Raw genomic sequence first — 58,535 nt, 5'->3', positions numbered from 1 at the left:
CCTAATCTGTACTGGTGTCCAGGGTTATTCCTCCCAATATTTAGTATACATATATTTAGTATACATATATTGTGGAAAAAAAAATATTTAGGGATCCTGTAAATAAAAAATAATAAAAAACCCCACAGTGCTTTCTTTTGTAATCAACAGTGCTTTCTTTTGTAATGCTTGTAGAGTTTCTTAGTTAACCTGTGTCTGGATAATCCACTTAGAGACAAGAGAGGCTGTCAGATGCAGTACTGACTACACCTGAGTAAAAATTAGATTCTCACAACTAGACTTAAAGGACAAGTAAATCAAAATTCTGAAATGGAACTTGTGAGATATTTCCTAAGGGGAAAAGATCATATAGTAAGCATATATAATACAATACAGGGATATACTGCTAGTTGTATTCAACTTTTCATGTATTCTCTGAAAGTCATTTTCAGATGATAAGTTTGTGGATGCACAAGCACTTTAGTGATTTTTTCCCTTCAAAAAATTATTCTTTCTAGATTGAAAGATGGTGTTGAACTGTTCCTAAATGGATGTAAAGATCTATAACTGTTCCTGTGGAAAATATGATTGCATTTTGGATGCATTTGTTGGGAAAAAGTATGAAAAACCTATAATGTTGTAGGAAACAACTCATTACTTAATGAGTGGATTCAAGATAACAAATAATTAAAGTTGTGGATTTCAAAAAAAAATTGCAAATAATCTTTCATAAATAATGATGTCCAACTTATTTACTACCTGTTCACCTAAACTTTCACAGCAAATAGCTAAGGTATTCTTTCCTGTACCTATTAGCTAGTTATTTAAATGTCAATAATAACAAAATGAAACCTAAATTTGCATTTTGGTGTCTCTGTTTCAGTGATTTGAAAGAGATAAAGAAAGAGATAAATTTCTGCACAACATTTAGTTGTCCAGGCAGAGTAAACTTGATATTGGTCTTAATGAAAATGAGTTTTCTGCTTACAGTGTAGATGGAGGCTGGGATAGCTTAGGAAAGAGAGAGCACAAGAGGAGCAGCATGGTACAGGCAATATTGTACAAAGCCATTGGGTATTCTGCTTGAAATATATAAATTAAAGAGGATATTTTTAATGTTAGGAATGAAAGAATTTAAACTATATACATTGTCTTAATTATTATTCTTCAGAGATGCTGATCTTTTCCATCTGTATTTTTGTCAGTAGTATATCTTTATATTATTTCAATATAAGCTACTTAAAATGAAAGCTGTTCAAAATGGCACTATTGTATTAGTTTGCATTCTTTTCCACTATCAGAATGGCACAGGTGGTGTTCTGTGAAAAAAAAAGAAAAAATCTATGAGACAGGAATATTGGATATTTTAAAAATGATTTTTAAACATTGTGGGATAAGCCAGTTGTAAAGCCATTATAGAGAAAACTGTAATGGAACAAAACTAGAATGAAGAACTGTTCTCACTGAATCTTTCCTACATATTTAATTTCTTTTACTGGGAGACACCTCAAGGCTGAAACACCAGGATAAACAGAGGTACTGAGGTAAAATGTTAGAGGAATCTGTATGTCTAGACAAGGGCCAGAGAAGAGAGAAAAGAGTTATAGGAAACTATTACTGTGTTAGAGGAAACTGCTTTAACTAATACTTAAGAGGGAGAAACATTTTCAAAAAGCTTTTCAGAAATACATTACCAACACACCATGTTTCAACAGCCAGCCATGCGAGTTGTTTATTCCCTCACCCCTGTTTTTTTTTAAATTGATACTCATATTGCTTTCTTTCCTTTCAGATATAAAGCCTTAAATTGCTCATTGGAAAGAAAATAAGCATGGCTTCTAACCCAGCCAACCCCGCTAATCACCTGCCATACTTCTTTGGCAATATTACACGTGAGGAAGCTGAAGAGTATCTGATGCAAGGAGGAGTGAGCGATGGCCTGTTCCTGCTCCGCCAAAGTCGAAATTACCTCGGTGGCTTTGCCTTATCTTTGGCCCATGGAAGGAAAGTTCATCACTATACAATTGAGAGAGAGCTGAGTGGCTCATACGCTATCACAGGGGGAAAATCTCATGCAAGTCCTGCTGAACTTATTAACTATCACTCGGAAGAAGCCGATGGCCTTGTCTGCCTGCTGAGGAAACCTTTCAACCGACCACCAGGAGTGGAGCCCAAAACAGGACCTTTTGAAGATTTGAAAGAGAACCTCATCAGAGAGTATGTCAAACAAACCTGGAACCTGCAGGTAAATTCRGATTAGTTTTGCATTAAACTAGTCTTTGAATTGGGAGGAAAAGGAGAGGTAGTAGTGTTTTTTTCCAATTGCCGCTGCTGTTTTGCAGTAGTTCAGGTTTGTTGTAATAGGTGATAATTGCTCATGTTTTGAGCCATTGTTTCTTTTCTTTCTTTCGTGCTTTCTTTTTTTTATTCCCTCTCCAGTATATTGCAGTAACTTGCCTGTAGATGTATACTTTCCTGAAATTTGGCACGGCTTATCATTTTTAAAAATGTGTGAGGCCAGTCTAGCCTTCCTGCCACTGCAACAACATGTGCCACTGGTATTTCCACATAGGCCAAAAATAAAAGTTAATGAATGCAAAAGTGTTTGCATTGAGAAACTATTTGCTTTTGATTCTGAGAATACTTGGCTTGTGTGTAGCTGCAGACAAGCACAGCCACACATAGACTTGTGTTACATCCTCCCCTCTCAACCTTCATTGTTTCTCTGATGCTTGTTTAGATTGTGAGCAAGATACCACCTTGTTTCTTAACTGCAAAGCACTGCTTGCGCTTCTGTGTTGGTATCACATGTGTCAAGCAGGAGCGTTCAATGCCAGAAGATTGCCTTTTTCCTGGAGAAGTCATTTTTAACTTAGAAACACAGAACTGGAAGCTGCAATAGGAATATTATTTTAGAGAGCTTTGCGGTGCTCCAAGTTGCTGTTATGGTCTCTCAGAGTTAGGCTCACTTTTTCATCTCTTCCGGCATTAGCAAACACCCTTTTGATCCCAGCAATGCAAAAATTTTTGTGACTCTCAAACTAGAAACCTGGCATTCCAACTACATTTACTGCAACTACAGCTGAGTTATAAAGATTTTTCTGTTGAATTTGAGCCCGCTCTAGATAGAAGTTGATGAATTCAAGATGAAACTTGACGAAACTGGGGGGTATACCCTGAAATGTTGGGACAAATTTAGAAATGATGGATTATAGGTGAGTATAGAGATGTTTAGATTATACCTAAAACATTAATTTAATTAACTTTAAAATTGGAAATGTCCTGCCTGCTTTTGGGAAATTGGTGTTGCCATCTTTAATATTGCTATGTTGCAGCAATATGAAGCATCTTGTGCTTGTTCAATTTATATTTGAATTCTGCCTCAGGAGAAGTAATATGGGGGGGGTTTACATTTTCAGAGTGACACTGAAAATATATTTAGTTATATCTCATTAACATAAAAGCACAACATAATTTTCAATTGATGCTGATTAAGGGCTTGATTTACTGATTATTTTTCCTTCTGTTTCATATTAGAGACAAAGGAAGAATATCAGCTTTACCATGTTTAGATTATACAATGTTAGTTGCTGTTTCAATATTTCTATAGCAACTAGAAACAAATAATTATTTGCTGTTTTTGGATGCCTCCCAAAGCAATCCAACATTGTGAGTTTRCCTGTAGTGTTTTTATTGTAAAAACAGTTTCACTGTCCTTTTGTTGATTTTTTCCCTCCCTCCAGGGTGATGCTCTTGAACAAGCTATCATTAGTCAAAAACCTCAGCTGGAGAAACTGATTGCCACTACAGCCCATGAGAAGATGCCTTGGTTCCATGGAAAGATCTCTCGGGAAGAATCAGAACATCGTATCCTTATAGGGTTAAAAAGCAATGGAAAATTTCTGTGAGTACTTTCCTTTTGCTGCTACTGCTATTTACCAGCAGTATTTGTATACAGTTTCCATGAAGTAATCTCAAGCAAGAGTCTGTCAAAAGAACAGCCTACTCACACTCAGTGAACCTCAATATAGCAAGACATGAAGCTTATCATTTCTATATTAAGCAAATGTCTCCAAGATTAGTTTTCACTTAACTTAAGGCTGGAAACCATGCTAAAAGCAGGAGTCACCTTTTCTTCAGGAAGTGTTAGGTTTAATTCTAAATGCAGCATCAGAAAGCCCAGAGTCAAGAAAAAAAACAGTACTTAGTGTCCTTTCAAAGCAGTTAAAATAGTAAGTATCTAGGGTAGCAACTTTTGGTATCCCTAACTGTCATTTTTCCTGGGACAATGCTTTTTGCAAAATTATTGCTTAGTTTTGCAATTAAACAGTAGAAGAMATCTCATTTACCTTAATGATTCAATTTTGTGACCATTGTATGTATACACAACCTCTTTCCTAGAATTTGTGAGCAAAAATATGTCATTTAAGCTGGTGCCTAGCAGCCATCAAAGAGTCATCTCTATCATCTTGTGAGCATTGGAGCTAATCAAAATTTTATAACAAAACGTCTTTCTTTAGGAAAATCATGATTGAAAAAAATCAAAATTTTACGTTTTTTGGGCAGAGAAAGCAAATGTTTCCTTAAAATGAGAGTGGTGTTTGAGTGAATGGTGGTAGTTTTTTTTTTTATAGCAGACTTAATACTTAAAGTCTCCTTTCTAGACCCTGGTCTTTTCTTAACATTTTCTGAGCATCCGTACAGTTCTGAATAGATTAATAGAGTTTTAAGTGGAAAAAAAAAACCAGCATTTTTCTGTGTCCCTGAGAGATAACCCAGACAGATCATTGCCAACAGCTCCAAAACTGCCATTTGGTGACCTATGGAGGAAGCAGTCAGACATTCCTCTGTGAGACTGTCCATGCCCATGGATGTACATTGTAGGTGGTTCTGTTGAACTTCAAAAGGTTTATTTCAGGTCAGGTAGATTACCCAGAGGGCAAATGCTAGCATTAAGACTGTTTAAACCATTGCAAGCACTGTTGAAACTTGGGTAGTATCAAACTGTAGCTGTTGGTATGTTCAGCTTGGGCCCATATTTTAAGGATGGCACTGTTTACTTTTGCGTTGATAGGTGCTTTCAAGCATTGTAACTGTCTTTTTATAGGTTGCCTATCGGCAGTTTTTAGAACTTAAGTGTTCGGCTGCTGTTCACTCTCAAGCACTCTCACTGCTTATTGACAATAAACAGGGGTAGCACTTTCATCCAACCCATAACATAGCAGCAGGATCAACAAGAAAAGTAATCGGTTGTTCCTCTGTTATTTTCTGTACACGATTTAGCTCCCAGTTGGGTCGACCTAGCAGCTCTTAGCAAATAAGAAAGCATTTTCTAATTCAGAACCATTTTCTGCTTCCTGTAATGGTTTGCCTAATCTGGTAGAGACAGAGAAACAGCCATACATTTGTTAGCTAGCTGAAGAAGTAGCAGCACAATTGTCATGAGTGCTAGAAAGATGMATTGTCTTAGATTGCAGGCAGGTACTTTTTCCTTATCGAATAGGAGCATGTGTACAATCTTCTGTACATCTGYGGACTGAATGCTGTGAATGCATCAGTTCACAGATTGTGTTTTTTTATTTTCTTGTTTTTTTCATGCTGTTTGAGACTTTCAAGCCTGGCAGCTAATGGTAGAGTAGACTTCTATTACATATCTAAAAGAAGTTCACTTGGCACAARTAGAAGTCAGAGAGCAGACTGGAAACTGAAAGATAAAGGGAATCTAGATTCTCCAAAAGTGTTCAGCACGTCTTTGAGCAGGTCTGATTTAAGTGCTGTGACCAACATCATCTTGTTTATTATGGGAGGAAAATTAATTTTGGAAGGCTAGAATAAAGCTTATTCAMCCAGAAATCTGCTAGCTGTATGATCTGTCTTGACATAAAAGCCAGTATGGGAATCTCTAACACATCTAACAATTAGATTTTTTTTTGGTAGCATCTTGCAACATTACAGGATTATTAAATCTAGATTTATTTTTGTGCATAATCAATATAAAAATAGTTGGAAAGATTTCTGATGACAGTTCAGAATGTCAGGAACAGAATCAGAAATCTAACACTTTACCCTGTTCTCCAAGCAACTGGAAGAGCAGTGAGTTAACTGGGGTGTTTTGTCCAGGAGTTTTCAAGACTCTAAGACTTTTATCACAACTGAAATATCAGTGCAAGAACATGTACAGGGGCTACAGCATTTGTTTCCAAAGCTAAGTAGAAGAAACAATGGCAAATGTGAAATTGCAAGGATTATCCACCATTTCCAGGAAAAAAAATCATGGAAACTGTAACTGTAACTTTGGAGCAAAAACTAGGAGCAGCAGAATAGAACCAAAATAAGCTACCTCTAAAATGAGAGGAGGAGTGACTGGAAGTAGAGAACTTGGCTGAGGTCCTAAGCCTCTCTCAGCTTCATTAACTGTTAACATTACTTTTTGTGCTCTTTAGGGCTCCTTGTTCTTATTTGGATAGACTCTATTTGTTTCATGCAGCTTTGTCTAGGATGGGACGTAATTTTGATCACTGTATTCTGTAATTATTTAAACTGTCATAGGTCATATTGCTGATGTCATCCATGTAAGTGTGAGTGTGCAGGAATTAAGTAATTTTATTTAGGAAAGAACTGTGATGAGTGCAGTTCTTGGAATATCTTGGTTTATCATCAATACTAAATAGCTAAACTATTTTAGCTATATGAACATGTGAACTTTCATGTGTGTTAAAAACCACATGAAGAAATTGTGAAGCCTGAAGAAAGACAATATTCATAAAAGTCATTAAGTATAAAAATTCAACTTTTAGGAAACTATAGGTGAATGTATCACATAATCAGCAGCTTGGTTTCATGCAACTTCTATGTGTTCATAGTCACATGTAATTCACATAAAACATCAACAGGGGAGCAAGAAAAGAAGAAGTTTTAGTACCATAGGAATATTTTCAGTGTATGACTAAACATGCCAAAATGACAAGACTAGTTCAGACCATGAGTATGTGTTACGGCACAACTCATCACGGTACCTCATGTCCTCTAAGAGACCGAGCTATCTTTTATACGTCACCATAGTTAGCAGTAGTAAAATCATTTCAAAGGAAYAAGGTGTAAAGCACAGTTGTCCCTAGGAGACACTGATATACAGGGYTTTCTATGTTTGCATTACTCTTATTATCTCTTTCCAGTCATTACCACCTGCCAGAGAACTTACTGAGCTAGGAGGACCATTTATCTTACAGAACCCTTTTTTATYTACATCTTTCTTTATTATGTGTATATGTATGAATCGGACTGGGCATTGTTCACATCAGACGTGAGAAGAATTATCCTACTAAATGCAGCCTTGATTCAGAAACCGTATTTACTGATGAAGCTTATCATCAAAATGCAAAGAAGCAGTTAGGTTTAGAAGATGACTGTAAGCATTTTCCAAGGTAAAAAGTGAAATGGCCTGTGCACCATGTTCCTGGAGATGCTGAGTCCCCATGATGGCCACAGTTGTGAGAGCTGCCCCTTGATCTGCAGCTGTGTGTGTGTGGCTTGCAGAGGGCTGCAGCAGGGCCAAGGCTTCTCAGGACTATCTCAGCCTGTGTGCTTTGGCCTGGAGCTCGGTCAGAGGTGTGAGAAAAGACCATGATCTCTAACTGAGATAGCTACCAAGAAAAGACCATGTTGCAGAAGCAACCCTACAAAAAAAAAATACTGTATGTTTTGGTTTGGAGGAAGCTTAGCATATTGTGCTGGCAGGGGGACACCACCAAAATAGGCTCTYGTGATGCAGGCCTGCTTGCTAAGGTGTTTCATCATTGTAGTGCATTGACTGTGTAGTTTGGCATGGTAATCTTACCAAGATTACCAGATTACCATTACCAAGTATCAGACTGCAATTTAGATCGTGGCAGCATGCAGCTGAGCTGTGTCTTCAGTTCTGTGATCTGCTGATGTTTCTGAAACAATTCTGAGTGCAAACCCAAGCAGGAGAGAAATAATAGCATGCATGAAGACTGCAGTCAACCCATTTTCTTCTTGTATATTCCTATTAGAGATTTCGCTGAATTGATTCCTTATCTCCCTCAGACTTCCCATGTTCAGTGTGCTGCTGATCCTCAAAGAGATAATAAATAACTGTGTTGCAAGTAACATTACAAGGAAGATGCAACTAAGGGGAGACAATGAGGTGAAGGCTGGAGTTTGAGGAGGATTTGGCAATGTCAGGATTTTAGCCTGAAGAAACATGTTACTAAGTGAGGAAAGAAGGGCCAAGACTAAACTTTCTCACACCATTGTATTCAGGAAACAATGTTGTTTTGAAATGTATATGTTAAAAAACTAACATACATCAGTGCTTGACTTTAGTATGTCTATAAACCCACAAAAGCGTTCCCACTGAAATTGTTCATTATTTTAGTGAATGAAGGACATTCTAAGTGTCTGTTATCTTGTTTTTTTTTTTCTCTTATACTCTGTAGCTCTGTGCAATGGCGTAAGATGGAAGAGTGGATGATTATTTCACCAATGGCTTCATCTGTCCTATTTTTTTTTCATAAGTCTGTAGCTTTTGCTTAATTAAGAATTTTAGTTACTGCTTTGTATATGCTGTACTTTGTTGCAGAGCATTTTAAAAGCACCTAGTGCAGTTGGATATTTTTTTCTCTCACTGTTCCGCAAATGATGACTTTTTATAGGATGAAATAAGCATTTAGTGAGAAAGCCCCCAAACCTAACAATGACCCTGAGTAACACTGCCAGCACTATCAGGAGATGTCAAGATCACGCTGTTTTCAATTCAAGCATGTTTCAGTTCGTTACCTTTCTGTTTGAGCAATCTTTTTCTTCAGTTTGTTTTTTGCATCAGTAATTGAGTACTTAATACTACATCCTTAGCTGGAGTTCTTGAGGATTAACATAACCTGGAAAGCCGTTATCACAGGTTACAAAGCCAAAATGAAATTGTGAACCCTGGCACATGACAGTCTGTGTAAGCAGAGACAGTTAAAATTTTGATTTGGATTGTGACACTAAGTTCTGTGGCGAGGCTTTTAGGATAAGTGAGGTCTCTGATTGCCAAAAATAGGGCCTAGCTGGTTACTTGGAGCTTCTGCTTGTTGTGAGTGATAACAGGGACTCCTGCTGTAGCTGGTAGGGATCCAAGTTGTGCTGGTGCTGATGGGGCATAACTAGAGAAGACACGTCCTGGATCATAACCGCAAGAGAACAAAGCTTCTTTGAGCACTGGTCAAGCATGGATGTAGAATGGAAAATGTTTTGTTCATACACTCAAATCAGGCAGAAGTTGCCGTGACTGTGAATTCCAGATGTCATCACTAGATAGCTGGTTCAAGGAGGAGTGCAGATATRTAATTATGACCTTACAAACTTGCATTCTGCTCAGATCCTGCTGTGGATACTCACAAGTTTGCCTGGATTTGTACCATACTCCTAAAAAAAGTCAGGACTGTGTTCTCCCACTGAGATCTGTACTGTTAAAAATGTTCAGGGTACCTACCTTGATAGTAACAACTGCTGCAAATGGAAAGCAATTTTGTCAGCTAATCATGTCTGATTCATCCTGTGATTCAAGAAGGAAACTTCTGGGAAAGTGCTGGGAAGCTGTATATTGCATTTTTATAATCTTACACCTATTTTATTTTGGGCAGAGGTCTGAATTCAATGAAGTGGCATTTTATTTGTGTTTCAGAGACAATGTTGCCTATTCGGAAAATATTTTTTGAAATCTTTTTCACTATAAATCTAGGACAAAGGCAGACAAAGTAAAAGTTATTCTTCATTTCAACAGAATCTGCTGCTCTCCACTGGTCAGTCAGTACAGGAAATAAGCGTGCTCAGAAAATACCTGCTTGCCTTGAAAAACCACAGGGTGTGTCAAGTTGCTTTAGGGGCAGTAGGCAAGATACTTTGGTTTCAGAAAAAAAAMCCCTCTACTTTCCTCTTCCTTTGGCCAATGTCCTGTTCACACCTTCATCAACAAGAATCACCTTACTTGAAAATTAGTTGTGTGAGGAGTTCAGATGAARCAAACCCTGTTTAGTTTAGGCTTGAGTGAGTCATCTAAGGAGCATTGCTTGCTTTGGCAATCTCTGCAGATGTGATGTCAAGCACTAATATTGCACCAGCAAAGCGTCCAGWCACCTTAGTGAGTCTGCTATATTTCTTTTCAGAGCTTTCAAAAACTTATTCAGTATGTTTTAGCCTCATCATAGTAATTAACCGTGTATACTTGGTGTGATGTAGCTCAGTTTTCTGTAGGTACTAACTGGTAATGCACATAATGACAGCTAATCTGAATTTCCATGTGCAATCTGAAAAAAATGCCTGACAGATGAAGTTGGCCTCAAAGGTCTTCATTCTTGTCAAAATCCTTGGATTTTGAAAGCATTTTTCTCAAATCTTGCTGAGAGATGTCCTCGGAGTGTTTCCTTGGGGGAGATTAAAATTCGGGTTCAGCTGTTTTAGCGACTTCAAACATTTACTGAGTTTGAATCTGAGCTGCCATTTTCCCCAGAGAGATCCTGGAGGTCACTGATTGAATCAGTTACCAACTGGCTTGTCTGGGACTCTGAAGGCCCTGCCTCATCTGTCACATACCAGTAGTAAAATGGAAGCATGAAGAGAAGGGGAGGCAAAGTCAATGGAAAAGTGAGTGGCTTTCTATCAGTGCTGCAATAAGAAATGTTTTGTTGTGGTTAAGTCTTGTTTTTTTCCAGAAGAAAAACTAATTCCAGAAAACTCCATTTAGCTTTCACTTTCACTCAGCGAGCAGCAACTGAACACAGGCAACACAAATTAAAAACAAAAGACTATTTTTTAAATGTAGACATGTCAGGCTGCGTGTGATGGAGCTAGTAGCAAATCTTTCCTCTGGTTCTAGTCACCGGAAGATGTTGACCTCAATGTGAGCTAGCCCTGAGTACATTTTAAACAAATATGCAAGCTGCAGATATTGATTCCAGATCTCCCATTTTCCATCCATCCTGGTGCAAATTTTAGACAAGGTTTTATAATACAGTCCATGATCTCTTCCTAGTCAAATTTGGACTAGTTGCATAAGCCAGTGCCATACGAACTGTGAATGTGAATTTCATGTGAAATTTATGTCAATATATTAGTGTTGTTAAAGAAATTACAAAATAGGTGGCTATAGAAATGTGTGGTTTATTTTCAGTTCCCAGCCATGTCACTTTAACTGCAGACTTCTAATGATGTAAACCACAAGCTGTTACCATGCWCAAAGAAAGATTTTCCTTGTGTTCAACATTGTATTCTTTTAACATTTTATCTTCTGCCCTCACTCTCATTTCCATGTTTCAAACTAAAATATAAGGGAGAGAAGTCCAGCCTTAATATATACACTTATCTGTTGTTTTTAAATGAAGACCAACTGTAGAAGAAATGAAGTAGGACTTAATGTGCTGGATCCGGGTCTCTGACTTCCGTGGGCTGTAGAGACCTGTAGTGCGCAAGCTTTGATGTGCTTCCTTGCTGAGTGAGCACTTTGTTCTTTGCTGTTGGAACTGCCTAGCAAAGAGCTCCACATGGTGGATTTTCTGTTCCATCCATTTGCCATTTGGGAGGAAAAAGTAGGACCTTTCAGGAATTCTATCTGAAAGCAAACAGCGCTAACAAAATTAAATGAAAAGTTTTGCCAAAAGTTCTCAATTGGCTGCAGTGTATGTTGCTCTTTTTCTTACTTGGGAAATTTATAGCAGAGTGATGTAAAAAAAAAAAAATCTTTATTCCCTGAGTTCATTGGTAGTAAAGCATAACCGTGACAATCTCTCCTCTTCCTCTTACAGAATCAGAGAAAGGGACAACAATGGTTCTTATGCCCTGTGTCTGCTCAATGATGGAAAAGTACTGCATTACCGTATTGACAGAGATAAGACAGGAAAGCTCTCCATACCAGAAGGGAAAAGATTTGACACCCTTTGGCAGGTCTGTTACATTTAAATCACTTGGGTATATGTCATCATGTTTCCATATATCCTCACCTGGGTGGTTTGTTTTACTTTACTGTGCATCAACAGTTGTTAGCTAAATACCAACATGTTTTGATGGTAACTTGCCATATATTTCCAATGTTTTGTGGGTTTTGTATATGAGAGGAATCTGTGTTAATATAGAAAGTTATGCAAATATACAGATTTTAATCATTTTTAAGTTGCTACAGCTTGGCTAAGTTTAAAATTGCTGTAATTATTATTGAGTGAACTGCTGTTTCCTCAGAATGGATGACTGCTTGCATTTGTAAGTAACCATAATTAATAATAGCTATTAAAGGTACAGTCTTTCACTAATGTCCTTTATGATAGTAAGAAATAGGATGCTCTACACACACTAAACTCCTTACCTCTGAAGTTCCCTAGATAAAGCTAGATATAACCTAGATATAGCTGTTACCTAGCTATGATATATGCTAGCTAATGCTAGGTATAGCATTGTTTACTAAGGGTTACCACCAAAACATGGCTGAATATTGGGCAAAATTGAGCAGTCAAGGAATGGATAGCTGACTGTGTCATAGTAATAAAACTGAGTCCTACGGAAATGAGGAGGTAATCTGAAAATGCTGAAGAAAATGCACAAACTTGCTGTGTGCTCTTGCTTAATATTCTATTTAAACAAATAAAGTGTGTCATAAAATGAAACCTCTGTATAACAGCTCTTGGCCTTTTCTATAAATATCCATGTCATTCCTGCAGTTCCTGTGAGTTTGAGAGCAGCCATGATAATTTAGTATATTTTTTGAATGTTTCACTTGTGGACTGCCAAATCCACAGGAGCAGAACAGCATTAATTTCCTCTGATAAAATAGCAAAATACATGGTGAGGAGGACAATACAGAAAAACATGTGGCAATAACCGYTAGTGCTAGAAACTTCATATTAACTATTTACATCATAGCGTGATTTTGAGGTGCCAAAATACTTTTTATATTTGCATAATCCCTGCACACTGCAATGTGGCCTAYCTTTATTAACGAAAAAAAAAAATCTGGGGAAAAAAACAAGGAAGAGTGAAATAGAGAAATTAGAGATATAAAATGAAGTAATTTACTCACAGTTACAAAATAGTTTAGCCAAGCAACGACCTGAGCACAGAGTACTGGGTTGCATAAATCCTGTTCCTTAGATAAATCCTTAGATTTCCTAAGATTCCTTAGGATTCCTTAGATTCAGCCACAAAACTACCTCAAAAGCTATGTAAGAAAGAACTGAATACGACATGAATATGTGCGCTAAAGATCTGCTGTACATCCAGTTGACTTGCTGCAATATATACCAATTACTGCACATATGTCCACAATTTTAAAGAAGCAAATTACTTATACTGATGTTACTTTTTCATCTCTCTATTTCTCTTTCTCTCTCTCTCCCTCTTCTTTCTCTTCTTTTGGTAGTTAGTGGAACATTATTCGTACAAACCGGATGGATTATTAAGGGTTCTTACCATTCCTTGTTCACGACTTGGTTCAGAAAATGGTGAGTTATTATTTGTACTTTATATTCCTATTATGACCACTTTTTTTCCACTTTCCATGTAGTTGGGTGCATATTACTGTAGATTTAAATTAAATTTTATATAAGAATATAAAAGTTTCCTCTCTCTTTTTTTTGTCTATATGCCAGTGCCATGCTGATAGAGGATAGGATTTCTCTATTCCTCTAAATCATTACTAAGACATTATACATATTTTGCTGCTGTGGCATTAAATCTCAGACATGGGATGCAAAAGTAAAGAAGATGAATCAGGAGAAGCATTGCAATATGATTTAAAAACAAAGAAGTTAATTTCCCAATGTAAAATTATTTCTTCTTACAGTAAACTTCCCATCCTGCTCAATATCTTTCTGTATTTGGCTCCTTTGCAGATAATATTGTTTTTGACACTCGTCCTCCACATCATGGAGCCCCTCTCAGGGTAAGACTAGGTCTTGGTATAGCAATAATGTTAATTTCAGAGGACTTAATTTTGCACATTAGGAATTCTAATGCATGGGTATTACTGCAGGAGTGAATCTTTTTTTCTAGGTACTGTTAAATAAGCAATAGATAGGAAAGAATAAGTTTAACCTATTCCATTAACATTTCTTTCATTAGTTTTGCCCTGAGCGATTCATCATTTAATTCTGTGAATTCTGTGAATGTGTTTTATRCTATGTTTGAATGTTTCGTATGCAAAATGATTCCTTCACTAAGATTTGATATAAAAATTTTAGTTAGAGAGTTTTGTTTAAAACTATGGAAAAGTATTACAATGTTTTCACTATTTGAACTTTAATTGTATGTATTGCAAAAAAAAAAAAACCAAACCTTTCTTTCATTAAATTGATATAATTATATAAATTGTTATCTCCAGAGGCATAGAATGAGTCTTCAAAAGATGTGAGGAAAGACCAACAGTAGTATATTAAAGCTTTTGGAAACCTCAGTAGTCCTATTCATGAAGAGCCACCTGAGGCATGATACAAAACATCTCATTCAGTTTTAACTGGTCTAAACTGAAGTAGGGAGTTTAACATAATTGTTTCACATCTTCCAGAAAACCTGTCTGTCATCTAGGTAGCTAAATTGTCTAGGTGCTTCTCTGTTATTGATTCTATCTCACATTACAGAAACAAATGAGATGTGAAGGTGGGGGGGAGCCTTGGCTGCAGTGAYCAYGAGCTGGTGGAGTTCAGGCTCCAACGAGGAGGAGGCAGGGCAGTTAGTAGCCTTGCCACCCTGGACTTCAGGAGGGCCAACTTTAGCCTCTTCAGAGACCTGCTGGGAAAGATCCCATGGACTAGGGCTCTGGAAGGAAGAGGGGCCCAGGAGAGCTGGTTAGTTTTCAAGCGGCATTTCCTCCATGCCCAGCAGCAGTGCATCCCTGTGTGTAAGAAGTCAGGCAGAGGGGGCAGGAGACCTGCGTGGATGAGCAGGGAGCTCCTGGCAAAACTCCAGCAGAAGAAGGCAGTATACAGAATGTGGAAGAAAGGACAGGCCCCTTGGGAGAAATACAGGAGAGTTGTCAGGGAATACAGGGATGCTACAAGGAAAGCCAAGGCACGCTTGGAACTAAATCTGGCACGGGATGTTAAGAGTAACAAGAAAAACTTTTTCAAATATATTAACAACAAGAGGAAGGTCAGAGAGAACGTGGGTCCACTAATGAATGGGGTGGGTACCCTGGTTACGGAAAACACGGACAAAGCAGAGCTGCTGAATGCTGCCTTTGCTTCGGTGTTTGTCAGGGGCAGCCCTCTAGAATCCYAGGCCCTAGGGACACAYGAAGWGAGCCAGAGRGAGGAAGGCTTGCCCTGGGTAGAGGAAGAGTGGGTCAGAGAGCATCTAGGGAGMCTCGACACCCACAAATCCATGGGCCCTGATGGGATGCACCCCAGAGTGTTGCGGGAACTGGCGGATGTCACAGCCAAGCCGCTCGCCATCATCTTTGGAAGGTCCTGGAGAACGGGGGAGGTGCCRGAGGACTGGAAGAAAGCCAACGTCACTCCAGTCTTCAAAAAAGGCAAGAAGGAGGACCCGGGCCAATAGGCCGGTGAGCCTCACCTCCATCCCAGGAAAGTGATGGAACAGCTCATCCTGGCTGCTGTCTCTAGACACGTGGAGGAGAAGAAGGTGCTCAGGAGTAGCCAGCATGGATTCACCAAGGGGAAATCCTGCTTCACTAACCTGATCGCCTTCTATGAAGGAGTGACTAGCTGAGGGCAGAGTGGTGGATGTCATCTATCTGGACTTGAGCAAGGCTTTTGACACCGTCCCTCACAGCATCCTCCTGGGCAAGCTCGAAAGGTGTGGGATAGATGAGTGGACAGGGAGGTGGATTAGGAATTGGCTCAGTGACAGGGTGCAGAGAGTGGTAGTCAGTGGCACGGAGTCCAGCTGGAGGCCTGTACTTAGTGGTGTCCCCCAGGGATCAGTTCTCGGTCCGGTCCTGTTCAATTTATTCATTAACGACCTGGATGAAGGGCTGGAGTGCTCCCTCAGCAAGTTTGCCAACGATACCAAACTGGGAGGAGTAGCTGATAGCCCTGAGGGCTGTGCTGCCATCCAGAGGGACCTGGACAGACTGGACGACTGGGCAGTGAGAAACCTCATGAGGTTCAACAAGGGCAAGTGCAGGGTGCTGCACTTGGGGAGGAATAACCCCGGACACCAGGACAGATTAGGGATGGACCTGCTGGAGAGCAGTCCCGCAGAGAGGGACCTGGGCGTCATGGTGGACGACAAGATGACCATGAGGCAGCAGTGTGCCCTGGTGGCCAAGAAGGCCACCGGGATYCTGGGGTGCATTAAGAAGAGCGTCTCCAGCAGGTCGAGGGAGGTGATCATCCCCCTCTACTCAGCCCTGGTGAGGCCACATCTGGAGTGCTGTGTCCAGTTCTGGGCTCCCCAGTACAAGAGGGATGTGGAGCTGCTGGAGAGAATCCAGCGCAGGGCTACCAGGATGATCAGGGGCCTGGAACATCTGCCCTRTGAGCAAAGGCTGAGGGAGCTGGGCCTGTTCAGCCTGGAGAAGAGGAGGCTGAGGGGGAACCTGATCAGCGTGTCTAAATACCTCAAGGGAGGCAGTGAGGAGGAGGGAGCGGCCTCTTTTCAGTGTTGGCCAGTGATAGGACTAGAGGAAACGGCCACAAGCTGAGGCACCAAAAGTTCCACAGGAACCTAAGGAAACATTTCTTGACAGTGAGGGTGACAGAGCCCTGGCACAGGCTGCCCAGAGAGGTTGTGGAGTCTCCTTCTYTGGAGATCTTTAAAACCCGCTTGGATGCAGCTCTGTGCCMCGTGCTCTGGGTGACCCTGCGTGTGCAGGGGAGTTGGACTCCATGACCTCTGAGGTCCCTTCCAACCTTAAGCATTCTGTCATTCTATGATTCTAAATAATTTAGGTCATATAAATCCTATGAGTCTTCATAGGTCCCTTAAGCATGCATTCTTATACCCTCTCTTTCTGAACATCAGATGCCTTTGAAAATCAGTGGAAATTACAGACCAAAATGTATTCCACTCCCCAAATTATCAATATTTTTTGAAATGTTATCTCAAAGTTACCTTAAATGACTCTCTGAGTCATTTACAAAGACAAAGTTGAAGCACGTCAGACTGCATGCACACCATCTACACATACAAGGTTGTAGTGGCAAGCACATTCAGTGAAGGAGCATTACATATGTCAGGTGGTCAACAGAACATTCAGCAGTTTCAACACACACGAAAAGTAAATGTATGAAACCCTTAAAACWCCTACTTCAGGTAGTTAAATTTCCCAAAGAAATAACAAGAAACCATGCATCTGACCAAATTGACTGACATTTAGGACTGTTCAATAAAAGAAAATGGGCCAAATTCTTCTCTTTTTCATCAATGCCTTTGCAGTGATACAATCCCAGTTCTTCTCAATGCTTTACAGATATAAAACACCCAGTGTTTTGCAAACAATGGGTGATTCATTCTGATCAATACTAATAATCTCAAATGAGACAGCTGGCCTTAACAAATCGGCTAGCCTCACTATAGTCACATTTTGGAGGAAGAGAGATACATACTCATCCACATGTCACTTTATACCAAAAGTGTCTCAGAGTGGTGCTATGGCTTTCCATCGGTAAGTAGCTGGTTTTTGTTGTTTTTTTTTCCTGTTGAGAAGTGGTCGTAGTGATTACCCAAGACTAAATGCCTGCTTTTCGATAGCTGATGTAAATGAGATTAATTCCACCCTTAAATGTGTACTTTTCTCAGAGATAGTTGACTTAAATACACTTTCTCCTGTGAGCAGTTCAATACACAGCCATTAATATTTTAGGGACTGATAATCTATTCAGTAGATTTAAGACTTGTCATGATGGATAAAAGGAAAAGCACTTACTTAAAACTGAAATCTGAATTCTGTTGTCTCTTTAGGAGTTCTTGAAAACAAATCTGCTTTCGAAGGTACTTTCATATAATATAAAGATAAAAATGTTAAGTGGAAATTTTTACGTTAATATTGCTGTTTATGGAGTTCAAAGACTTCAGGTAGCATTGCCAGGTTCTCACATATCAACACCTTTGCATAAAAACAGCAACTGCCTAAATAAGACCTGCTAAATTCCAGAGCCTTAGTAGAGAACTTCCCCAATCTCCAGTTGCTTTGAAGGTAGAAGGTGGATGGCCAGTGTAGAAATACCATTTGCTAGATAGTAGAATGCAGACTAGACTGCCTATTCAGCTAATATATCTCCAAGCTGTTAGCTCATGAGGGCTTGAACTGTGATTTACAACCTCAGGAAAGTGTTTTTTGTAGAATTTGCCAATGAGCCGGTAAGAAGCAAAGAAATAATGTTACTTTTTCCCAGAATGCACCCAGAGGCTTCCAGGCAAGATACCAGAATTGTAGGTCTTGTTGCCTTCCCTGTCATATGGACATCCCCACTGCAGTGATTTTGATATGCCGCATCAGCAAACGAACAACCTTGTGTTTGAAATCTGTATTAGGGGGTATTGTCTACATGCAGAATATGGAGAATAAATCCTTAGTATTCCTGTTAGCAGTGCCATATGCAGACTAAAGCTCTTCTTGTCTTTCACCCAGAGACTCCATAATGTGATTTAAGGTGTCTTTGGTTTTGATTCCCTCTGACTTTTGAGGTTTTTTTTTTTTTATTTTTCTCCTTGGACATTATCCCAAAAGTATTTAAAATTGGAGAAGAGCTTTTAATATGAGCGTAAAATTCGCTGTTGATATTGCAGTGAAGCTGTGAACCAGGACATTCTCCTGGTTTTTCTCTTCACTATTCCAGTATTTTATTTGTTTACCAGAGAATATTAACAAATGCAAGCACAATGAGTGCAGTCTAAGTTTTGATTGCTACTATTTACTGTCCTTTTTTAGCTTTTAAAATATTCCTTCCTCTAAGAAGTCATTTGCAGTCCAAATATAATTATTTAAATTAAGCATTATTACTATCAAGAGGGTACAGCTAGCTGCCAGGTCAGGCAKTAGGAGTTCCTGTTGCTGTAAAAATATAATGAACTGAATTTACCATGTGCAAAAGATCACTTAACTCCTTAGAGAAATTATTTCTTGCAAAATAGTAGTAAGTAAATGCTTTGAAAATTTTTTATTCCCATACAGAAATAGAATTTCAAGAGGTAAAAGAAAAAGAAAACACATTCAATAAGCTATTTCATGCACTATCAGAATTTTAATATCACAATTGTAAAGCTAATAAACATCAAAAGAACTTCCATTCTTCCAGTGAGAATACAAACTGTTGGGCTATGCTGTATATTTTAAAACAAAAAATGCTTTTTGTATGTGCAATCAATTTTTTAAAAGAAAGCTGAGAAAAACACTTGGTTTATTCAATCATCAGTCTTTTTTTTTATCTTTATCTTTAAGAAAGTCCAAATAGCATTATTATAAAAATTTCTAATATATATAAGTCAGTTCAAAGACTGTTTAATGTGATTGAGAGGAGAGGTCAGATTATTATTCTAGCATGAGTAGCAGGCTAAATGCTTGGTCATTATAGTCACTACAGTACTGTGTCAAAGTCTTAATTAGCAAGGTATGACCTATCAGTGACCTTTAGAAATGGCAATTGATTATGCTAATTAGTGTATTTCTATAGAATACTCTTGCATTTCATTTAAAAGTATCCAAAGCCTGTTCATATTTGTTTGGAATGACTGTTTGTTTATGTGCTTTTGCTTCAGTAACCACATTATGTTTGTTGTGAAATCAAGGTATGCTTCAAATCCTGCTTGGGATATTGGTCTTTCTCAACAGACTAAGATTATTATGTGATTTCCATTGCTAAATGTGTTTCACTGGGACTAAAATTGGAGACAAAAGAAACTCACTGTACGAGACAGCCAGGGAGAGGGCAGCATGTTTGAATTTAAAAACTGCCTCAAGGTATTTCTACAGATTCAAAAAGTTTTGAGAGAAATGTAACTTAAAGAATATTTAGTATTAAGATTTCTCATAGTACTTTGCATCTTGAATGTGCTTGCAGGAACAAAGAGAAAGACTGTGATTGTTTTGTACTTGTATGCTATGTCTATTTTCTAAAGTACCTCTAGAAATTTTCCTGACACTTTTACTGTTCCTCTTTGACATTGTGGTTTCTAGAGTTGGGCAAGAGGTGGAATTATCTCAAGACTCAAATCGTACACCTTTCCAAAGGCTGGCAGCAAAAAGGTGCATCATACAGTCTTTTTAGGTTTTTGATTGAGTTAAAAAGACTTACACTTGGCTAATTTCCCTTCTTTTCTCCTTTGGCTTGCTGGTATTAAATGTCTGTCTTGACTACTAATGATCAAACTGTGAAGATTTTATAACCTTTCTGCTTCATTCCTAATCCTTTGCATAATCGTGGTCTTGATTTTATATAAATAAAGCAGTAGCTTTAAAAAAGTTTAGGTTTTTTTTTTTTTTTTTAAGTAATTTCTCACATTCCAAAATATAAACACTGTTTCCCACATGTCTGCAAATAAYATGCAAATGATAAAATATGCTTTTAAAAATAGTCCCTTATATGAGAAAAAAATGATACTTCTAGTGAGAAATATCACTCCTAATCAGAAAATTGGCTTGCTTGCCCAGCTATTAATAAGCACATTTAGGGAACAATTTATTCATAATTATTTTTGCAGAAATTGTGTGCACAAATCTTGTTATGCATTGAAGTTAATTGCACCTGGGCAATTGTAGATTGTTGCAGCCCTCAGCAAAAAAGAATAGGTGACAAGAAGCGAGAGAGTCCAAGGGAACCCAGTCCTGTAGTAACGAGTGCTACATGCCCAGTAAATGCTGCTATCCATTAATCTATATAGTTGTGAATATGGTTTTAAGGACTTTGTCTGCATGCTGAGAATTATGTGCTTGTCCATGTGACTCTTGCAGTTTATTTATTTATTACCATTTGCTCTTGAACAAAAACAAGCAGGTAGAAGAAGCCATAGAGCAGAGCTGCCATTCAGAGTTGAAACCTATGTTTGGTATTTACTGTATTTAATCATATTAATATATAACAATTGCATTTGTTTTTCATAAATAATTCAGTTCACTTGTATACTGAAGTACAGATGATTGTTGATGTCTGCATTTTTTCCAAGGTCTTGCAGAACCTATACTTCATTTTTAGTGTGCTGTCCTTATGTACCAATACACATAGAGTGTCTGGGATCTTTCTAAAGTCACTCAGAAATTTTGCCGTGATGCTGCTTATCGGACAAAAGAGTATTTTGGTTTTGTTCAGAAAAGTGAACACTGTGGGATCTGAATTCACCAGGTGTAAATGGAAGAGGTTTGTTTGCTGCTGTTTGTTCACCTAGTAAAGCCTGAGCTGCTCTCTGGTTGCCCTCTACAATCACATGCCCACTTGCTGCACAGAGCAGACTTAAGTAGACTGACACAGAAGGATCGATCTTTTTAGAAAAGCAATTTGAGGAGTTCAATTTGGCCGTTGTTTGTGTGTGCTTATTCTGAATACTCAACCTCACAAGCTTCATATTGCCAAATATAGCCCCTAAGCTAAAAGTAAAGTTCAGCTACTACCATTCCCAACGTTTACTATCCCTGAAGCCCAGGATGCATTTTCCCTAAAAACCTGCTTAATTAGGAAGCAGGTTCTCAATATGTCAAAAATTTTCAGACAATAAAAATGAACACCTTTGGGCTGTTGAATTTATTCAGACTAGGAAATCAGAACATTAAAAAAAAAAAAAAAAAAGACTTCACAGCCTCGTTTGGTAGGTACAGGTTTATCTCCAAAATCAAAATATTTCTTGCTATTTTATTCATTCATACAGAGTGATATTTTAAATGAACTGGTGCCACCTCATGGCAATAGGAAGTCTTAGTCAAAGCTCAGTGAGTAGTTAGCTAATAAAATCTTTGTCATGCTGCATTTGGATAGACAGTTTGGTTTAGTCACAAAAGAAGATGTTATAGGCCTAAGTATATATTTATATTAATAAAAATCAGAGTTAATTGACATGACAAGCAACCATACTTGCTGTACTGATTGCTTTCATAATAATGATCTTTACTATAAAAATTAGATTTAAATAGAAGCTAGGATAAAAAATTTATCCTTTAAAGTGGATGATTTTTCTATATTCCTCTTTTACTGGGAGAGCAAATCCATAGGCATTGTATTCATTCACTGTTTTTTGTAAGACTAATGTGACTAATCCTCTAGCCTATTTACTGGTCATGTAAAGATGAAGATCTCTTGCACCGAAAAAGACCTGCAGAATTAAAGTTGTTTTTCTTTTTTAAAGTATGGGGCAAAAATTACTCTGGATTTAAATACTAGTTAAATAAATAAATTAATTAAATAAACTTGTGTTTCGATATTTTCATGGATTGAATTTATATTCGGTAACAGTAGCTGACCAAACTCTGGAGTTCACTGGGCAGCTTGTGGAAAGAAATAAAGTAGGGCTACCATGCATCTCTGGTTAGCTTGGAGCTACAGCTCTGCCAGTATCACTTTGCTTAGTAAGGGCTACAGGAAAGATTTCACTGCTTCAGTAAGGGGTAAGCTGCAGGACACCCCACAAGGCTTGGGTTCAGAGATTCTCCTCATGTTTTGTGGTGCACAGTTGAGACCGTCACAGAGCAATGCTCTATCTTGTAGGTGCTGCTTTTTGAATACTTGGTATTTCTACTCAGGAGAGTATCTGGGGGATAAAACTGACGGAAAGGACTTGTGCCTCCTTTAAAATTACCCCCTGAAGATACACTGTCCCAGATACACCCTTTCCCAGGGGTTCAGTATATTTTTTCTCTGCCTTTCACTCTTTTTTGGAACACTTGGCCAAGAATTGCTAAAATCACTCTGCCCTCTGTACTGTATACTCTGTATACTGTAAGTATAATTCCATCTGATTCTTTTTTGAAACTGCAGCTTTGTGAATGTTTTGCAGGTACAGCAAATTCTCCTTTTTTTTTTGGAGCTTACCAACCTCTTTGGATGTCTTAATTTCTATTTTTGGGTGTCATTCTGCTAGAAAGATGAGAAACAAAAGAAAAAAGCTGATAGTCTATCAATTACTCTAATTTTTGTTTCATTTTGTTACATAAAGAAAAGGGACTAAACTGCAGAAAAAGGTTTCCCTGTTCTTGAAAGGATCACACAGGATTTATCTTGAAAAGATCTGTCACAGGTCACAGATGGGAGAGAGCAGGTTATAACTTGTACCATACTGGGGTGCACAACCCTGCAAGAGCCAGCCTTTAGCCAAGGAGCTCTGCAGTAGGCTGGGTTAGTGCTAGGTAGGTTTTATGAGGTCCATTTCCCCAAAAGGAGTATCAAACAGAAGGGTGTTTTTTGAACTATACCTGAAATGTAGTAGGGAAATAGGTCATTTTTTCTGCCCCGGATCATCACAGAGCAGACAGACTGGCCCAAAGCATCTGGTCCATAATAACTCATTTTTCAAGCTTATTAAAATAATTTCTGTTTACCCTTGTTTCATCAAAGTAATAAAAGTGAGGTCATTCTGTAACACCCGCAAGAAAAACAGTGGGCTGTTTTTAAAAATTATTTTAATTTCTCTTTGACCTAGATATAGAGAGAGATTATGTCAGGCATGAGGGACAGAATAGATAAAAAAGAAATCCTTAGGACTTCTAGTGTTACATGGAAGCAAGTAAATTTAACATCTGCAGAATAAGATTTGTGCAACCCTTTTCAGTTAATTCTCTCAGATTAAAAGTGCTAAAATATTTTCCATAACTTTTTATGCTTTAGCTCTGTGTGTTTTATTTGGCCTGCCTATTTGCTCAAGAAATAATCTCCATAATGAGATGAGCTTTATTTGATCTTTTTCCTACTCTCTAATTCTTACCTACATTTCTCTTGTAATCATTATGCCGTAGTCATCTGGAAAAAAAAATGCATTTAACTTATCTCTTTGTTGCTAAACAGAAAAATTCTATTTGTGTGCTACAGCAACAGTCACCTATTGCTTCCTCTGCTGATGAAGCAGCATCTTTTAATCCTTATGTGCTCCAAAGAACAAGAACACTCATGGGAGTTGATAGAGGTAGGCACAGTATTTGCATCATAGATTTAAAAAAAAAAGAAAATCTGTTAGAGGTCTATATTCCACCCATATTTCTTTATTTTCTTGCATATATTCTATGCTATTTCATGTATTGGGATAGCAAGTATCATAGTTAAAACCTGGTAACACTTTGCCAGATGTCAGCATCTGTACAGCATCTGTAATGGAACTGATTTAAGAGAAATCCCTTTTCCCTTTTGAGGTAGAAGACTTTTATCTTATTGGCTGTAAAACCTGCATCCTCCCAGTCGGTAAAAATAAAAGAAGTGTGTGCCCCATTGAAAAGCCCTAAGCATGTGCCCCAAGAAATGTACCAAGCTGGTCCCTAGGCTCTCTGTAAAATGTAATTAAGAGTGCCTAAAAAGAATAAAGAATTGCCTGACATAACAAATAGAAGATATTAAAGTAACGGGCACCTCCTAAAGCTCCTTCTGCCAAGAACCATAGGACTTACACAGCTGTTCTGTATAACATAGGAAGAAGTGTCTTTTGGTTTCCCATTTATCCAGTTGCTCTGTAGTTACAGCACTCCCTCAAATGGAGGTCGCTCTTTTGGAGGATATTTTAAACTACTTGTAGCTGGGCTACATGTAGGGTCTTGGTAATGCTCTTAGTAAAGCAAACTCAAAGATGAGATTGTGGGACTGATGATCCTGAGCATGGAAAGAATGAATGTAGTACCTGTAGCAGGAGAATGTTTTTAAAATCTGTAATTTGTTCACTGCTTGAACTGCAGCTGATCAAAGAGAGGCCTTACCCATGGACACTGAGGTCTACGAAAGTCCATATGCTGATCCAGATGAAATGAGACCAAAAAATGTCACTCTTGATAGGAATTTGTTAAGCCTGGAGGATGGTGAGCTTGGCTCTGGCAACTTTGGAACAGTAAAGAAAGGCTTCTATAGGATGAAAAAGTAAGTGGTCCCTTCTGTTTTTATGGAGCCAAATGTACAGTGTTTTTATGGAGTCAAATACAAGCTTTAGCTTGTTTTTTTTTTTTTTTGGAGCAAAAATAATGCTTGCATGTTATTTGATGTGACAGACTGTACCTACAGGAATTTGAGCTAAAATTCACCAGCTTCTCTTCTCTTACACCCTCTTTTTTCCTTTGAAATGAGGAAGCTCTTTGCCTATAACAGAGTGACCTTCCAGCCATTATTTTTGTCTATAAATTGGGGAAATGCCCCTTAAGACTATTTTCTGTCCTAGCAGAGATAGTATAACGGGGAGCTTTCTGCCATATTCCATAGTTTGGATTGGTAGCTATGCCTCTTGGCATTTCTACTCTACATGGCCTCTCTATGAGAAAGAGGGAGCTATGGACAGTTTTATCCTGCCATAAAATTGCTGTTAGAACAGATCCTATTTGTACTGTCAGGAATAGGAGCACCTGACCATTTATGTATCTGCATAAATTAATGCTACCAGGATGCTGTTTAAGTACCTGGATTGATTGTGTATAGGCTTTCAATGGAATTCTTTCAATAATCACATACTTTAGGTAGCCTTTTCATTATTCCTGGTCTTTTCATGAGTTGAGAATAACTAGAAAGGGCAAAAATATTTTGTCCAATACCTTTGGGTTTGGGCTGGTTAAGACCTTAGTGACTGCTTATAGTTCCTTGAGATTCCTCCCATTCTCTCTCTTTTACTTAGCTCTTTTCAGTCTTCTAAGAACTTGGTAGAGAGGGATTCCTGTTACGGTTGTTTTTCTTTTTCCCCCCTCTGCACATTCAATTCTTTCTTTTCTCACAGTTTGTACTATGTGCACAGAAACACTGGTTGCAGATTGCGTGCATTTTTATGCAGATTTTTCTTCAATTAACCCCAGAACTGGATTTTCTTTTTTAGGGGGTCCAAGCCAGTGGCTGTAAAAATTCTTAAGAATGAGAGTAATGATCCAGCTGTAAAAGATGAATTACTGCGAGAAGCAAATGTAATGCAGCAACTGGATAATCCATATATTGTCCGAATGATAGGCATATGTGAAGCTGAAGCCTGGATGTTGGTAATGGAAATGGCTGAACTTGGGCCCTTGAACAAATTTTTGCAAAAAAATAGGTATGTAAGTTTTGATATCATTTTCTAGGATTTATCTAAGAGGAAAAAATAAATATATCTTTTTTTTTTTTTTTTTGGTCTTTAATGCAATTTTAAATTGTAGCACTATTATTTTAATAATTAATTACAATATTTACTCTTACTTGAGGCATGATTGTGTTGCATGTGTCTGCCCGCTTTCAAATATTGCTGGTAAAACAGAGCATTCTAAATAGGTGAAAATTTCCAGATGTCTTTTAATTACTCGTTTGCTGATATGATCACACTTTTTCTTTCCCTGGACATCCTTCCACTGCCAATTCTAATTAAAACTTAGCAAAGCCTAAGTGAAAAAGGTTGCTGTTATGATATGGGAAGGTCATAGTGCAAACTTGTATTGTAGCTCCATGAAAAATCATGAAAATGAACTACTGACCTCTTAAAAGATTCAATTATGATTTTCAGACATGTCACAGAAAAGAATATAACAGAGCTGGTGCATCAGGTTTCCATGGGGATGAAATACCTGGAGGAGAGTAACTTTGTGCACAGGGATCTGGCTGCAAGAAATGTATTATTAGTCACCCAACATTATGCCAAAATCAGTGACTTTGGACTTTCTAAAGCTCTCAGTGCTGATGAAAGTTATTACAAGGTAAGGTTTGCACAGGATATAAAATCTGAATAGCAGTATAAAGTAACAAGATTATTTTCAGTTGAAGTGCTGCTGTTTTCTAATCCTGAAAATCAAAACAGTGTAATAGATAAAACATCTATTATTTTTTAGTTTGTAGTAACTCACTGAAATAGATTTTCTATTCATCATCATGATGAAAGACATCTATATGTCATCATCAACATGATGACATATATATGATGAGATGGGTAGGAGGAAAAAGCCAATTCCTTGTGGCTTTACTTATTTTTTAATAAACTTGTAAATGCAAGGTTGAAATTTACTGTGGAAATTGCATACTTCTATATTTTAAAGGAGGAAAATGCCTTTGTTGCAATTCAGCACACATTTTTTTTTCACCATCTCCGAGTGAAATTTAGGCCAGCACACTCCGCTGTTGACTGACAGAACTGTACTGTAGGAGTGTGCTGAAAGAAGATAGCTGGTAAATAATCACTTGAGCTATGTAGAGTTTGTTTAGCTTGGCTTTAAATTAATTGGACTTCTCTACAGCTAAAGGGATGGAAATAACTGCCACATTTAATAAAGTAAAACCATCCTTGTGGGAGACAGGTTCTCTACATTTCTGCATCTTCTATTCTGATGTAGCGTTCCTGCAGTTCAAGTTATTTCTTCCTTCTGCCTTTTGCCCTTCACCATCCCTTTAAAGCCAATAAACCAAACCATGCAATGGAGCAGAGGAGGAACAAGCAAATGCTACCTTCTGATGGCCTTCCTGTGGGAACAGTAACTATTGCCAGCTAGTTATTGGCAAAAGAAAAAGATAAAACACCACAAAACAGTAACATCTTAAACCAGTACATCCAGCCTAGCCAGAGCTGCTTGCCAGAGGGCTGAGACTTGGCATTAGCAGCTGTTGCCCGTACAGTGCCACAAAATGTGTTGGGAGGCCATGGAATCACAGAATGCTTAAGGTTGGAAGGGACCTCTGGAGGTAACCTGGGCCAACCCCTTGCACAGGCAGGTCACCTAGAGCACATGGCACAGGGTCGAGCACTGCACTGGGGTACCTCGCATCACGATGAGGGTCCCTTGGCAGAATCTGATCAAATTGTCCTTCGCCAGAAGGCAGCCACTTGGAAATGTAGCATCATCTTCAAGTTGGATGGGCCTCAGCGTGGCTGGGTGTCTGTCTCTTGCCCTCTTGAAGAAAGTCTAGATTTTTAAGGAGCAGCTTAAAGTTTAAAGTCACTGCAAGCATACCTCCCAGTCATTTAGTTAAGCTTTACTTTGCCATAACATTTATTTCTCTGCTTTATTTAGATAGTGGAAGATTATGAACAGTTTAGTAATAGCTTTGAATATGCTCCTACATGTTTTTCCTTAACACCAACTATATCAAAAATGTTACAGTACTTAGTGCAAATATCGGCACATAGTTTGACTCCTTTCCGGTTACATTTTCTAAGTTAACTTGGGCTATATAAATTCTGATATTGTTTACTGCTTACTACTATGTCTTCTTTTTTCTATTATTATTTTAGGCACAAAGTCATGGAAAATGGCCAGTTAAATGGTATGCTCCAGAGTGTATGAATTTTTACAAGTTTTCTAGCAAAAGTGATGTCTGGAGCTTTGGGGTTTTAATGTGGGAAGCTTTTTCTTATGGACAAAAGCCATACAAGGTGAGTAATTATAGCTGTCAATTTTTCTTTCTTGTTAAATTCAGAATATATTTGGACTTTCCTACCTTGAAGGGTTGTTACAGGTCAAAATAGGCCTTAGAAGCCCATCTGCAGCAACAATTTAATCAAACGATGGCCCCAAAATTGGCTCTGGGCCTCTCTCTGCCTAATGCTACCATGTATGCTGTAATGACTTGTAACTCACACAACTGTTTTGATCATCCTGTTCCAGGGGATGAAAGGTGGCGAAGTCGCACAGATGATTGAAAGAGGAGAACGAATGGAACGTCCCGAAGTCTGTCCAACTGAAGTCTATGATTTAATGAAACTGTGTTGGACGTACAAGTGAGTGTGATGTGATGTTCTCTCTCCTAAAGGCAGTTTATTTTAGTCTACTTAATAGCCAGAAAGGAAAGAAAAAAGGCATTTCATACTTCAAATGAAAATGATTTGAGGTAATTATGGTGTATGCACAAAGCTGAGTTTGCACATCCGGTACATTTTTTTTTTTGCCTTAAATGTTGCGCTCAAATACGAAAAATAGAGTATTGTCAAAACCAGTAAGTCCTCAGAAATATCAGTCTAAAGTATTTGGAAAAGAATGTTTGAAATGGAGCAGATTTTTTTTTTCTATTTAGGGTTGTATTTTGTTTCATTTTCCTTCCCAAAGCCTTTACTGAAACTATAAAGTTACATTATTCCAAAATACTCCTTTCATTTCTCAGTCCTAACTATTTTGGCCTTCTTTTTTGCCTCTCTTGTTTCAACATGTCCTTAACTTGGATTCCATCATTTCAATTCTTATTTAGCACTTAAGAAACTTTGCATATTGGAGGAAAAAAATATAATTTAAGACCTGTAGAAGTCACTTTTTACCTGTAGGAAAATTTCCACATAGCACCCAGATCCCACTGTGACATGACTTACTCTTCCAGTTTAGAGGATGTTTCTGTCAAACAAATGTCTTTGAATTCCATTTCAGGAGCCGTAGTGCTTCACTTTTAGATAAGTTGCTTCTTTATTAGCTTATTGTACCTAGTACTCAAGAATAAGTATGGAGCCATAAAATAATTTCTGCCTTTCTGCTTGATTCAAAGAATCACTAACAGTTGTCTTTGAGTAATCCAGGATCATTTGTACTCAAATTATAAAACCGTAAATAATAGTATTTAATAACTGTATCAAAAAAGAATATTGCTGTCTGTATAGCTATATTAAAATATCCCTGATAAAGGGAAGGGAAAGAAAGGGAAGGGAAGGGAAAATGCAGTAAGGCTGCTCAGTTAGGCTGACTGCTGAAGTCAGACAGTAGAGCTATGTCAGTGTTGCATACTTTGGCCAGCACTTGTTCTCAGTTTAGTCACATTCTTCCAAAACAACAAAGATCTGCAGACACAGGAGCAGACAGGATATTATGGCCATACATCCTCTTAGTGGTGCTAAGCCATTTCTTATAATTGTAGTACCTATTTTAAGGTGCACATTACTTTGTAAAATACTATTTTTTCTAGATTATTACTGAAGTAAATGAGTTATATGAGTATATGAGTAAAAGGGTGCTGATTTAGCATTTCTTTCACATAGTACATTCAAAGATCATAATCCCCAAAATAAAAAAAATGCAAGTATGTCCACTTCCTGGCTTATCTGAGGTGGTATTTACCACTTGATTTTCATTTTGCAGTAGAATATTGGTAGTCTTAAAGGCATTGCGAGCAGCTTTAAATGAGCCACGACTGAGGAAAAGTCTGAAGAGGTACAAAGCCACCCACAAGCCTTTTACAGTGTTCTCCTTCCCACAAAGTGATGTTTGTCTTCTTTTCACAGCATTGATGACCGGCCAGGATTTGTTGCAGTTGAGATGAGATTACGTAACTACTATTACGATATTTCCCACTAACAACACAAAGAACAAGAGTTTCCTCTGCCTTCAGCAAGCACCTTTTGAGAAGCTGCAGCCATTCATGTGTTTAGTTTTCAAAATGAGTAGTTTGGATTTTTTTGTTCTGCCACTTTCAACCTGTAAAGGTCTAAGCTAGGCCCTGTGTGTCAAAATGCCTTTGCTTGCTTTCTGCACAATATCCAGCCCCAATACAGGATGTGAAAAGTGGTGGGACCTCAAAGTACGCAGAAAGGACAGCAGCACATATGCTTGGCCTTCTGCTACGTTCTGTTTTATTATGTTTTATTTTCACCTTAGTGACGTATTTTGCTGTGGTGTAAAGCCTATTTAATTTCTTTTTTTTTTTTTTTNTTTTTTTTTTTTTTTTGTATTTGAGTGCAGATGGGGATTGAGAGCCATGTTATTACTTTTCTTGGCCCTCAGATACATGGAGTCTTTCCAGCCTTACCCCTCCCCACGAGGGAATGTCATAAACACTCCTCACTGTTTAAGAAATTCACTGTGAAAGTCTGTCAGTCACTTTGACCGACAGCGTGACTGATTTTGTCTTGTCCCTTTTTAAGTAAATTCTATTCTTTTCAGTACTAATGTAAACTGAGAGCATCTGAGAGATGTGAATTTCTAGTGTTTAGAAAGAGAGTTCCCACTCCCAGAGGGCAGTATTTTCTTTCTGTTAAACCTAGAAACTCGGGGATATGTTCTCATCTGGGGATCTGGGGACAAGACGTATCAGCACCTAAAAAATGATTCAGGGTTTTCATATAAAGTCCGTGACTCTGTTTCCTAAAAAGCCAGCTGTGCAGTGAAAGGTAAAGAACAGCACCTTTCCCTCCCTGTCCTTCTTCAGCTCTCCCCAGGTGTCTCTGGGGTTTACCAAAGCTTCTCATGCAGCAAAGTGAGCAGCAAACACGTCTTTTAATCTTTCTTTAAAAGCGTTTGAGATTCATAACAGCTCATCAGCTTTAAAGCTAAATTTCACCCCCTAGCTCAAGTATTTTTAAACCGGCTTATGCTTACTTTGTCCTCTTCTAAATGCATTTGCCTCATAATAGTCCTGTCTCTTGCACAAAACTGCAAACCGCATAGGAAAAGGCATTACTTTTTTCTTCGTAATGCACAATGCAATGTCTCCAATACTGTATTAAGTATAGCAGTRATAACAACAGATAAGGTAGTTGACCTCTATTCCTATCCATACCCTTATCTTTCTTTGTTCTATCTCATTTTCTAGGCATAAAAAATTTCTATCACTTATCTTCTGCAAGCAGTCACTTTACTGGCATTTATGTATATCTCAGGAATCTGCACATTGCATCTATTGGGTTAGGTTTCAGATGAATATGAAAACTAACATTTAGAGATAGATATATTTATTGTGCAAAGTTGTTTAAGTTACCTATGTTTAACTGTGGTATTATCAAGGTTTCCTAAGAGATGCAGTGGTATTTTTCTCTCTAGAGAAATTGAAGGAACTGATGGCAATTGTAGTGTGAAAGTATTAACTTTTAGTCTATGATAAACTATAAACAAATATAAGATTCAATGTAAAAAAAATTGTCTACTTTGAATAATTTTAGGGTCTGCTATTCCAAAAATAACTGATAATTTTTAGTAGTTTAATTTTTGAGTGTCCAAGGCAAAACACATAAGAAAGCATATGCTACACAGAGACTCGGTAAAAGGAACTATGTTTCAGATTTGACCTGACCCAACTGTGATTTATAGTGAAGCTGATCAATTTGTAGTTTGTTGGAGTTTTTTTAAGAAACATTTTCTATGAGATATATCTAGAAATTGCCTATAGTTGTATGTATGTGATTTTTAACATTATTCCTTTTTCAGAGAAACTGTCAGCTCTATGTGTACAGTCAGTGCATTCATGGGCAGACCGGTCATATGTCAGTTGCAGAAATGCTCACCAGCCAGCAGGAGGCAGCACTCAATTTCTCTGCGATATATATATATGTCTTAGAGTGTTGCTGATGGAACAAAACTGGGGATTATTTCTTCCACTTCCTTCTGAGTGAATGTCCTGATTTGGTGTTACTTAAGTATTTCTAACTTTGCAATACTGTAATAAGAGTTTACAATTTATAGGATATGAGATATTGTGAAATCACTGGGTTTGATTTTTAAGCTGAGATTAAAGACATTCTCTTATAAAGCATGCTGATGTAAACTGTTGTGTATGTGCTTCTGTCAAATGCTGAGATATACCAAATCACTGTAACTGTTCATCCTGTGGAAAGCCTGGACTTCCCTTATTGATACTGGACCACTAGTGCCGTAACAGGGAAGTTCACTAAAGCCTGGGACTGCTTCTGAAGTGAGTTATTATTTAGGAACCACAGGAAAGCTCCCCCAGATCTGCTCGCTGCCGCACCAAAGCCCCCAGCTTTGCTGGGCTGCTGCTCGGCAGCGTTGGGGCTCCGGGAGGGCAGGGACGGCAGTGGTCAGTGCAGTCTGCCATCTGCTGCGTGAGGATTCCAGCTTCACAGGCTGGAATCACTACGTACGTGTTAAGTAAGTTGCTCACGCCAGGGTGGTAACCTTGGAGCCCCCCTTAAACAGGCTCGTGTTTAGATTTTCTGGAAAAGCAAGAGCAGTCTTCTTTCATTTAACTCCTCAGCAATACAAAGATGGGAGGTGATCACCTGTAAGTACAGGTAACAATAAAAAGACCAGAAGACAGAGGACCTCTCCAGATCCTTAACTTGGGCAGGGTTCATGGGGAATTTACTATCACCAACTCCTGCGGGTGTTTCCTCGAGAAACAGCTGACAAGAAGGTCTCCTTTTGGGTAAGGAAGCTGTGTGGCAGGATCCTGCCAGGAGGCGGCGATGCTTGAACACATTTAGTCCTGAGCGCTTGTCTCTAAACACTTTATTTTGTAGCCCTGCGTGTTTAGAATCATAGAATCATAGAATGCCCAAGGTTAGAAGGGACCAGAGGTCAGAGTCCAACCCCCCTGCTCACGCAGGGTCACCTAGAGCACGGGGCACAGGGCTGCATCCAAGCGGGTTTTAAAGATCTCCAAAGAAGGAGACTCCACAACCTCTCTGGGCAACCTGTTCCAAAAGTTTGGAACCTGTTCCAAATGTTTGATTCCAGTTATTCCTATGTAAATATGCAGTACAAAGTGCCATGTTAATTTATTTACCATTTGCTGTGAAGCAAGATCCATGTGAATATAAATCATGATATTTGCGTTGCATAATTACCAGGTATTTTCGAGACACTTTGCCCCCATTTTCTCTAACCAATGTCAGGATCAGGAATTCCAGATAGAGCAACAGCAAACATGTCCTACGTGCACAGAAAAGGGGGTGAGTTGTTCCTGAGCAAGAGAGATGCCTTCCCTGGACTGAAACAGACGTAGCTACCACAGCTCAGGGATGAATCAGGGCTTCTTATCAATCATGTGAGAATGTTACAGAAGTTGGGGATTGGAAAAGGACTGTGATTGTGTGGAATGATGCAGGGTAACATTGAACTAACACATAGTTACCAGCCCTAAGCGCAGACAGGACAGAAAGCACCTCATGTAGGAAAAAAAAAAAAATCGTAGAATCATAGAATTCTTAAGGTTGGAAGGGACCTCAGAGGTCATCTAGTCCAACCGCCCTGCTCACGCAGGGTCACCTAGAGCACGTGGCACAGAGCTGCATCCAAGCGGGTTTTAAAGATCTCCAAAGAAGGAGACTCCACAACCTCCCTGGGCAGCCTGTGCCAGGGCTCTGTCACCCTCACTGTCAAGAAATGTTTCCTTAAGTTCCTGTGGAACTTTTGGTGCCTCAGCTTGTGGCCGTTTCCTCTAGTCCTATCGCTGGCCACAACTGAAAAGAGGCCGCCCCCTCCTCCTCACTGCCTCCCTTGAGGTATTTAGACACGCTGATCAGGTCCCCCCTCAGCCTCCTCTTCTCCAGGCTGAACAGGCCCAGCTCCCTCAGCCTTTGCTCATAGGGCAGATGTTCCAGGCCCCTGATCATCCTGGTAGCCCTGCGCTGGGCTTTCTCCAGCAGTTCCACATCCCTCTTGTCCTGGGGAGCCCAGAACTGGACGCAGTACTCCAGATGTGGCCTCACCAGGGCTGTGTATAGGGGGACGATCACCTCCCTTGACCTGCTGGAGACACTTTTCTTAATGCACCCCAGGATCCCGTTGGCCTTCTTGGCCACCAGGGCACACTGCTGCCTCATGGTCATCTTGTCATCCACCATGACACCCAGGTCCCTCTCTGAGGGACTGCTCCCCAACCGGTCCACCCCTAATCTGTACTGGTGTCCGGGGTTATTCCTCCCCAAGTGCAGGACCCTGCACTTGCCCCTGTTGAACCTCATGAGATTTCTCTTCGCCCAGTCGTCCAGTCTGTCCAGGTTCCTCTGGATGGCAGCACAGCCCTCAGGGCTATCAGCTACTCCTCCCAGTTTGGTATCATCAGCAGACTTGCTGAGGGAGCACTCCAGCCCTTCATCCAGGTCGTTAATGAATAAGTTGAACAGGACTGGACTGAGGACCGACCTCTAGGGAATACCGCTAACTACAGGCCTCCAGCTGGACTCCGTGCCACTGACTACCACTCTCAAAATCCATCCATATGTTTCTTGACAACCACAGTGCAGAAACCTGAAACTAGAGGCAAAGATTCAGATGGGGAAAGTCCGTTTCAGGGTTCAATAGCACCACTTCCCAGGTGCTGCACTGCATGGTGCAGAGCAGATATGCAGGAGCCTGGGAGATGAGCAGCTCTTGTCCCTGCTGTCCCTGCCTGCGGGCCAGGGGATGATTGGGAGGCTGCAGTGCCTCATTCAGCAGCCAAATGTCACCTCCTGTACACATAGGGAGCCAGCGCTGAGCCTTTGCAGGCAGTCTGCGACATGACCCCAGGTGTGCAGCCAGATTTGGCACTGTCAAAGGAGGGAAGGAATGATGAGAAAGGTGAGGTGTGTAAGGAAAGGAATTATCTTCCTTTAGATGGGCTAATGTTGCTGGGAAAAGGCAGTCACGTATCCTGGCGACACACTACTGAAAGAGTAACTAACCAGAAACAACATCCCTGCAACCACCTAGCTCTCTGAAGCTGAGCTGGTGCCATGCGTCACTCACCAAGCGAGTGTTTTCCTCTGCTGTTGTAATTGCTGTGTTAATTGAGGTGAATACCCACGCGCTTCCTCAGAATATAATTAACACTGCTCTGAGTCTCAGCACAGCTTCCCTGCGGCTGGGAGCTCTGCGCGTTCCGTGATAGCCGGAGAAGCAGGGGAAATGAGGAGACTGAGATTCCTTTGCTGGCCACCAACATTTGTGATGATGAATCCAAATAGTACCTCAGTGACCAGGCCTGTAATCCAGAGCGTTAACTCCCCACATCTGTCCACTATCACAGGTGCTTGACACCGGACAAGAAAGGGCTCTTCGAGTCACACCTAAGCCTTGCAATATGGTGTCAAATAGCCAGCTCTTGGACAGAGCCCACTGCGGTGCAGAAGCAGCCTCCCAACATGCCTACAGCCACAGCAGGCTGTGTGCTGGCCTCCCTGGGCTTCCTGCAAGACCCACTCTCATGTTAGAAATGCACACTCACACACACACATAAAAAAAAATAATTTGCAAAAACAGGTTTGCTAAAAACGGGGGAATACCATAGCAACTTAGGTGAGCACTCAGCCCATGTGCCCAGCAAACGGCAGCTGAATTAATCTGCTCTTTCCTTCTGCTCCTCTCTTAGAGTGAAATGCAGCTGTTTTGAACAGTAGCAGGAGTGTTAGGATACCTGCTGCTACGTTACACGGCAGCACAGTTCACAGAGCACGTGTACAGCACTCACTTGCATGTTTTGAAAGAGCTGCTTAAGAGATTTATGCACTCCCACCATTTAATCCGACCTGTGCTTGGTAATGCCCTCTGCTCCTGACTCTATTCTTACTACACAGTCATATCTTTAAATCTGGTTTTAATCTGTGGGCAGATTTCATCAATGTTATCAAGCAGTTTCATTTAAACTGAGGTATCAGGTAACCTGTGCTCTAGCTCCGTGCAGCAACATGCAGCTGGAAACAGTTACTAATGCTGGCCTTGCCCTGAAAGACATCAAGAAAACTGCACTGAAAATAGAAAGAGTTAAAGAGGTTTCTTATCAGAAATGACCTGCAGAAACCAGATCACTGATGTTGACAGCGAGCAGAATTAAGGGTATTAGCTTTCCTTTCTCTTATACCTAGCTATGATGAAGATGAAAACCGGGGCAGTTGTGGCTCTAAATTACACCTTTATTGGGGACAGGGAAAAACTATCAAAAYGATTGAAGCCCTTGACTCAGAATTGCTATAACCACCTAGATTAGTAATATCGATTTTTGCAACTGGATTTGTGCAGTCATTCCAGGAATGACTGATCCATGGAGAGCTACCTCACTCTACTAGCAGCTTCTGAAAAGCTTCACTCTCCTGGTCACCCTGCTAACAGAGTCTTTTAAAACTGAGCATGTATTTAAATTAAAAGGTAGTAGTGTAGCATGGAGGCACCTGAGGCTGCTCATGGCTCACCTGAGGTCTCTGGCAGCTGCAGGTACACAGAGGTGCTACTGGCACAATCCTGGATGTGCCTACATTCCTCTCCCGGTGCATGAGCTCACCACCCAGGCTTTCCTAACACAAACACACTGTTGAATCGCCATCAATGCATGTCTGTCTTTTTACCTATTTTAAGAGCAGAGATCCACCAATATTACTGCTTCCCCAGGGCATGCGGTAGCCGGGTACTATTTTAAACACTTCAATCAGCCCTTCAGACTTCTTTTCCATCTGTCCATGCTGTGGATGATGCACAGAGGAAGCATGGCATTCCTCCTCCTATTCTTGTAGTTTCTGCTTAAAAGGGAAAGTCAGGACTGGCCACGATGATTCCCCTTTGTGCTGCAGCACTGCATGAGATACACCCCAGACTGCAGCAGGGACAGAATCATGCTGCAAAAATTCACCCTCCGGTGTCACATAGTGGCCAAAGTAATGCTAACCAGGACTCTCTGTACGCAAGCACCAGCACATAGCACTGAGGCTGTTGCCGGAGCTCCCACAGCTTTCTCCATGCCAGCTATTAAAAAAAAGAAGAGCATCAACACCACATATCCTATTTTTGCAAGGTTTCACTTTGGCCGTTCTTTGAGTTGTATAATTTAAGGAAACTGAGGCCTTAGGAAAGACAGATGCATGTGATTTGCTCAGACAGCTCTAGCTGGTCCGTGCCTTCCCCGCCTGGAACAAGGTCCCCGTGGGCCACAGGTCACACCGGTGGCAGGAGGGGCAGGCAGGAGGCATGCGGGACACACCGGGTGCCAAATGAGCCTGGCTGAGGGCAGCCACCCTGTGCAGGGCTACATATTCTGAGACCCAAGTCATGAAAGAGAAACAAATAATAAATAATAGTAACAAGGCRGGTGCAATGCTCTCATTTTTAATGTGTTTCCAGCGTTTCCTGTACCCCCGCCCTGCCGCAGCCTGGCCAAGCGGGCACCCCTGCACTCTAGTGCGTCTTGTCATAGGTGCCAGCGCCCTTGTAGGCGCCCACGTAGCCGCTGTTGTCGGTGAGCTCCTCGCGGCCTGCCAACCCCTTCCCCTTGCCGCTCTCGTCGAAGCGCTCCTTGTGGCTGCCCGTGTACTTGCTCGTGTCCGTCAGCCGCTCCACGGCGCCGGCCTTGGTGGCTTTCTGCGGCCACCACAGCAGGCGGGGGTTAGCCCAGAGAGGGCGGTCTCAGCACCGGGCTCAGCCCCGCGCCCAGGGCATTAGGGAAGGATTGCTCACCGTGACACCCACGTTGGCAGGCTCCTTGCCCTCCAGGAGGCCGTAGACAGCCTGCAGCGCCTCCTCGGGGGCCTTGCCCTTGAAGCGCTGGCCGCAGAGCTCCTTCATGGCCTGCTGGAACTGGGCGAAGGTGATGGTGCGGGCACCCTTGGTCCTGCAGGGTGGCACGGGTATCAACATGGGGCTCATGGACCTCGCCAGGCCCTGTGGCCACCCCCACACGCCCCACACAGGTTGTATTCACTCACTTGACTTTGTTGAAGACGATGTCAACGTCAGTGCTGGTCACAGCCTTGCCGTCCATGACTCCACACTCCTTGCACATCTTGGAGAAGTTCTTCCCTGTCATGTCATTGCCGCTGGCGGCCGTGTCACCATAGGTCGCAAACTTGCGGAAAGTCTCCTCCACCCCTGACATTGCCCTGTCTGAGGAAGAGGAACAGAGTGAAGAGCAGGAGGAAGGCCAGATAAGTGTGCAGGAGGTGGCTGGCAGGGGGATGTGGCCTGCTGGACTCTGATGGTGCCAGGTGACCGAGCCCCGCGTCTCCCTGGCCACCGAGGATTGTGCCCCGGCGCCCGCCTCACAGCCTGGGCGCAGCAGCGGCTCCAGCGCCCCAGCGCAGAGAGTGTCACCTCCGGCACATCRCAGCTAGGATGGGAAGGAGGAGGAAACCTCTGAGCAACTTCTCAGCCAACACAAGCATCCAAGACGCATTCCACACTGGGACAACTATTGACAGGCCCAGGGGAAGGGAGGGCGCACCTGAGGACAAGGCCACAGGAGGGCCATGCGCACCTGGACCGATGGTATCAGTTCCAGTTTGCCTTGCACATAGAAAATTCAACTAATGTGTCTTCCTTTTTTTTTTTTTTTTTTCTTTTTACATAATCTATTAACAGAAATATCTTATTTTTCTACTGAGCCAGTGGGATACTGCAAACCTGTCTAAAGCCACTGAATTTGCACAGCCAAAGCCTGTGCATGGAAGAAAGCTCTGCACATCCTCCCAATTTCCACAGCTTCACAGGTATGTGGGGAGGCATGGCCTTTTCCCTGTAGCTTGAACCCACTATAACTTCTGTAAGACAATGATATTGCCCCTGGTAGAGCTGGATAGGCATTGCACCAAGGGCCCTGGATGGTAAACAACACTTTATGCCTTTCAGACCAGTTCTGACCAACTGAAGGGGTTCTGTTTTTTAAAAATTGTACCTCTTTTGAACCGTGGAATACTTATTTTTAAGTGAAAATAAAAAATATTCCTAGTTTTAGGTCAAGCCAAAAGCCATTAAAAGAAGGCAAGGCTCCACAGGTGTGGAGAAAAAGCCCACAACTCTCAAGGAGTTCAGGATTTTTCCTCTTTGCTATCCTGTAGCTCCAAACCACTTCAGCTCTGCAATGCCATGAGCCTATGTGCTTCCGCGCTGCACAGCCTGTGTGTATGTGATAATGAATAAACCTAAGGGTTTATTTCCCTTTTTTTCCTTATATATCTCTTGCACTTCTTGGGTCAGACCACAAACTTGGGTCTCTTGGGTCTCTTGGGTCTCTGACCACAAACATTGCAAGACCCTAAACATCTTGATGGTAGCTCATATTTGACAGATGGCACTGTGAAGTTACTTCAATACATTTCAAACACATTGCTCTGGCAGAGTTAATACAGAGATTAAGTGATGAATGGATGAATGGATGTGCCAATGGTCTCTGCTCTTCAAGTCTCATGTGGTCATGTGTTGCATCCTCTCCACTTCCAACCATAGGACTTCTGAAAAGGCCAGGCCAAGGAAGTGCAGAACTTGGTCCCAAGAACTCAGATAAGTATTTGAGTCTATTGCCAGCTTGTCATGAGTTCAGCTTAAAACTGCATTCAGGGAGGGCTAAGGATGCTGAGGACACAGAGGAAGATCACCAAAAACAAAAAGAAAAGGAAAAAACAGTGTCTTATTAAAATAACATGAATAACATATAAAACRAAAGTACTCTAACACCATTTCACTATGCCCAAAATAGGCTAATCATTTTTAAAGAAATTTCAAATTACAAAGGGATATGTTATGTTGCTTAAACTGTCAGCTGTAGGAAGATGATTAATTCTACATCACCAATAAAATACTTAGCTGCAAAACACTGAGCAAAATGTCTTTTATAGCCATCAACTATAGAGAGGAAAGTGCTACAGCCTAGTCAATGCGCTTTGATCAGAATAAATGATATACTTATGGTGAGACTACAGCTGTATTTTGGAGTTCTTGTGTGAATTTCTCTTGGCAGAATAACCATCCACAGTCAAAATGGTCTATTTAATATGAATACATTTTCTATTTGGTCAGGAGTCAGTATGTTCCATAAATCTTCAGAGGTGAAATTTTCATATGTATATATTTTATGTATGGTTGACCATACTGACAAGGTCAATACTTTTTGGGGAAGATGGGTGGGATTTTTTTCTACTTTCTGTTACAATTCAAACAGAATTTTTGTTCTCTCCATCTGAAGTGCTCATAATTAACAGCAACCAGGTCCATAATAAACCCTTTCAAGGCTGGAGAAAAACTCAGTTGCTCTCAGCATTCTCCTCTTCCATTACAGTCACTAGGATTTCATGGCAGCTTCCAGAGTTGACCATGATTCCATGGCACCTCATGAACATGCTAGAGTCCTGGCTAGATGGTTCAATTTGCTGAAATTCTGCCAGGGCTTGGAAAAAATATCTTACATAAACATCTTTGCAATACTCTAGTTAACCCATTGAGAAATAAAGTATTTAATAATCACATTGGTGATTAGTATTGTGTTAAAGTTGCTCTTTGCATATATACTTATGTAATATTATTCATATGCATCACCAGTATAACATCCACTGAGTCCACTCCAGATACATTAGGAATTCATTTTGCTCCTGAAGTCTGTCTTCCTGGTCTGATTTGGATACCTCTTACGGGCTCCTTCCACAGGCAAGAGTCCTTTTACCCCGGACTTGATGCGGTTATCTAGGGGAAAAAAGGTAATCTTCTTTTGGCTTGCTTCAACAAGTTCCAACAGCATTGCTCTGTATTCAAAAGCCTCTTGGCAGCTCTTCAACCCAGATCTAGCAGAAGAAACTACTTGCTTACCATATACTTACTGCACCAAATGCAAATGTTACTGCTATTATTTAGGAACCCATCAAAGCATTATGTTAGAGGAGGAGGTTCAAGAAACATAAACTTAAAAGTAGTTTTAAGGTTAATATACTTGCACAAATAAATAAGCAAGTCGAGTACTTTATTTTTAAAAGATGCTAGCTCACACTATGAGATGATTGCCAGAATCATATCCCTAGATCTCATTTGTAATGTAAGTATCTAATTTGCTTAGATTCTTACAGAAAGAAGTTTGCCAATCATCAGCTGCATGCTCATGTTCACATCCACTGAAGATTCAGCTGCTGATATCTTGTAATAGATGGTTAAGCCTATCACTTATAGACTAGTGCATGTTGGGTCAATCCTTTGATTTACTTTCCGAGCTATGCTCACACCACAGCTGAAGTTAGTCCATAACATTGCTTCAACAGTTGAGCCTTGTCCTCTTCCTGCCAGCTGCCTTGGCCGGAGAAACTGTTTCAGACTATTAAAGGTGAGCCTCAGACAAAAGAAAATGAAAAATCATTAATACTAAAGCACAAGGACCTGGGAGCCGAATACTCTCCCATTTTAAAGCTTTATGCAGGGAAGCAAGGCAGTGGCTTAGATGTTTTTGCCAAGGTTGAATGTCGAGATGAAGGTATGTCCCTGACTGGGAAAGTATGTCCTGCTTTCTGGTCACAATTGTTATTTGTGGCCCATGGAAAAATTCTGTCAAGCTCCTGTTGTCCTAGGGGAGATGGAAGTCTCACTCTTTTTATTGTAAGGAAACTTTATATCCCTTTAAAGATGGGCTGTTCTATTGATATGCTGCATTGCACAGTGATGGTGCATCAGAGTATAAGGTCCTGCATGAGGTAGATTTTAGGCTAACGTAGAGTGCAAGGTTGGCTGGAGAGTAGGGCAGTCTAGAATAGAGTGGAGGGTGGAAGGTAAGGTAGTGTAGATTAGAAGAGAGGGGGAGGTGCGTGGTAGTGGGTAGGGTAGAATAGAGAGAAGGATTAGGGTAGGTTTGGCTTAGGTTAGAGTAGGCTTATGTTATAGATTAGGATTAGGATGAGGTTAGAATAGGTAAGATTAGAGTATGACTAGGGTACAGTTCGGTTAAGAGTTAGGGTCATGTTAAGGAAGGATTACGGTAGGGTAGGGTAGGGTAAGGTAGGGTAGGGTAGGGAAGGGTGGATGATGACAAAGTTTAAGATAACAAGATGAAGACAACCAGTATTTTCTTCTGAATGAGTTTTCTTCTTTATCCTAGTTTAAATGCTTTGCTTAATTTATAACTCGTGAACTGTATTCAGAGTATTGTTTTGATTTTTGCCATCTGTACTCACAGCCTAGATACAGAAGCCTGAGAGACAAACTCTTTGTATGTGGTTGCTTTCTCTGCAGCATCAGTTGATAATATCACCCAGCCTTCCACTACTCACATGTTAATCTGTCATGTCCTAGATATACTGGCTACAAAGGCACAGTCCAGTTCCTGAAAGAAACATGTTAATATCCCACTGTGCAAGTGAGAAAAGAATTGGCTATGCTGCAAGATCTGGCAGTGTTCTCAATAGTCTCTGTTTAAGCAGTGTCTCTGCTTAAGCAGTGGAAATATTTCTTTCCATTTTGATTTTACTAATGATCATCAAATCATAGYACACCCATATCATATCATCTGGGATCATATCAGTTCATCTCTATAACCAACACAACTGGCAATGTCTGCTGCAGTGAGCTGTTACTACGTGTTCAAGTTCCAGATTTCCTTTGGCAAATTTGTTCTCTTGGGTTGGGAATTGGCTAAGACAAACATACAGGACTGCAGCGACTTCTCACCACTGAAGGGGCCAGACCTTTGTGAGCTAAAATCTAGCCCTAGACCCACCTTTGGAGTCTAGCTCCAATTCCTGCATGGGAGGATCACAGTTTCAAAGAAATGAAAAAAATATTGGCCTTAAATTTTGGTGCACTGGGATCTCCGCGGATCTTGGACTAATCTGTTCTGCTCCTCTGCTAGACTCACAGAATCATAGAATCCTTAAGGTTGGAAGGGACCTMTGGAGGTCATCTAGTCCAAATCCCTACACACGCTGGCACACCTAGAACATGTGGCACAGGGTTGCATTCAAGTGGGTTTGGAAGATCTCCAGAGGAGACACCACAACTCCTCTAGACAACCTGTTCCAGGGTTCTGTTACCCTCACAGAAAATAAATTTTTCCTTAAGTCCCTGTAGAACTTTTCATGCTTCATCTTGTGGCCATTTCCTCTAGTTCTATCAGTGGTCACCATTGCAAAGGGGCTGGCCCCATCTTCCTCACTGCCTCYCTTGAGGTATTTATAGACACTGATCAGGTCTCCCCTCAACCTTCTCTTCTCCASGCTGAACAGGCCCATCTCCCTCAGCCTTTGCTCACAGGGCAGATGTTCCAGGCCCCTGATCATCCTGGTAGCCCTGCGCTGGAYTCTCTCCAGCAGCTCCACATCCCTCTTTTCCTGGGGAGCGCAGACCTGCACACAGTACTCCAGATGTGACCTTACCAGGGCTGAGTACAGGGTGATAATCGCCTCCCTCRATCTGCTGGAGATGCCATTCTTAATGCACCCCAGGATCCCATTGGCCTTCTTGGCCACCAGGGCACTGCTGCCTCATGGTCATCTTGTTGTCCACCACAACACCCAGGTCCCTSTCTGTGGGGCTGYTCTGCAGAAAGTCAGTCCCCAGCCTGTACTGGTATCCAGGGTTCTTCCTTCCCAAGTGCAGGACCCTGCMCTTGCCCTTGTTGAACTTCATGAGGTTTCTCACTGCCCAGTTGTCCAGTCTGTCCAGGTCCCTCTGGACAGCAGCACAGCTTTTTGGGGTACCAGACTTTTCTAATTTGCATTTTTTTACATATTGGTTGAAGCTATTTTGTCTTATTAGACCTTTGGTTTGACCCTTCTKTGATTCCTGTAGTGTAGGCAAGTGTGAGAACTAGCACCCACTCTTTTCATTGTCGATGTCTTTCAATTAGGCATTTGAGCCTTTGGGGTATGGTAATGGGTCTGTTGTCATAATRGGTGTGATAATGGCTAGGTTAGGGTAGGCTTAATGTTACTCAGTAAGCTTACTGCTCATGCCAGTAAGATAGTAGATGCATGCTCCTAAAAGAGAGTAAAATGTTTCACATTGACTATATATCTGCTCAGTCTCCTGGAAAAGCAGATACCTCATCTATGCTTAATCTGGCTATGGAGAGGGTAAGCAATGGGCACACCTGTGGGGCAAAGATTGGGCAACTGGGCAAAGATTGGGCAAAGACTGGCCAATCACAATGCTACTGGCTGCACCAGGCTCCCAAATTCAGCATTACCATCTAGATGTAGGTGTTGCTTTCATTSGTCTATGATACTGAACATGACTCCATGGCCACTTAGTAGGGCCACCTACTAAGTCAGAAAAGGTGTCTTATATCATACAAGATCCATAAAATAGAGAGGAGGGGATGGGAATAGAAATTCTGAGCAGAATCTACTCATCCAAGCAAAATAGAAGTGAAATCTTTTGCAAGTGTCATGAGTGGACAAAGATGGAGCTTCAGTTTTGGCCYACACCTTACCCATAGGCACTCCCAAAGAGAGAGAAGTCATCCCACAGCAGCATCAAGGATAGCAAACCAGGACATCTCAGGCTCCTGTTTCCATTTCCCTGGATCTGGGCTGCCTAGGGACACCTCATGGTTCCAGCAAGTCTATGACCAGAAACGATCAAAGGCAACAGCAGTCTGTGGCCTTGTGCATTCAGTTTGTTATGCCTGCCAGTCCCTCACTGAACGCATCGGTACCCAATGCGCAGGAGGTGAGCAGATCCAAGACTTCTACATCCTGCTATAATGTGACTTCTCAAGTTAGACCAGGACCTGCTGCTTACCCTCTAACCTGGAAGGAGGCTAGGAAAAACATCAATTTATTGCTATATATTACTGCCGTATAGCATAGTCAGACACACTGTGCTTGATGTCTCTTTTGTCATAGCTGTGCTACACTCCAGTAGCAGTGTCATGTCCCTCTCTGCAGAAACAGGACTTTACAGGCAGACTGAGAAAGAGCACCTCTTGTTATCCTTCTCTCTAGAGTGCAGCATTATAAGCAAATGAAAGGACTAGTTTTCCTCATAATGTGAAATTGTGGAGATCACAGCCACAAGATGCTTTGTTCAGTAGAAATATAAAGAGATTTCAAAAAGCAATCAGGCAAAGCCAAGGAGGAAAGGGCTATAAAGGGCCATTGAAGAGAGAAAGTTAACTACCTCCGGCAAGCCACAGGTTGCTGGAAGCACACATCAGAGGCAGAACACGTGAGTGGATGAACTTCCTCTGACCCTATATGGTTGGTTTTACACTGTCAAACAATTTACTTTCATACCTCCCAGACCATGGAATACAATAATCTATTATAAAGTAACTTTTCAGGCATTCTTATCTTTCCACTTCTATCCCAGACTGCTAGGCGCACAGAATTGGAAAACTTTAAATCAGTTCTGGTCCAAGATTCTTCTAAAATAAATAAATAAATAGATTAACAACCAGGYAGTGCACCACAAAGTATTGCTTCTTTTACGCTGAAAACATTTAAAAAGCCATGTGGTACTGCAGATGGGAGTCAAAGAAGCTCATATGGTGTTTGATCCTGGAAAAAAAGGCACTTTGTAACCACACTAAAAGAGATTAGCAGGACCCTAGATGCCAAAAAGTGAAAGAGGATAGCTCAAGGGAAGCAGAAGAGTCAAATGCTCCTTTCTACTATTTTGCAACTTGTAAGATAACTTACATTTGACACAAGCAACAGTGACATTTTCCAGCCTGCGTCAGAGGAGCTGACACCTGTTTTGCACATTCCACATTGCTCAAGARGTGCAAGTTGACAGGGATGGAGACTCGGGACAGCGCATGTGACTACTACACATTTGAACTTCCCTGAGGGGGGTTAATTTAATCTATTTTGATCCCAATAGAGGCAGCACAGGCTTTGTCACCAGCCCAGGAGAATCCGCTGGGAGGCGCTGACAGTATTTTATTCASAGTGACAACAGGTTCTTCTTTCTCCTTGGTGTCTGCCTCATTCATAGACCAGGTTGATGGCAGATATCCCGTAACACCTGGATGGCGGAAAAGCAGGGCAATGCCAACAGATTGGTCTGACATCCACTGATAAAAYCATGAACCTCATCGCTGAGCAAACCATTCTTGAGAGCAGGATGCCTACGGATACACACAGGGTTATTCAGTGGTGTTGAGCCCAGGAGATGAGCTGAGATGAGATGTTCTCCTTGACAGTCCATAATGCCCAATGTAAAATGGTTTCTTTTGCCCCTTTTTTCCTGGGACAGAAAAAAGTGTATGTAAATCATCATAAGCATGCTGTGTTTGGCATATCTCTGCCAATTGATCATAACTGAGAATTCGACTGTAGGTCCTTATTTTCCTGAAGACATAGCCACAGTCCTGAAACATGTTCAAATCCTTACTTCGTGCTGTTCACTCTCTCCTGTCCCTCRTGGTGATAGATCTACGTGAAAGTAGCAAGGCAGGAAAAAATGGTTCCATTATCAAAAACCTAAGATTAAGAAGGGAACAGAAAACAGTCTCATCTTTCCGTTTCTCCCTCTTGCATGGAGGCATTTGGCTGCCCAGCAGGGCAGAGCGGGTTTGCTGGATCTGAGCCACAGCTCAGGCTGGATATTTCCACCAGCCCAGTGAAGGGGAACAGGCCATTACTGTCAGGTCAGAACAAGCACACAATATTTTACGCAACTATTTTTGTGGTGGGATCGGATGGCCTGGTATCTGGGACATCTGCCGGAAGCAAGACACCCTGTGTGGGACTCTACACAACTCAGCTGGCCTCACTCTGCCGTTTGCTGAAGCCACAGCCTGGGACTGCTCTTCAGGTCTGGTTAAGGACAGAAAAAACCAAAACCCTGCTTGTTTGACACTGATATCAATCAAGATCTTTGTTACCATTGTAGGTACAAAACCAAAGGACCTGCGGTGTCCTCGCTGCACTTCTCCCCCTTCCTCAAATCCTATTTTTGAGTCCAGAGCTGGAGACAACTCATGGTTGTGGTGGGACCTCACCATCTGCCATGTCTAATTATAGGGGAATCCTCTTTTTTGTTATCAGAGAAAGTTTCTAATAATAAATTTTTTATTATCMAAAAATTATCCCACCACCCACACACATTCACACTCAATCCGCACAAACATAATCGTTCAACAGTCAATTTCAGACGTTGGCCCTTCACGACAACAGCAGACAAATATAAACTTTCATCACCCTGAAGTCTCCTCCCACCTCTTTTTCTACTTTAACCTTTGCATTTTTTTCTATAGCTGATTCTTAATGCTAGTTTTGCATTATGAAATCCAATATTTGGATTTCTGCTGCCTCAAACACAGTCATGCTTCATTAGATTATGAAGCAATATTCTGCTGCCTCAAACACAGTCTTGCCTACCCTTAAACCAGTCTCTATTAGAATCAACAGGTGCTCTGGACACAAATGTCATGCAGTCAGTTAGCAGAAGGCTCTTGAGACTGACCTTTTCACCCTTGCTTGAAGCAAAGACATTTTGTCACTTCTGCCTGTGGTGGCATAAAACGCACAAGTAACGTGGTTTGAGGGTATGAAAGGTAGTATGGGGCCCATATTTACGTGCAGTCCTGATGTTGTCCGGTTTTACATATGGCAAATATTTAAAACCATGTCAGGTGACTATCTGAGAGCTACCTGAGCTGCAGTGCCTATTTCTAGTCTTTCCTACAAAAGTGAGAATAAACCTCAAGTTTTACTCCAAAGTTTTGAAAACCTCCTCAATAAAGGGTATTCTCAAGTCATCATTCCAAAGAATTTTTTTTGAAAATATTTCCTGCTTTTTTTTTTTTTTTATCATTATAGGAGACCATGATGGTCTCTTTGACACTAAACATCTCCAGAAGCTTAGCTTTGAGCAACATATTTGAGGGACAACACGAATTGTAGTTTACCTACTGCAGAAACATTAGTCCGTCTTTTTCTGTGSTCATCTGCTGAAGGAGGATTAGAGACACTGCACATCAGTCAGATCTAGGAAGAGAGAAGACCACCCAGATGGTGCACCAGCTCAGAGTTACTGGCGCAGGACATGGCTTAGTGCTCCCAGCAGCCTCTGAGGATCTTCCTCTCAAAGGCTCCACATCTTTCTTTGATGAGACAGTAGTTTGGGGTTGGTTTAGTCTCTCCTGAGCTCTGCATCCAAAATTGCACCCATTTACTGATGTGCTGTACAACAAAACCCTCTTGAGGCTGTTCAAGGCTATTTATGATTACTAAATATAATCATAAAATCAAAGAAAATGAAAAGTAGCTTAGTGCACTCAAACAGCCAATAATTATATGCTAGTTCTCCACAACACATAGTTGAAAAAATGAGATGGAGCAAGCAGAAGCATCAACAAACCATAAATCATGTGGCAGGAAGAAGAAATCTGCAAGAGACCTCAAGAGGCTATGTAGTCCTTTTTAGGGCAAGATCACCATCAATGCCATTCCAAATAAATGTTTGCGTTATCTCCCACAGATAAGATGAACATAAAACATCTAGAAACAGAGTTTCTTAGGTTTGCTAAATATATAACCTAAATTTTTCTTCTTATAACTTTGAGTCTGTTCCTTCATCTCATTTCCACCAGGAATACAAAAAAAAAAAAAAGAAGCAAATTTGAGAAATTACMCTCTATCTTGAAGAAGTGATTGGAAGTCTTACAAGATGATATTAAGCCATTTGGGCTTGCATCTATAGTTATTTTTTTCACTTTTGATTTTGTTTTTATAGTCAAATTCCTTCCCACATGCACACTGTTAGTAAAATTATCTGTTCAACCAGAAGAACACTGGTAATGGCAAAACTCTGCAAAGATGTGGAGAAGAACAATGAAGTCCTCCAAGAACTCACTTAYCTGCGTCCATGAGCACATTCTGGAATCATCAAGACATGGAGACCTGCTGGGATCTTCAGTCCTGACACCTAGAAATTATGACCAGAAATGATATCAACCTCATCAGTTATCCAATGAACAGGCTATTTAACCATTTACAATCTCTTTCTTGTAAGAATTTATGCTGAAGGCCTTCCAAGTGTTCTAGTTCAGCGAGACAGCCCCTTTCAGACAACAGAGTTTTACCATTGATTTAATTTGAGATCTATTGATAATTCCCAAGCAACGGAGTCTTTCTACATCCAGTCTGCAGCCTCACTGTGATATTTCATTTCAAGGCAGAAAGCAGTTCCTACACAGCACACAATTTGCAGAAGCAATGCTTTTGAGATTGGCATTGTATTCCCATGGAAGGACATTAGTCATCTTTGATGCTCATGTTCAGTTTGTTCTAGACTACCCACAGAAACCAACATTTGCAGAATCCACAGGGCAATCCACAGAATCCAAGGGGAAGGAATTGTATTCACTTTGCTGACTTTTACTGGTTAGCAATGATTTCCATATATTAGGGAACTGATCCCTAAATATCTGCATGCCTTTCCTTCTGTTCAGAAGAGTATTTCTGTAAAAACAGAAGAAAGTAACCTCCAGTTGCAGATTGGTGTTAGTTTCCTTTGGATACTTTCATGCATCCAAAGCATATTATGCTTTGAGAATGCTCAAAGCATAATGCATTAACTATATTACAATTGTGAGAACAGGCATGAGAGTTCAGCCTTACTATAAGCACTTCAGTCCTTTCTAGTAGCAAGCAGAAGTGCTTACRTTTTTAGAAACTGAATTTTAAAAAGTTTTATAATTGGGTCAGACTGAAAAAAATGTGTTTAAGAAGGCATTATTGMAATTTAAGTGGCACAATTATTAAGCATAAATATTCAGTGTGACATCAACAAGTTTTGCCTTGGAAATAAGATCTGAAAGAACCTCAGCACCTTTTTAAACCATAACACTTAACATTGCAAACGCATTAAACTTTTCTTTCTTGACAAAAAGCAGTAACTCTGCTTACAAAAGATTTGGCAGTTGTCTGTTATTGGGGTCCTAGTCACAAGATTTGGCATGATCATGGGAAGAAAGTGAATTGTGTGATCCCAACAACTTAAACAAAATAAGCTAGGCAAGATATCATAAGCTGTTTCAGAAAAGATGAGGAACTTCTTTTCAGATAGCTGCAGCAAGAAGGCTAATAAAAGCAGAGGCAAGAGAAATTCCAAGTAGATGTAGTCTATAAACAGCAATCCAGACTTTTGGAATTTTTTAGGTCAGACTTATGTCAGTAGAAAGTACTTAGGCTGAAGCTGCAAGGCATGGAGCAGTGGGCAGTTTGCTTGCCAAACCCTTCTCACAGAAGCTGTCTCACATCATCCAACTCTACTAACAGAAAGGAAGCCTGATAGGGCAGAATGAAAACTGCTGCAACCTGTCTCAGGTAAAGCTTTCCTTCCATGATCAAATAGTTTACAGTAACAGCTCTGTTCTCTTATGCAACCCCTGTCTCAAGTTTTGCAATAGTTGACTTTTCATCTTTTGATTTTGCAAATGTACTTGTAAATCACCTGCATTGCACAAGATTTCCCCTGGACTGAAAGATGAAAAAGTAGARGTGATCTATAGTGAGGAAATGTAATAAGCCATTCTTAGAATGTCTTCCTTTCTCTTCTCCGTGACTAAATGCTATTACTTTTCCAAATAGGGGCATACGTCCAACATCCTTCAGCCCTGAGAGGCTTTCCTAAGCAATCTACTCTGATTTATTGTTCTTAAACATCTCTGCACAGCTGGTCCAAACGTGGCCTGAAGTCTCTTACTCATCTCCCAGCTCTGTGTGTGATCACAGGCATTCCTCATCCCTGTTGAAAGGTGCTGTCAACACAGCTATGATTTCTTTCTCATACTCCTCCTGACATGCTTATAGTGGCAAAAGCCCTAGATGCAACACTCATTTGGTAGGAAAAAARAAATCCTATTTGCCAATACAGCTAAAAGGAACTGCTTTAAACTGTACACACACACAAACAAAATCTTTTGCTGTTATATCACAGGTCTCCTGGAAAACAACACTAACAAATCCTCACAACTACAGGCAAAATCTTATCTTTTTTTTTTTTTTTTTTTCCCATCACACAGCCACTATTTGACCATTCAAGATGGCTGTGAGTTTATATACAGTCTCACAATTACAAGGTCTCATCTCTCCTCCCAGATCTTAGGCTCCTGTCTTCTGCCCACAGTTTTTCTGCAAGTCTGCAGGCAAGGGTTTGGGAGAGCATGTGCTTGGGCAGCTCTGGTTCCCACCAGCCACCATGTGGTACCAGATTGCAGCTCAGAGTTGGCCAATTAGTGGTGGAAGGACCTGAAATCCTCTGTGGGAATTGCTAGCATTGACTAGCCCCTAGGAGGCTTATTTAGCCTCTCAGCTACTCTTAGCTGCAGGCAAACTGTAAGGTAGATTTAATACTGGGCTTATTACTTTAAAACATAAGGTTCAAGAAGGAAATACAACAAAATACCATACTTTTCTTTGGCCATAAAATGATATCTGTGTCTCATATAGTCAGCAACCTTGGGATTCTTTGGGATAGTCAATAGCCCTCTGAGCTCTAACAATTGCAGTCTTTCCTAGAAGTGCTTTTTCTCATGGTGGTTTTACATGCCTGCACATGAAACCTTCAGRATTTTCTGTAACTCTCAAACTCAGTAATTTATCCAACCAGGTTGTCAGCTTGTRTCTCTCTGCCTTACTAATGCAGTTCCATCTATCACCTGTTCAGAGGCTGGCTGGAAGATTGTTTTTGAAATATGTCTTCATATGGAGTATGTATGGGTAGCAAAGAAATTTGCATTATATTTGAGTTCATGTAAGTTTATAGAGCTTAATATCTCTGATCAGAACTATTAATTTATAAATTGTTTATCATTTAATAGATTACAGAAAGTAAGGAATGCAGCCCATTACTTCCGTTGGAAGATTTTAAACATATGACGAACTAAGCTTGGGTTCTGGGGTATCCTTGGGAAGGTGCCCTCTGTATATGTGTCGTGAGAAATGGAAAAGAAATCATATGCCTCCCACCATGACAGCACTCTCTTTCACTCCTTGAAATCACCAGGACTTCCTCTGAAGAAACCAKAACAAGGCCCCCAGATGTTTTGCACTGCTCTCTCTGCCCAGATCTTAGTCATTTCTCCCACTTAAAAGACAGCAAAAATGCACTGTTGCTGTGTAGCCAAAAACTGTAGTGATCTTATATCAAATTATCCTTAATTTGCATTTGGGTTTATCAGCTATTTTCTAGATGTAATCAGGACCCTCTTCTAAAGTCAAGAAACTAATTATGTTCACCATTAATGTGAGAAGTTTTCTAATTAACCTACTCCATAGCATGACAAAAACCTTTTCACATCTGTTCCTGTAATTCTTGCCGGACAGGACTTAACTGCATTTTGCACTTTTACACTGGGGGAAAGACATCAACGTCTCATTAAAATTAGTATTTTATGACACTTACTTAAATTGGAGATCTCTGACTAATGGTATTAACCACAAGAGCTAAATGTTATGAAGAACTAGAAGAAAGCTTAATTTTGGGCCGGGGAATATTGTTTATACCGGCTGGGCTGMAGAGGTATGTAGGAATGGAAATCAGAAATGCAGCCACCTAATTTCTCATTGACTTGTTAATTTACTGAACATATTTGGATGTGGTTCCTTTGAGAGACTCAAAAACAAGTGACAAATGTACATGACTCACTGCACAGAAGATTAAAGCCTGCTAACAGGGCCCCGGATGGAGATGCTTCATATAACCTTCTTGCTCTATCCTCCATCAAGCTCCCTCCTGAGAAATCCTCCACATTTTTCTGTGCCAGCCCCTGGTTTAGGAATGCTTAAAGCCAGACTGCTCATGGTGTGCATCTCAGGCAGCTGAGGCAGCTCCTCCTGCACAGCTACCCTGATTCTGAGGAACTGTCAGACTCCATCTTCTGGCTGCAAAAATGGGGAAGTTCAAGAAATTCTCAGCCACCCTCTGCTACGAGGACATCATCCATGCCAGCCTGCCCATACTGATGAAATCACAATTTGATCTTCCTACATGAAAATCTCATGTTATTTCATCCTCACTGGTCTTTTCATTCAGGCGTCTTCGAATATAGGACCTTGGAGTCCTGCTAAGCCTCTCATGAAAGACCGTGCCTACCATGACTCTATGGAAGGTGCCTGGAGACCTATCAGTCCCCACGTACCTCCCCTCATTGAACAATATCAACTTGACTATAAGCAAAATCTAGCTTTGAAACCATACTCCCACAGGATGAAGCTTGTCCAGACTTAAACCATCTCTGTCCCCAGAGATGGGGAATTCCCATGACAGCAGAGGCTTTGAGCCAAGTCCTCATATCAGTAGAAGAGGGAAGACAGAGCATTTTCTTAGCCAGAAAATTCATCCAAATAGTTTCTATGCCATTAGCACTTTAGCTACARCAATAACTCTGAAATAAATTGATTTTCAATATTGTGAGCAGCCCCTGAACTGTAAAGTCAACTTGAGCTAGTTTTTAAAGAAATAATGTGAATACTTCGCTACACACATCCAGTTTTCCAAGCAAGTAGTGACAGTTTGCTCCCTTTCACTGTGAGGCATGTCCACAGTAACTCAGCTAAGCTCAGTAGACTTGCTCTGGGCTTATATGAGCTTCTGTGACAGGAGATTTTGCTTTCAGTTCTGAATCAGTTTTTAAATTTGATGAATAAAGTTCCTGGCCTAGTGAGCAACCTTGGAATGAATCAGCATCCTACATGTCAACATGAAAAATATTGTGCAAGATGTAGATGTTAATTCTAACAAGGGTTTGTGTGCTTATGTAATGTAAAATGTACAGCGTAATGACATTGTGTAAGGTGCTAATTTATACTGTTAGCAATTTATTGGAAATCTCTGTTCTCTCCTGAAGATTCTGTGTGGTTTGTCCATGGTCAACCACACATTTTACTTCTGGAGATCTGCAGTGGAGCTTAAGGAATACTGCGCTGAGTAGGTTAGGCTGAGTGCTACCGAGCTCTTTTCTTTCAGGCCTAAGTAGGGAGTTATGGTTTGTATCAGTATTTGGTACCATTTTATGCCAGTAGGCTCTCTGTTTGTTTGTTTGTTTATTTGTTTGTTTCAACTTGGGAGAAAAAAATGCACTGCCAATTTTTACATTGCCCAGATGGGTGGACACATGAACAAGTGCTCCAGCAGCATCCTCTGTCCATGTCTTGGCTGTAATGGCCAAGACTGAGCTCAGTGGTGTCCCCCTGTCCTTGGCCCTGCAGAGCTGCAGCTGCCATGCGGCTGCTCCACTTGCAAATTCCTCCTCACTCCTATATACATATATATATACATATATATATATATATGTATGTATGTATATATATGGGATTTTTTTCATTGAAATTGTCCGTTGGTGGCTGTGTTCACCCTCCATTGCAAACACAAGCAACTGCTTGCTGGTTTTAGTTCTCCTTCCTGCCGTGGTATTTGCAACTGACAGTGACTAACGCATTTTTGGAGCATACGTTGTTCATATTCCTGTAACTGTAAATACCCCACAGGAGGCACACAAGCAGCTTTTACCTCCACACTGTCTTCATGCCCATTGGACTTTGCATTTTGTGGTCAGAGGCAGAAACAGAAAGCCAGACTGCCTGTTAGCATTGCTATGGTTAGCCCAAACCTTTTCTGYGGTCACCATGACAGGTTCATTCCAAAAACTAGAGTTTTTAACAGGAAAATGAGGCACATTTCAAAGATAGGTGCTTATTTTAACCACCTCTTCACCTGTTTGCAAAGCAATATGGCTTTAAGATCTACCTGTGCACCCTCCTTCTTTAACAAGCACAGACAATCAAGTTGATAGAGCCAGAGGGGTAGACACCAGACTCTTGGACACTTGGGTCCTTTATCTCAGTCTGATGGTGGCTTGGGGTGGACCTCGTGTTTTCTTAGTCTTAGTCTCCTCACAGTGACTTCTTACTTTTCTTGAAGTCTCTTGGAACTACCTATGAAAAGTGCTATGCATCTGTGTTAAGCAACTTCCAACTGTGTTCCTCAGAAGGAGAGCTGAGCACCCTTATCTTGTTAATGATGATGTAGATCCATGTTGGCCCTAGACACTCTTCACTTTCACAGCAGATTTTATTTTGTCTTCAGATTGTAAACTTCTTGCCTTCAAATAACCAAAAAACTTACTTTTTTTTTTTTTTTTCAAAAATATTGCTGATGGATTGTTCAGCTGAATTTACATTGGTTTAACTCTTTTGGTTTGAGCTTTTTGTTTTGCAAAGCTGTAGTTTGCAGCCACATCTAAGATCCACAAGATAAACACAACCTTTTGTCAGGGCTGCACCAGACCTTCAGTGAGGGACGAGTCTCATGTCCCACCAGTCACTGAGCTGTTTGTTCATGGGACAGAAGTCTCTGCAAAGTCCTTCTATCTTCCCCATTGCGTTCTCCTGTTCCCTCACTTTCCTTCTCTCTCATTTCTTGAAAAAATAAATTTGCCCTAAAGCCTGTGTGCTTTGGCAATACCTGAAAACTCATTAAGGGGACCACACTAACGTCTTAGCTAAGGTGATGGAACCTCATCAGCTCACCAGGCCTCCTCCTCCAATATGCCTTGCAACTATTCTGCATTGCATGGCGTCTGTGGCTGAAATGAGAAATGAGAGTCAAATGATACAATACTAATGATAAGGGAATAAGAAAAAAATTTTCCTACTTATCTATTTATCTACTGAATGTAACATGAGAAGGAACAAGCCCAGAGTATTAGGTGTGGAGTGGCAGGATGGAAATAGCTAAAAGGAGAAACAGAGGGAATATATGTAGAGGCAGTAGAGTCAGGAATTTTCCATTAGCTATTAGGGCATCCTAAATGCTTTCTGTCTTTTCATATCTTTATTTTTAAGCTGGAACTGTGGAAGGAGTAGTCAAGTGTGGCTAAAGTGTTACTATACAAACTTTGTCATTAACACAAATAGTAGATATGTAAAAATAAAGTGGACCTATATGTACATAATCTGTATGAAGAGACTGAAATCATTAGCATGTCCTCAAAAAATTAAACATTCTTCTGTGTATCAACACAGCTGAGCTACCCTCTGGGCTGAGTGTTTCCAGCAAATGAAAATTAAATCCTTTTAATTAGTTTGGAAGCAGAGTGAGAGTGCCTCGACTACAAATTCTTGGCATCTCAGCTTGTACAAAACCTTTACTCATTCCTGAACCCTGAAAAAAAATAATAATGGGAACTAATATTACCCGGTTATATCATAATATACCTGAATATAGAGCAAGCTGCACTGTAGCTTGCACAACCTCAAAACTTCCGCTCCTTAATCATCACTCTTCAGTGTGCTTTTTGGCAAATTAATGACTCAGCAAACTCCAACTGCTAGTAAAGCTCTGTGCAACAGCCTGGACAGTGAATTTTGCAAAAAAATCAGGCAACATAATGTGAGTTACATTCAGAGGGAATACTAAAGAGGAGGACATATTGTGGGAGCTGGTAGCACTCTTGATACCTCTCCAGGAACTGGGAGGTAGAAGAGAATGCTCTCGAAATGCCTGCAGGAAATGCTGGGTGCATCTGAAGAGCTGGTAAGAAAAATGTGGCCTGTAACCTGCTACTGTACATGGGTCAGTAAGTGCCAGCTGCCTCTGTCTGGCAATACACAGGAGAGGAAGCATCACCAGGTTCTATCCTTTTCCCCTTTCCTCCCTACACAGGAAGGAAAATACTCCTTCTTTCCTCATCACACACTAATGCCAGTGCCCCACGAGTGGGGAGACAGTGGGAACCAGAGCACGAGTGGAGACCACCAGCAAAAGTGGGTGAGAAAAGTTTTCAGGATGGAAAAAGCAGTCTAATTGCAAGTGTAAACAAGGGAATAATTATAATGGCTGAAAAATTAGACATGTATAAATTAATGTATCACCTCCTCACCTGACTGGGAGGAGGAGGCTGATGAGGCCTTCTACAGGCAGCTGCAAGTTGCCTCGTGGTCGCAGGCCCTGGTTCGCATGGGGGACTTTAACTACCCCGACATCAGCTGGAAAGACAGCACAGGAAGGCACAGACGGTCCTGGAGGTTTCTGCAGTGCGTCAATGACAACTTTTTGAGGCAGGTTGTGGAGGAGCCGACGAGGAGAGGTGGGCTGCTGGACCTCGTACTGACAAACAGAGAGGGCCTTGTTGGAGATGTGAAGGTGGGGGGTAACCTTGGCTGCAGTGACCACGAGCTGGTGGAGTTCAGGATCCAAYGAGGAGGAGGCAGGGCAGTAAGTAGCCTTGCYRCSCTGGACTTCAGGAGGGCCAACTTTAGCCTCTTCAGAGACCTGCTGGGAAAGATCCCATGGGCTAGGGCTCTRGAAGGAAGAGGGGCCCAGGAGAGYTGGTTAGTTTTCAAGCGGCATTTCCTCCATGCCCAGCAACAGTGCATCCCTGTGCTTAAGAAGTCAGGCAGAGGGGGCAGGAGACCTGCATGGATGAGCAGGGAGCTCCTGGCAAAACTCCAGCAGAAGAAAGCAATATATAGAATGTGGAAGAAAGGACAGGCCCCTTGGGAGAAATACAGGAGAGTTGTCAGGGAATGCAGGGATGCTACAAGGAAAGCTAAGGCACAATTGGAATTAAATCTGGCAAGGGATGTTAAGAGTAACAAGAAAAACTTTTTCAAATATATTAACAACAAGAGGAAGGTCAAGGAGAATGTGGGTCCACTAGTGAACGGGGTGGGTACCCTGGTTACGGAAATCACGGACAAAGCAGAGCTGCTGAATGCTGYCTTTGCTTCTGTGTTTGTCAGGGGCAGCCCTCTRGAATCCCAGGCCCTAGGGACACATGAAGAGAGCCAGAGAGAGGWAGGCTTGCCSTGGGTAGAGGAAGAGTGGGTCAGAGAGCACCTAAGGAAACTCGACACCCACAAATCCATGGGCCCTGATGGGATGCACCCCAGAGTGTTGCRRGAACTGGCRGRTGTCMTAGCCGAGYCGCTCGCCATCATCTTTGGAAGGTCCTGGAGAACGGGGGAGGTGTCAGAGGCCTGGAAGAAAGCCAACATCACTCCAGGCTTCAAAAAAGGCAAGAAGGAGGACCCGGGCCACTATAGGCCGGTGAGCCTCACCTCCATCCCAGGAAAGTGATGGAACAGCTCATCCTGGCTGCTGTCTCTAGACACGTGGAGGAGAAGAAGGTGCTCAGGAGTAGCCAGCATGGATTCACCAAGGGGAAATCCTGCTT

The 58,535-nt window shown here is 40.9% G+C and overlaps 2 protein-coding genes across 3 annotated transcripts; one reads left to right on the top strand and one right to left on the bottom strand.

Annotated features, from left to right (window-relative positions):
• The first annotated feature begins 1,810 nt into the window (after positions 1-1,810).
• Positions 1,811-30,368, top strand: SYK (spleen associated tyrosine kinase). Of its 2 annotated transcripts, XM_026046574.1 has the most exons (13): positions 1,811-2,224; positions 3,723-3,883; positions 11,784-11,922; positions 13,388-13,469; positions 13,860-13,909; positions 20,105-20,173; positions 23,937-24,030; positions 24,788-24,965; positions 25,903-26,112; positions 26,557-26,746; positions 28,273-28,413; positions 28,646-28,758; positions 30,241-30,368. In XM_026046574.1, the coding sequence occupies exons 1-13, from the start codon at positions 1,811-1,813 to the stop codon at positions 30,311-30,313; spliced, it is 1,914 nt and encodes a 637-aa protein (XP_025902359.1). In that variant the 3' UTR covers positions 30,314-30,368. The 2 variants fall into 2 exon arrangements, with proteins under 2 accessions (XP_025902359.1, XP_025902360.1); XM_026046575.1 differs by lacking the exon at positions 20,105-20,173.
• Positions 30,369-37,837: 7,469 nt separating this feature from the next.
• LOC112953527 (tubulin polymerization-promoting protein family member 2-like) lies at positions 37,838-38,549 on the bottom strand. The gene is made up of 3 exons (XM_026046607.1): positions 38,365-38,549; positions 38,117-38,270; positions 37,838-38,020 (listed from the first exon to the last, which is right to left on the bottom strand). Exons 1-3 carry the CDS (start codon positions 38,532-38,534, stop codon positions 37,838-37,840), a joined length of 507 nt encoding a protein of 168 aa, XP_025902392.1. The 5' UTR covers positions 38,535-38,549.
• Between the last annotated feature and the right edge of the window lie 19,986 nt (positions 38,550-58,535).

Source organism: Nothoprocta perdicaria, unplaced genomic scaffold (assembly GCF_003342845.1).
Source record: "Nothoprocta perdicaria isolate Ctin4 unplaced genomic scaffold, notPer1 scaffold_45, whole genome shotgun sequence".
NCBI lineage: Eukaryota > Metazoa > Chordata > Aves > Tinamiformes > Tinamidae > Nothoprocta > Nothoprocta perdicaria.
The sequence above is the reverse complement of the archived record's forward strand: the minus strand, read 5'-3'. Positions and strand labels throughout refer to the sequence as shown.

Coding starts and splice junctions, on each gene's coding strand:
- SYK (XM_026046574.1), top strand. CDS start 1,811: ATGGCTTCTAACCCAGCCAACCCCGCTAATCACCTGCCATACTTCTTT. Junction 13,470..13,859: donor ACGACTTGGTTCAGAAAATG/GTGAGTTATTAT, acceptor GCTCCTTTGCAG/ATAATATTGTTTTTGACACT. Junction 24,966..25,902: donor GGCTTCTATAGGATGAAAAA/GTAAGTGGTCCC, acceptor TTTCTTTTTTAG/GGGGTCCAAGCCAGTGGCTG.
- LOC112953527 (XM_026046607.1), bottom strand. CDS start 38,534: ATGTCAGGGGTGGAGGAGACTTTCCGCAAGTTTGCGACCTATGGTGAC. Junction 38,271..38,364: donor ATCGTCTTCAACAAAGTCAA/GTGAGTGAATAC, acceptor GCCACCCTGCAG/GACCAAGGGTGCCCGCACCA. Junction 38,021..38,116: donor CTGCCAACGTGGGTGTCACG/GTGAGCAATCCT, acceptor TGGTGGCCGCAG/AAAGCCACCAAGGCCGGCGC.